General features: G+C 42.6%; 1 protein-coding gene across 1 annotated transcript; it reads left to right on the top strand.

Annotated features, from left to right (window-relative positions):
- Nucleotides 1-34,166: 34,166 nt before the first annotated feature.
- LOC311107255 (histone-lysine N-methyltransferase PRDM9-like) lies at nucleotides 34,167-54,281 on the top strand (the record flags this gene model as incomplete). Its single annotated transcript, XM_084149735.1, has 9 exons — nucleotides 34,167-34,202; nucleotides 38,421-38,573; nucleotides 38,708-38,840; nucleotides 38,971-39,102; nucleotides 39,466-39,737; nucleotides 39,833-39,900; nucleotides 40,765-40,955; nucleotides 42,390-42,657; nucleotides 54,212-54,281. 9 exons carry the CDS (start codon nucleotides 34,167-34,169, stop codon nucleotides 54,279-54,281), a joined length of 1,323 nt encoding a protein of 440 aa, XP_084005861.1.
- Between the last annotated feature and the right edge of the window lie 17,808 nt (nucleotides 54,282-72,089).

Genomic DNA, 72,089 nt, shown 5'->3' with positions numbered 1-72,089 from the left:
GAGGACAGATCGTATTAAAATTTTAGCAGACGCTCTTATCCAGAGCGACTTACATGAGCAATTAGGGTTAAGTGCCTTGCTCAAGGGCACATCAACATATTTTTCACCTAGTCGGCTCGGGGATTAGAACCAACAACCTTTCGGTTACTGACACAACACTCTTAACCACTAAGCTACCAGCCACCCCCAAAGTCATCCTGTTTAATTTAGAAAAAAGGGGCTTTGTTATTCCTAAATCTTGCGTTAAATTAAATATTCAGTGTATATTCACAGAGATATTACGAGGTCAAACATTGTTTCACAGTTCTCTTTTGATGCAATAAAGACCCTTTGCTAATGCACAGATGGAGTTTAGGAGAGTTATTAAACAAAGAGTGCGTCCTAAATGGCCCCTTATTCCCTATGTAGTGCACTACTTCTGACCAGAGTCCTATAGACCAAACCCTTATAGTTAACCCTTCCCCTGACATTAACCCTTTTAGCTAACCCCTCCCCTAACCTTAACCCTTTTAGTTAACCCTTCCCCTAACCTTAACCCTTTTAGCTAACCCCTCCCCTAACCTTAGCCCTTTTAGTTAACCCTTCCCCTAACCTTAACCCTTTTAGTTAACCCTTCCTCTAACCTTAACCCTTTTAGTTAACCCTTCCCCTAACCTTAACCCTTTTAGCTAACCCCTCCCCTAACCTTAACCCTTTTAGTTAACCCTTCCCCTAACCTTAACCCTTTTAGCTAACCCTTCCCCTAACATTAACCCTTTTAGCTAACCCCTCCCCTAACCTTAACCCTTTTAGTTAACCCTTCCCCTAACCTTAACCCTTTTAGTTAACCCCTCCCCTAACCTTAACCCTTTTAGTTAACCCCTCCCCTAACCTTAACCCTTTTAGTTAACCCTTCCCCTAACCTTAACCCTTTTAGTTAACCCTTCCCCTAACCTTAACCCTTTTAGTTAGCCCTTCCCCTAACCTTAACCCTTTTAGCTAACCCTTCACCTAACCCTAACCGTAATCCTTTAACCTAACTCCTAATCTTAACCCCTAACCCTAACCTTTAGGCTAGCTAACGTTAATGTTAGCCTCCTAGCCACCTAGGCAACGTTAACAACAACAAATTGGAATTCGTAACATATCACACCTTTTGCAAATCGTAACATTGCATATCGTAACATATTGTATGAATTGCAATTTGTAACATATCATACGAATTGTAGTTCATAACATATCAAACGAAATGGATGATGGATATCCACAAATTAATACATACCATATGAAACATAACATATCATACTAAATGGATTGTCTCGGATTTACAGAATAATAATGAATGCTCTGAGACCAGTCTTCTTGTCTTCACTGGACATCTGTTACACTGGGTCAAATAAAATCATATTCTCAATTTCCCTTTTATTACTGGGGCTGTAAAGATGAGCAGTAGATGAGGTCATCATTGTCCTTCAAGGGACTGTAACTTTTCTGAGGACTCTTATGAACTTGGCTCAATTACAGATATTTCTACAGTTTCAGTGATATGAATGGACACTGGGTTTAAATGAGGAGGACACCCCAACCCCCCCTTACCTTCTGTCATCTGAAACTAGAGATGGAGTCTCCATATCAAGACCTACTAGTGTCCGGTATCAAGGTGTCCGGTGGGGTCTGGTCTGGGTTTTAGGTCTTGTAGATACAGGAAGATGAGATACACAACAACCCTGTCCTTCCCTGACAATCTGTCTCTACCTTGGTTCCCACACTACCGCCCCTTCCTCACTGTAGTACCTCAATCTACCAGAGGGGGCGGCACAGCACAAGACAACACTGCCCCCATTCACATCACAGTACCAGATTACACTGCCCCCATTCACATCACAGTACCAGATTACACTGCCCCCATTCACATCACAGTACCAGATTACACTGCCCCCATTCACATCACAGTACCAGATTACACTGCCCCCATTCACATCACAGTACCAGATTACACTGCCCCCCTTCACATCACAGTACCAGATTACACGGCCCCCATTCACATCACAGTACCAGATTACACTGCCTCCCTTCACATCACAGTACCAGATTACACTGCCCCCATTCACATCACAGTACCAGATTACACTGCCCCCATTCACATCACAGTACCAGATTACGGCCCCCATTCACACCAAAGTAACATAATCCTCCTGACCCATGCAAGGAAAGCTTCCGTTTGAATCTTCCAAATCCTGAGGAAAAGTACAGGATATGACTTGGAAGATTGCACTTCCCTTTAACATCCTTCCATCCCCCTCTTCTCCCTCTATCTCGCCATCCCCCTTTCCTCCCTTGATTCCCCCATCCCAAAGAAAAGGGCTAATGAAGGCACTTCGTCCCTGTATTCCTCCCATCGCTCCCTGTCCGTCCCAGGCTGAGGCTCCGGCGTCATTAGCTCACCGCAGACCTAATTGGGGCCGGTCTAAAAACTCAGGCCCCCTGGGGGCCACTCTAATGAACACAGACTATAATTAATGCCATGGTGACAGATATTGCCCTAGACGGGAGAACATTTTACTGTTTTAAAGCTCATTTCCTGCAATTCTAGGTATTTTGACATGGTTTAAGCCTATAACTACGGTAGAAAATATACAAATAAAACACAGGTCAGGTGTATTCAGGATGCTTTGAATATTAAATGAACATTCAAAATTTGACAACTTTGTTACTTTGAGATTTTGGGGGGATGAAATGTAAAGTATGCTAATTTTTATGGTGGTTTGACACTTTATTTTATTCAGACAGTAATTAAATAAAATAGGGAGATAAGCAAAGGCTAAAAACAGTGGGAAGGTTGGTAGCAGGGAATGATTCCTGTTCTCAGGTGGAAAGTTGCATTCAACACGTGCCGTGGAGTGTTACCACTACGCCAAGGCTTTGCATAGGAAATATTAACGGTTGTTGCGTCAAAAGACAAGTCTTCATATTCAAGGTATTCATATTTTCAACTGATTTCAAAGATAAAACACCAGCAGGGGGCGAAAAGTGTATGCATTGTGGAACCCATCATTAGCTTGTGTTTCCCTGGGGAACAGGGGCGGTGTGTTCAATAGGGCGATATGGGCGACGCACTGCCAAACGGGAAAAGGAAGGGATTTTTTTTCTAATCAATTATATCACGGCAACAGTAGTTATCAGTGTTGTAATCTAGACGTCTGATCTGCCACAGTGCCACTAAATGTCCAATCAGGCTAAAGTCGTGCTTCAAATGCCCCCCCCCTCCCCTTTTGGGGCGATTTCAGTCAGGTTGAAAATCGCCCAGAAGTCTGTCATAGACTCCCATGTAAAATCCATTTTTTTCAAATATCAGAGCTTTCAATACAATCTCTATGGGTTTCTGAGGGCTTGCACTTACGCGCTTTCGTCATACGTAACGTAACCATGAACGTAACTAAGAAAAGAGCGGGTAGCAGCGTCAATCAATTCACTATTACTGTCAAAATGGCTAGGCTTCAGTGCAACTCGATTGTGTCTTTGAAAGAAGTTCCTTTTTGTCGGCGAACAAATGAAGATAAATTGGCAACGAAACAATTAGGACCTCCCAGACCAAATTTAATAATTCAACAGGTTTCTACTAAAGGGGGGAAGTCCTACACCCGAGTTTTTTCCAAAAATTGGTACGAACGAAAAACCTGGCTAGCAGGCTGCGATGTAGCTAATGCAGTCTTCTGCTACCCCCTGCTTACTCTTTCACCCTGAAGGCGGCACGGCAGACAGCACCGCTTGGACAGCGACTGGTGTGTAACGGACATGCACCATCTTTCAGGAAAGATTAAGAAACATGAGCTGTCAAAGACCCACATGGATAGCTGTTTGAGATTGTCTGCTTTGGGGAGAGTGAACATTCCCACTCAACTGGATGAGGGATACAGGCTAGCTGTCCGCCGCCACAACGATGAGGTTAGTGTTGATAATCACAAGTTTACTGGAGAACTGAAACTGACAAGGCTGACAAGATAGGACCCTTTTGTCCATTGTTATTGGATAGGAACAGAACTTATAACCAGCTCCTGACCTAAATAGATCTTAGCACAACATTTTACTCAACATATCATATTCCATATTCACTATAACAAATATATTTACTACGACATTAGCAAGAACCGCCACATCCTCAGCCGGCTAATCCAGTGTGTGAAGTTTTGCGGAGTGTTTGAGTTAGCTTTGCGAGGCAAAGATGAAACTGAGGGCTCCACCAACCCTGGTAAGCCAACACTTTTGAGATCAGTCAATAAATGCTTCTGGTATTGACTTATATGCTGCCCCTGTCTTCATGTTGTTGCTGGACATATATTTTTTAAAATGTGTGTAGGTCACCTAAATCATCAGAAAAATTGACCCCCCTGAGAATTTTTTCAGGAGCCGCCACTGCTGGGGAACATATATACTGGTGCACCTTTGTGATAGCAGGTGGTGAAATGTTTGGTGAAAAAGCATTTCACTGGAATTCCTTCATGGAAGAGGAGCCTCTCATTCATACACATTCAGCTCATTTAGGATTCTGGAGACTCAATCGGTAGGCACATGGACATTGTTGTGAGTTAGGTGTTTATTTGTGTTGAGAATTGAGACCAATTGTCTAATTTAGTGTAATTTAGATAATATGACTACATTGAGATTATATATTTTATTTGAAATGACCTTACTTGAAGTAATGTATATTTATTTTTGTGTTTTGCCTTTAAAGGTTATCAACCTAACTAACTAACTGACTACCTAACTAACGAACTGGAATGAAATAAAAGAAGTCAGAAGAAAATTGGAGTTGTCCCTTGCGTCCTTCAGTCCTTAAAGAGGCCTTTTTCAAGTTTGGGCAAAGAGCTGCAGTGTGAACCTTACACAACTTGACAATGGTTGATGGCAGGAACATTCACTGTCTTCTTGGTAAGCAACTCCAGTGTATATTTGGCCTAGTCATTTCGATTACTGTCCTGCTGAAAGGTGAATTTATCTCCCAGTGACTGGTGGAAAGCAGACTGAAACAGGTGTTTCTCTAGGATTTTGCCTGTGCTTAGCTCCATTCTGTTTATTTTTTTATCTTAAACTCCCCAGTCCTTACAAGATTACAAGCATACCCATAACATTATGCAGCCACCGCTATGCTTGAAAATATGGAGATTAGTACTAAGTAATGTGTTGTATGTTTGGGGCAAACCCAATAACACTTTGTATTCAGGACAAAAAGTGAATTGCTTTGCCACATTTTATGCAGTATTACTTTGGTGCCTTGTTGCAAACAGGATGCATGTTTTGGAATCTTTTTTTTCTCTACAGGCTTCTTTCTTTTCACTCTGTCAATTAGGTTAGTTTTGTGTAGTAACAATGTTGATCCATCCTCAGTTTTCTCCTATTACAGCCATTAAACTCTGTAACTGTTTTAAAGTCACCATTGGCCTCATGGTGAAATCCCTGAGCGGTTTCCTTCCTCTCCGACAACTGAGTTAGGAAGGATGCCTGTATCTCTATAGTGACTGGGTGTATAGATACACCATCCAACGTGTAATTAATAACTTCACCATGCTTAAATGGATATTCAATGTCTGCTTTTCTTATTTTTACCCATGAAATGTACTGCTCACTGAGGGACCTTACATACACTGCTCAAGAAAATAAAGGGAACACTAAAATAAAACATCCTAGATCTGAAGGAATGAAATAATCTTATTAAATACTTTTTTCTTTACATAGTTGAATGTGCTGACAACAATCACAAATTATCAATGTATATCAAATGTATCAACCCATGGAGGTCTGGATTTGGAGTCACCCTCAAAATTAAAGTGGAAAACCACACTACAGGCTGATCCAACTTTTATGTAATGTCCTTAAAACAAGTCAAAATGAGGCTCAGTAGTGTGTGTGTGTGTGTGTGTGTGGCCTCCACGTGCCTGTATGACCTCCCTACAACGCCTGGGCATGCTCCTGATGAGGTGGCGGATGGTCTCCTGAGGGATCTCCTCCCAGACCTGGACTAAAGCATCCGCCAACTCCTGGACAGTCTGTGGTGCAACGTGGCGTTGGTGGATGGAGCGAGACATGATGTCCCAGATGTGCTCAATTGGATTCAGGTCTGGGGAACGGGCGGGCCAGTCCATAGCATCAATGCCTTCCTCTTGTAGGAACTGCTGACACACTCGAGCCACATGAGGTCTAGCATTGTCTTGCATTAGGAGGAACCCAGGGCCAACCGCACCAGCATATGGTCTCACAAGGGGTCTGAGGATCTCATCTCGGTACCTAATGGCAGTCAGGCTACCTCTAGCGAGCACATGGAGGGCTGTGCGGCCCCCAAAAGAAATGCCACACCATGACTGACCCACCGCCAAACCGGTCATGCTGGAGGATGTTGCAGGCAGCAGAACGTTCTCCACGGCGTCTCCAGACTCTGTCACGTCTGTCACGTGCTCAGTGTGAACCTGCTTTCATCTGTGAAGAGCATAGGGCGCCAGTGGCGAATTTGCCAATCTTGGTGTTCTCTGGCAAATGCCAAACGTCCTGCACGGTGTTGGGCTGTAAGCACAACCCCCACCTGTGGACGTCGGGCCCTCAAACCACCCTCATGGAGTCTGTTTCTGACCGTTTGAGCAGACACATGCACATTTGTGGCCTGCTGGAGGTAATTTTGCAGGGCTCTGGCAGTGCTCCTCCTGCTCCTCCTTGCACAACGGCGGAGGTAGCAGTCCTGCTGCTGGGTTGTTGCCCTCCTACGGCCTCCTCCACATCTCCTGATGTACTGGCCTGTCTCCTGGTAGCGCCTCCATGCTCTGTACACTACGCTGACAGACACAGCAAACCTTCTTGCCACAGCTCGCATTGATGTGCCATCCTGGATGAGCTGCACTACCTGAGCCACTTGTGTGGGTTGTAGACTCCGTCTCATGCTACCACTAGAGTGAAAGCACCGCCAGCATTCAAAAGTGACCAAAACATCAGCCAGGAAGCATAGGAACTGAGAAGTGGTCTGTGGTCACCACCTGCAAAACCAGTCCTTTATTTGGGGTGTCTTGCTAATTGCCTATAATTTCCACCTGTTGTCTATTCCATTTGCACAACAGCATGTGACATTTATTGTCAGTGTTTCTTCCTAAGTGGACAGTTTGATTTCACAGAAGTGTGATTGACATGGAGTTACATTGTGTTGTTTAAGTGTTCCTTTATTTTTTTGAGCAGTGTATAATTGTATGTGTGTGCATAGAGCCAGTGCAAGAGTAAAGTTTATTTTTTACAATAAATAAAGAATTAGTAAAGGGGGTCAATGTCAATAGTCCGGGTAGCCATTTGACCATAACGCACTACCATCTGTAGCACCAAGCGGTGATGCAGCCAGTCAAGATGCTCTCAATGGTGCAGCTGTAGGACTCTTTGAAGATCTGGGGCCCATACCAAGTCTTTTCAGCCTCCTGAGGGGAAAGAGGCATTGTCGTATCCTGTTCACAAATTTGTTGGTGTGTTTGGACCATGATGCATCCTCAGTGATGTGGACACAGAGGAACTTGAAGCTCTCGACCCACTCCACTATAGCCCTGTCGATGTGAATGGGGGCGTTTTCACAGTGCAGTGGCAAGACAGGACAATGATAGAGGTTCCGCTCATGATGTTAAATTGCATGCCCAGATGCTCCGATTTCAAAATGATTAGTATGGGATTATAATGATGACAGAACTATGTGAGTTTGTATTTTGAATTTCTTGGTCGCACATTGAGATACGTGGTTGCAAGTATGATTCGCAAATGTGTAATTGAATTTTGCAAGCTTGTATCATGATGTGTGAAAGATTTAACAAAGGTTGCAAACTTGTAACTTGACATTTGAATACATTCAATAAGATTTACAAGTATAATTTATTTTCAGAAGTCCATTTACAAGTATGAATATTCTGCTGTGAATCAAAAATACACTTGCAGATTTTGAATCTGCGTGTGCACGGCGTTACAGTGGGGAGAACAAGTATTTGATACACCACCGATTTTGCAGGTTTTCCTACTTACAAAGCATGTAGTGGTCTGTAATTTTTATCATAGGTACACTTCAACTGTGAGAGACGGAATCTAAAAAATCCAGAAAATCACATTGTATGATTTTTAAGTAATTATTTGCATTTTATTGCATGACATAAGTATTTGATCACCTACCAACCAGTAAGAATTCCGGCTCTCACAGACCTGTTCGTTTTCTTTAAGAAGCCCTCCTGTTCTCCACTCATTACCTGTATTAACTGCACCTGTCCACACACTCAATCAAACAGACTCCAACCTCTCCACAATGGCCAAGACCAGAGAGCTGTGTAAGGACATCAGGGATAAAATGGTAGACCTGCACAAGGCTGGGATGGGCTACAGGACAATAGGCAAGCAGCTTGGTGAGAAGGCAACAACTGTTGGCGCAATTATTAGAAAATGGAAGAAGTTCAAGATGACGTCAATCACCCTCGGTCTGGGACTCCATGCAAGATCTCACCTCGTGGGGCATCAATGATCATGAGGAAGGTGAGGGATCAGCCCAGAACTACACGGCAGGACCTGGTCAATGACCTGAAGAGAGCTGGGACCACAGTCTCAAAGAACACCATTAGTAACACACTATGCCGTCATGGATTAAAATCCTGCAGCACACACAAGGTCCCCCTGCTCAAGCCAGCGCATGTCCAGGCCCGTCTGAAGTTTGCCAATGACCATCTGGATGATCCAGAGGAGGAATGGGAGAAGGTCATGTGGTCTGATGAGACAAAAATATAGCTTTTTGTTCTAAACTCCACTCGCCGTGTTTGAAGGAAGAAAAAGGATGAGTACAACCCCAAGAACACCATCCCAACCGTGAAGCATGGAGGTGGAAACATCATTCTTTGGGGATGCTTTTCTGCAAAGGAGACAGGACGAATGCACCGTATTGAGGTGAGGATGGATGGGGCCATGTATTGCGAGATCTTGGCCAACAACCTCCTTCCCTCAGTAAGAGCATTGAAGATGGGTCGTGGCTGTGTCTTCCAGCATGACAACGACCCAAAACACACAGCCAGGGCAACTAAGGAGTGGCTCCGTAAGAAGCATCTCAAGGTCCTGGAGTGGCCTAGCCAGTCTCCAGACCTGAACCCAATAGAAAATCTTTGGAGGGAGCTGAAAGTCCGTATTGACCAGCGACAGCCCCGAAACCTGAAGGATCTGGAGAATGTCTGTATGGAGGAGTGGGCCAAAATCCCTGCTGCAGTGTGTGCAAACCTGGTCAAGACCTACAGGAAACGCATGATCTCTGTAATTGCAAACGCAGGTTTCTGTACCAAATATTAAGTTCTGCTTTTCTGATGTACCAAATACTTATGTCATGCAATAAAATGCAAATTAATTACTTAAAAATCATACAATGTGATTTTCTGGATTTTTGTTTTAGATTCCGTCTCTCACAGTTGAAGTGTACCTATGATAAAAATTACAGACCTCTACATGCTTTGTAAGTAGGAAAACCTGCAAAATCGGCAGTGTATCAAATACTTGTTCTCCCCACTGTATGTCACTGTTGTCACATTACAAAGACATTCGTAAACTTGTAAAACGTTTTGTATGTTTGTAGAAAGAGATTTCCAAGTAAAAATGTAATTAGCCAACTCTGGGGGAAGGACCTTTTTAGTCCTGACCAATCAGTTCCCTCTGCCAAAACCACAACCGCCTAACCATTGGCTGGATTGTTCCATCAATCAAATCTCAGGAAGTTGTTCCCCACATGTGCAAGAGAGGATGAGGTAAATTAAACCAAAACGATGTGCTTGAAAGTAATCTTATATTTTATCTGTGTTCATCTATTTTTTGTTTGTTTGTGGAAAAGCATGACAGTAGTTTGCTTATCATGTGACATATAATGGTACATTTCAGACGAACTCCAGAACAGCCATTGCATTGACATCCACTATTGCGTTAGCTAGCTGGCCTCTGACATTCATCCTAATGTGGGGATCTATTTTCTTACAACTAGATGTGATGCCTAGCTTAGAAAGAATACATTTAATGATTAAACATAATAGGTTTGTGCTGTACTGATATAGATTGTTTAACATAACAAGCTGTGATTAATGTGAGGAACCGTTAGGGGGTAGGCTGAGACAGACTTGTGACTCACACACACACTGCCTCTTTAGTTAACCGCTCAAGGACATGTGTTCTGCTACAATGAAGAAGAACAAACTATGTCTGAGGTTGCTGACTCGAGACAAGTTGTAAAGATAACAACTAATGCCCGGCAACAGTGAAGCGCCAAGGGTCTGGGACCAGCCTGTGCGCCATCAATAGGTTGGGTAAGTTTAAACCACACCCAGCCTCTACTCTGACAGGCCCAGCAGGGAGCGGGAACTATCTCTGTCAGAGTATTTAAAGAAGAACTTATAACAAAAGCTCAGTTCTCTGTCTGCCCTGCGTGGTTTTTCAGTGGGTCCGTAAATACGAACATCATATTTACCATTCAAGTGTTTGCATTAATTAAAATACTAGTCTATTTTAGAAGACGTGTATTGACCTCTTTTTGTTCCTATACCAGATTTGAATTGACGCAACTTAACAATTGGTGACCGCCGACGTGATCTGGTAGAGGGGCTTCGCTGGGTATTGTCCGGCCGATTGGACATCGCTGTCGTTTCACAAAGAGTCTGGACAACTAAAAACAGTTAAGCAGACACCTATTGTTATATAACTAAAGTTCTGCAAATTGGCTTTATCCAAATTAATTTTGTGAAACACCTGTTTGATGTAAGTGAACTAAATTATGAATTATTATACGAATTATTATGAGTAGATAAGCACCATATTGTGACATGCAAACCTGTGTTGAATGTGAGTGTTAAACCATGGTACCATAGAGTATTGTTCCACCGGCAAGGTCCGTAACTACGACGGTACGGCTAGGACCAGGGAAATACTGAAATCCTCAGGCTAGGACCACCAGGGGTGGGAACTGGGGGTATAGGGAATTATTGGATTAAAAGTGTTGCGCTACTGCCAAGGATCGTAACTACGAGGGTACGGCTAGGATCAGAGGGACACTTAAAATTTTAGATAGTGTTGCGCTATCGGCAAGGTCCGTAACTAGTACGGCTAGGATCGTAGGAGCACTTTAAAGTACACTATAGTGTTGCGCTTCGGCAGGGAGTTGTACTTGGGGGTACAGCCCAGATCGGAGAAGCACTTTAAAGTATAGGGTGTTGTATGAATGAGAGTGCGAATGATCCCAGTGTAATAAAATAATGATTGCAAATGAAATAAGAGTGAATGCGGGTTATTAAAATTAATAAACCTGTATACCTTGATAGAAAACGAATTAGGAGTTAAAGAAGTCTGTAGCTGCTTAAACCATATAACCCGTTAATAACAACTGGGAATAGATATACTAGGGTAGAGAAATTAAAATAAAATATATATTAAAAGTGAGACATAGAATCATAGCGTAAAAAAAATAATTTATAAAATAAAGATTAAAAGAAAAAAGTGTTGTGTACATAAATATGGCGGGACACACAGAGGCGAAACGGGTGCTGAAAGTACTGAAGTCCACCCTTGAAACAAACGGAGGAAAATATGGAAAGGAGTTGAAACGGAGAGGAGAAAAATTATACAAAGAGTGGATAGAATACGGTTGTATAATTGCAACTGACGGAATCCCAGGAGACGGAGAACCTGGCAGAATAATAGAAACACTGAAAAGAAGAACTCAGAAAGCAGAAGGTGAATGGAAGAAAGAAGGAGAACCCAGAAGAGGTAAAATCAAGGAAACAATGGAGAAAGCAAGGCTGAAGGAAAGAATAGGACTGGAAATGTTGGGAAAACTTAAGAAAATATGGGAAGAAAAACAGAACAATAAGGAGAAGCAGGACAAGAAGTAAGGATCCAGGTTTCCTACGGAACCGCCACCAAGATTATACCCAGAACTGCCTACGTCTCCACCCCCCCCATACGAGGCACCAAAGCTAATGGCTCCAACACTGGATATTGTGGGGCACTGCTAGAAGCAGCAAGAGCTATACGAGACAGGGTTGAGAACATGTCCAGATTACAGGAAGAAGAAAGTCGTATGAGCCTGACGGGTGACGGCGACAGGGGAAGCCTGATGCTTGATGGGGGTTTTACCCAAACAGAACTGAAGAATCAGGAAAGGGAGGACAGAGAGAGAGAAGAAAGAAAAAGGAAAGTGAAAATATTGGAAGAGGAAGTAAGAAGAGGCGCAAAACAGCTGAAGGAAATGGAACAAACCATACGAGACCTGAGCGAGGAGAGGAAACAAGGAAGTAGAGCAACCTCTCCACCAATGATGCACAGACCGGTTTCACCTCCCGGAGGGCACTATATAGACATGGGAGAAGAACATGAAGAAGCAGTGAGAGAGAGCGAGAGAGAGTAGGAGGGGGCCAGTACCCACTGATAGCCTTACCTAATCTATTGGCGGGGAATGAAAGAGGCCCCAGCAACCTTAGAATGAGGTGAGAGCTAGTGCGGTTTTCAGTTGGTGACGTCACTTGCTCTATGAACTGGAAGTTTTTACTTTGAAAGGATCGCGGAATGTGTGGGGTGACTGGCAATGTATGTAGAGGGTCCCTGGTTCGAACACAGGTAGGGACAGTGGGTAAAGCTTTCGCATTGGGGCTATAGACCTAGATTACTACGTGGATTGAGAAATGTGAAAGGTTGAATTAGATAGTTTAAGTAGAAGTCTTCTAGAAAGGTCTATGAAAATGTGTTACAAGGTCCCCGCGGCTCCCCCGTTGTGTAGGAAGGAGCAAGGGGAGGGGTGAGTGATAGGAATATCATTAATTGTATGCTTATCAACGATAGCGAGTATTTGTTTTATTAATTAGGGCCTAATCAGAGAGAACAGTTCAAGAAATTGAATAGCGAACTGAAATGGCGATAGAGCTGTGAAAATTGAGTTGAGGACAAAGGAGAATAATTTATGGCTCTGGTTAGCCATATATTGTCGGCAGGTAGCTTAGTGGGTAAGAGCGTTGTGCCAGTAACCGAAAGGTCGCTGGTTCTAATCCCCGAGCCGACTAGGTGAAAAATCTGTTGATGTGCCCTTACGCAAGGCACTTAACCCTAATTGCTCATGTATTGCTCATGCTAAATGACAAAAATGTAAAATGTAAAAACATTTAGTGGGAGAAAAAAAAATAGAGACAGTCCAGCGAGTTAGATTGAGCTGTACTATTTCAAGTAGAGGTCTAAATACTTGACTGGAAGGCAGTGCTTTGATAAATTCTAATTGTCATTACTTTATTCGATAGGTTGCTTAACACCAGTGGTGTATGCAAATAGTTGGTGAATTCTAGAACGATCATTTATTTTCGTTACGGGGACCAGGGGATGCAAGTAGCTTTAGCTATTATGCTGAGGGAATAGCACCAACCTATAGTGGGTTCTAGATTAGTTAAATAAACAAACGTATATTTTTAACTAAAGTAATGCAATAGGCTACAATTATAACATTATCAGCAAAAGGCACAATTTAATGTGAAATAGTTATTACAATTATTATTAATAGTTATTACAGTTATTATCATTGATCCAGTAATGATAGAAGGATAGTAGAGGAAAGGCAAGGGATTAAATCTCATTTAGGGAAAGAAGAGTATGAAGATATATTAGGGAGAAAATACCATTAACTGAGGGATATAAAACATTTAGCTGAAAAAGACAACAGGAATAATTTACCTTACACCCTAATATAGACATTAGACCACACCAGAAGTAGAGATGGCAGGATCACCAGTAGCAATCATGAAGAAAAGGTTCCCAGAAAATAGTGAAGATATTGGAAATATCTCCAACAAATGAGAAAAAGGACCAGAAAGATAGTAACTAAATGGCCAAAGGAGGGAACATTTGATGTAACCGTGATTGTATTGGCAAAAAAATTAAATATGACATTTACAGGGGTGACAGGAACAATAGAAGGGGAGACAGATTTTCCTAGGGGGTTGATCAAATAATGGATCATTTGAGATGAGGTCACATGTAGCAGATTTAGGGTAATCAATTAAATAATAATTGTATACTCTAGGAATTTTGAGTGGTTTTATGGATTAGTTATGAGGAATTAGATTGATGCAAACAATTATTGATGGGTTAGGACTGGGGATATCTGTATCATGTTTTGTGTGTACTACCATCTTTAGATTACTGATGGTAATTGAAGGTTAACAAAATGTATAACCAGGAGAAAGAGATTATCTTATCTCATTGGAATGTTGCCCAGGGCTAGGGGGAGCAGTAGTGAAGTTAGGCAGTATTTAGGTCATAAAAGTGAGCTACCAAATTAAGTGGGGCCTGGCTATTTGTGGTTGTTGTTTTTCAAATTGGGTTTTTCAAATAAAAAACAACACACCTAGTATGGTGGTTATAAAGGGTTGTTATGTTAAATTTAGGGGGTTTGTGTTAGGTTTGAAAGATTTAAGTATGGACCTGTCATGTCCAACCATAAGTCTTCAGGTCAAGCCCGGGAGAGCCGGGGTAGAACAGAGTTTGAACTAAACATAAGTGTTTTTACAAGATAAGGGATTGATTGATTGGATTACTATTGATTCTGAACTGAATGAAAGTCGAATTTAGCTGCCATAAAAGACAAAGGAAGTGGGAGGAGCAATAAAGAAGCAAGGGACAGTCTAAAAAATAAAATAAAAATAAAAATAAGGGCTGGTAATTGGATGATAAATTACCAATATTACCTAAGTGATTGTTTAGGTAGGTGGTAATATTGACACATGAGCAAAACATGTGTCAAAAGGGGATGATAGTAGATGGTAGGATTAAATAATAAATATATACGAAGGAGAGGACAAAATACTTAACAAAAAAACAAACATTTTTAGATACAGTCTAGAAAGAGAATGCAGTCAGAAATAGAAATTGAGTGCTGAACACGTGTGAAGATAGTTTATTAACCACACCGTATGTCAGAGGTTTTGTGCCCCACAGGTGAACTAAAGAGAAGGTGACCCACTCTATCTAACCAGGTGACTGGTGAGCATCCAGTCCCTAAAGAAGAAAAACTGGAAGCAGGCCTGTTGGGAAGGGCCCTATCAGGTTATATTGGTCACTGCCTTTGCCATTAGAATAGCAGAAAGAGCAACCTGGGTCCACGTTACCCACTGCAAAGAGGTAAGAACACATGCAAGCACCACTGAACACATGCAGAGTTAGAGAGAAGAACTAGACCAATCGGGTCTGGGGATAACCTCTGTTAACGAAGATCTAGTGTGTTCTCAGGGTGTGAGTATGGGGTAGTACCAAGCAGAAAGACTGAGGACAGGAGAGGGTTGGCGGTTTTTGGGGAATATGGATAACTTGAGTTGCATCATAGTCTCGGCAATGGTCTTGATATGTCAAGATCCACCACCAATTGTGCTATGCCCTTACCATTGTTAAGAAGTAGAAGAGAAGCGACCCGACATACTGACCGTCATGGACGAGTGGCCTACAAAATGGGAGTCAGAGAAGGGCAGACTGTCAAATTCAAAATAAGGGTTAGGGACGTAGCCAACGGGTGGGGTACATGTCAATAAGCAAGTTGGGATTATAAAATCCCATTATATTCGTGTTCGGCCCCCACGGCGGATTGTTCCTAGACTCAAGTGTTTAAACACACTTGGGGACGGGGATTTGAGACCAAGGGGGGCTGAACATCCAGATGGGGGGTAAAGAGAAACAAAGACATCACCAATTATCAATTGGATATAGTAGTAATGTGACAGACTTAAGTTCAGAAGCACAGGAGAGAATTTTGAACCTTACAGCCCCTGTAACCGATGTGTGGTGGGCGTGTGCCAGTAAAGGCAGATAAAGGCAGAGAATTCCAAAAGGGTGGCTAGATACGTGCGCCCTGGTTCTACTGGTTCAGCTAGTTAGAATTAGTCACCAGGAACCAAGGATTAAACAGATGTAGGAGGAGTTTTAACAAGAAGGAGAATAGCCCTATTTAGATGGATGCGATTGGGATACCAAGGGGGGTATCGGATGGATACCGAGCTATGAAACAATTAAGGGAAGGGTTTACTACCACGTTCTTTTGATGGGTGACAAGCAAAATTGTGGATTGGATTAATTATATCTGTTACGACCAACAACGATTTATTGGCTAGACTATGGATGCAACAAAAGGGATCTTTGAAAAATTATCCGCCATCTCACTCTTATGACTTAGTAAAAAGAGGTTGGCTCTAGATCAGGCAGAAAGGGGTGGTGTCTATAGAATGGTAAGCCATTGTTGTACGTTTATCCCTAACAATACCAGTCCTGACGGGAGTATCTCTAAAGCCCTAGTTGGTTTAGATAAACTATCAGCTGAAATGAAGAGCATGGCTGGAATGGAGAGAAACTGACTGTTCTCCTGGTTGGGGGAGTGGTTTGGTAAGTATGCTGCACTGGTGGTTACTGGATTTCTGACCCTAGTAGTTGTGTTTCTAATATTAATGTGCTGTGCTGCCTGTGTAATTCCTTGTTTGAGAAAGTCTGTTACAGATGTCGTGCATACGGCTGGTATGATGCCCCTCCTAGGGGCTCAAGAAGGAGATGCAGACACTGAGATGAAGCTGACTGAGGATGACCCTTGGTTTGCTATTGGTGAGGTGGTGGAGTGACACCCTAGTGGGTGTCTAAAGGGGGAATCAAAATTCCCTGTTTGTCTTTTTATGTTTTATAAATCCATTTTAACTATTGTGGTGAATGTTTGTCTTTCCTTAGGTGAAGGTTTGAAGTTCCTGGGTGGCTGGTAGCCAACCTAGTACAAGTTAGGTGTAGATGGAAGACTTAAGGCCTTTTTATTATCATTATTGCCTATTAATAAAAGTGTGATTATTTTTGTTTGTATTGTATTTTAATGAGTGACACCCTAGTGGGGGAAGGGGGAATCCTAAATTTCCCTGAAATTTCTTATTTTGGGTTCACACCCAGCGGGTGTGAAAAGGGGGATTGTGGGGATCTATTTTCTTACTAGATGTGATGCCTAGCTTAGAAAGAATACATTAATGATTAAACATAATAGGTTTGTGCTGTACTGATATAGATTGTTTAACATAACAAGCTGTGATTAATGTGAGGAACCGTTAGGGGGTAGGCTGAGACAGACTTGTGACTCACACACACACTGCCTCTTTGTTAAACCGCTCAAGGACATGTGTTCTGCTACAATGAAGAAAAACAAACTATGTCTGAGGTTGCTGACTCGAGACAAGTTGTAAAGATAACAACTAATGCCCGGCAACAGTGAAGCGCCAAGGAGCTGGGACCAGCCTGTGCGCCATCGATAGGTTGGGTAAGTTTAAACCACACCCAGCCTCTACTCTGACAGGCCCAGCAGGGAGCGGGAACTATCTCTGTCAGAGTATTTAAAGAAGAACTTATAACAAAAGCTCAGTTCTCTGTCTGCCCTGCGTGGTTTTTCAGTGGGTCCGTATATACGAACATCGTATTTACCATTCAAGTGTTTGCATTAATTAAAATACTAACCTATTTTAGAAGACGTGTATTGACCTCTTTTTGTTCCTATACCAGATTTGAATTGACGCAACTTGACACTAGCTTCACTATTAACTAGCTAACTTTATCAGGCAGCTTTAGATGCGAAGGGAAAATGAATATATTTGCTAGTTAGTTAACCATCTGATTTGATGAAGTTGATTATAAATGCCATTAGCTAGCTAGATAGCTAAATTGAAACTACTGTGGGAAAGCTAGCTAACTCCCACCATCATCACTGCAGTGTAGCTAATGTTAGCTAGTTTTCTAGAAAATAAAAAACATATTTGAAGCTATATTTTAAAGACTAGTTACTGACAAAATGGTTGGATTGTTGAGCAATGTGCAGTAAATGCTAACACGGCTTTGGTGGCGTTGGTGTCCACCTGGACAAGAGGAACACCTACGTGAGAATGCTATTCATTGACTACAGCTCAGCATTCAACACCATAGTGCCCTCTAAGCTCATCACTAAGCTAAGGATCCTGGGACTAAACACCTCCCTCTGCAACTGGATCCTGGACTTCCTGACGGGCCGCCCCCAGGTGGTAAGGGTAGGTAACAACACATCTGCCACACTGATCCTCAACACGGGGGCCCCTCATGGGTGCGTGCTCAGTCCCCTCCTGTACTCTCTGTTCACCTATGACTGCATGGCCAGGCACGACTCCAACACCATCATTAAGTTTGCCGACGACACAACAGTGGTAGGCCTGATCACCGACAACGATGAGACAGCCTATAGGGAGGAGGTCAGAGATCTGGCCGTGTGGTGCCAGGACAACAACCTCTCCCTTAACGTGACCAAGACAAAGGAGATGATTGTGGACTACAGGGAAAAAAAGAGGACTGAGTACGCCCCCATTCTCATCGACGGGGCTGTAGTGGAACAGGTTGAGAGCTTCAAGTTCCTTGGTGTCCACATCACCAACGAACTATCATGGTCCAAACACACCAAGACAGTCGTGAAGAGGGCACGACAAAGCCTATTCCCCCTCAGGAGACTAAAAAGATTTGGCATGGGTCCTCAGATCCTCAGAAAATTCTACAGCTGCACCATCGAGAGCATCCTGACTGGTTGCATTACCGCCTGGTATGGCAACTGCTTGGCCTCTGACCGCAAGGCACTACAGAGGGTAGTGCGTACGGCCCAGTACATCACTGGGGCAAAGCTCCCTGCCATCCAGGACCTCTATACCAGGCGGTGTCAGAGGAAGGCCCTCAAAATTGTCAGACTCCAGCCACCCTAGTCATAGACTGTTCTCTCTGCTACCGCACGGCAAGCGGTACCGGAGTGCCAAGTCTAGGTCCAAAAGACTTCTCAATAGCTTCTACCCCCAAGCCATAAGACTCCTGAACAGCTAATCATGGCTACCCGGACTATTTGCACTGCCCCCCCACCCCATCCTTTTTACGCTGCTGCTACTCTGTTAAGTATTTATGCATAGTCACTTTAACTCTACCCACATGTACATATTACCTCAACTACCTCAACTAGCCGGTGCCCCCGCACATTGACTCTGCAACGGTACCCCCCTGTATATATAGCCTCCCTACTGTCACTTTATTTTACTGTATATATAGCCTCCCTACTGTCACTTTATTTTACTTCTGCTCTTTTTTTCTCAACACTTTTTTGTTGTTGTTTTATTCTTACTTTTTTTGTTTAAAATAAATGCACTGTTGGTTAAGGGCTGTAAGTAAGCATTTCACTGTAATGTCTGCACCTGTTGTATTCGGCGCATGTGACCAATACAATTTGATTTGATTTGGCCCATTCCTCCATGCAGATCTCCTCTAGAGCAGTGATGTTTTGGGGCTGTCGCTGGACAACACGGACTTTCAACTCCCTCCAAATATTTTCTATGGGGTTGAGATCTGGAGACTGACTAGGCCACTCCAGGACCTTGAAATGCTTCTTACGAAGCCACTCCTTCGTTGCCCGGGCGGTGTGTTTGGGATCATTGTCATGCTGAAAGACCCAGCCACGTTTTATCTTCAATGCTCTTGCTGATGGAAGGAGGTTTTCACTCAATCTCACGATACATGGCCCCATTCATTCTTTCCTTTACACGGATCAGTCGTCCTGGTCCCTTTGCAGAAAAACAGCCCCAAAGCATGATGTTTCCACCCCCATGCTTCACAGTAGGTATGGTGTTCTTTGGATGCAACTCAGCATTCTTTGTCCTCCAAACGCGACGAATTGAGGTTTTACCAAAAAGTTATATATTTTGGTTTCATCTGACCATATGACATTCTCCCAATCCTCTTCTAGATCATCCAAATGCACTCTAGCAAACTTCAGACGGGCCTGGACATGTACTGGCTTAAGCAGGGGGACAGGTTCTGCAGGATTTGAGTCCCTGGCGGCGTAGTGTGTTACTGATGGTAGGCTTTGTTACTTTGGTCCCAGCTCTCTGCAGGTCATTCACTAGGTCCCCCCGTGTGGTTCTGGGATTTTTGCTCACCGTTCTTGTGATCATTTTGACCCCACGGGGTGAGATCTTGCGTGGAGCCCAGGATCGAGGGAGATTATCAGTGGTCTTGTATGTCTTCCATTTCCTAATAATTGCTCCCACAGTTGATTTCTTCAAACCAAGCTGCTTACCTATTGCAGATTCAGTCTTCCCAGCCTGGTGCAGGTCTACAATTTTGTTTCTGGTGTCCTTTGACAGCTCTTTGGTCTTGGCCATAGTGGAGTTTGGAGTGTGACTGTTTGAGGTTGTGGACAGGTGTATTTTATACTGATAACAAGTTCAAACAGGTGCCATTAATACAGCTAACGAGTGGAGGACAGAGGAGCCTCTTAAAGAAGTTACAGGTCTGTGAGAGCCAGAAATCTTGCTTGTTTGTAGGTGACCAAATACTTATTTTACACCATAATTTGCAAATAAATTCATTAAAAATCCTACAATGTGATTTTCTGGAAAAAAAATCTCAATTTGTCTGTCATAGTTGACATGTACCTATGATGAAAATTACAGGCCTCTCATCTTTTTAAGTGGGAGAACTTGCACAATTGGTGGCTGACTAAATACTTTTTTCCCCACTGTATATCCAGAGAATGCCAGACTTTGATGACAAAGTTTGATGACAAAATTTGCCCACAAAGAACTGCCACGCCACCTTCCTGTTCAAGTGAGCACAGCACAACAAGGTGAGTCCAAAAATGTATTGTATGCTGCTGCATAAATGATGTAATATGCCAGGGAGATATGTATACTGTAGCTAAGAAAGTAATACTAAGTGTATGTTGTGTAGTAAAATGTTAGTAGCCCATGTGCCTCACCCTAATAATTTGGTCTATTTTGCCCTCTTAATTCCGCGTACTGTTCTGACTTGGTGGAGCACATGTAGCCTATAGCCTGTTTTAGAGAAATGTAATCATCGAATATTGTAAGAGCTTTCAATGTCTGCTTATATGCCCCCTTTATTTATCCTACGGTTCTGACTTGGTGTACAGGGAAAATGCTGTAAGAATGGGCCATGTTCTGAATTCTGTCGCTGTACATTTCAAAAGTGCTGAAAAAATAGTTATATTGACTACGTCCGTCCTAGCTCGCTCATTAATGTCTTAATCGAAATTACGGATTGCCTCTTATCCGCTCATCGTCCCCTTATGCCATATTTTGTACATCTCAATTGTCAGTAGAAACCACATTTGTTTAAGCAAGTCAGCCATATCAGCTATGTTTTTTTAAAGGCAGTAAATGAGGCTGATGAACTGTTTCGCAGACAGACAAGGCTCTGCTGATGTAGCAGTGGTAAGGTGTTGGGAGTGCGGTTGGGACAGCTTTATGTAGGTCCTAACAGTTTGTGGGCACCATTAGTCACCGTTATAGTGCAGTTAATGTATTGTTTAGTGTTGTGTAGTGGCTTTGCTGGCTTGCATAAAAAAAATAAAAAATATGTTTGCCCCACCAAGATTGACACGCTAAAATCGCCACTGCATTTACCTCACTCATCCTCTCTTGCTCATGTGGGGAGCTACTTCCTGAGATTTGATTGATGCAACAATCCAGCCAATGGTTAGGTGGTTGTGGTTTTGGCAGAGGGAACTGATTGGTCAGGAGTAAAAGATCCTGCCCCCAGAGCTGCATAAATCAATTTTTTACTTGCAAATCTCTTTCTACAAATTTACAAAACATTTTACAAGTTCATGAATCTTTTGGTAACATGACAACAGTTACAGAACTCTGTGTGCGGCAGATTCAAAATCTGCAAGTGTATTTTTTATTTACAGCAGAATATTCATACTCATAAATGGACCTGTAATAATTCTGAAAATAAATTATACTTGCAAATCTTATTGAATGTATGAACAAATGTCAAGTTACAAGTTTGCGACCATTGTTAAATCTTTCACATATGATACAAGCTTGCTAAATTAAATTACACATTTGCAATCATATTTGCAACCACGAATGTCAATGTACTACCACGAAATTCAAAATACATGCTCACATAGTTCTGTCACCATTATAATCCTATAGATTTGGAGCACAGTTGAAAGGTTAATGCGCTGTACTTTTTAAAGCATGAGATATAATGCCTTGAGAGCATGAGAATTTGGTCAAATGCATGTGACTCATGGCCAATGCTTGAGAGTTGGCAGCTCAGACTAAATGTATAATTCTACATAGAAAGAAACAGTCAACCATTGAGCTCTATCAGATAATGAAGAGACAGACTGGCTGGACTGTCAGCACCATGGGCAGACAACAACGGCAACACTGGCAAGTGGCAACTGGGCAGAGAGAGTTCAGTCAGTGATTTTCCACCCTCTTTCCCGCCGTTGTATGTTTGGCGCCAGAAGTTGTCTCGCGGACCAGTGGGCTTTGTTTGGCGCCAGAAGTTGTCTCGCGGACCAGTGGGCTTTGTTTGGCGCCAGAAGTTGTCTCGCGGACCAGTGGGCTTGTTCAATTGCTCGCGAAATTTACCTCAGTTTAGAGTGACTGAACTGTGGATGGTCGGATTATATTGGCTCGTTTTTCCAAACAACGGTTTCAAAAGGCAGGTAATTTAGCTAGCTAGAATACCAGGCTATAAATAGTAAAATATTGCTATGTTATTAGCTATATTGAGAATAATTTGTTAGCTGGGTAATGTACAGTAGCTAACGTTAGCTACGTTACCATAAACAAGTTTGCAGCGCTAAATTACAGAAGTGCTGTAACGTAGCTAGCTAGCGAACGTTACTGTGTTAACTACTATATATGTACCTAGCTAGTGCTAGCTAGCTAGCTAAAAGACTAACGCTAACGTTAGCTAGTTAACCAAAATAGTCAAATTAGCTACCTGCTGACAAATTAACACTTGATAATGATATTAACTATTTTCCTATATTTCGCACTTGTAGCTACAAGTTCAGGGGCAAAGAACTTCGAGGGAAGACAGCTAAAATGAGTTCTTCGGAAGAGGTGAGTTGAGAAATGCCTAGCAAGTTTATCAGCTAACAGTAGCTAACTAGCATAGACAAAGATACTGATGATGGGACTAGAGGACAGGGGAACAGGACTCCCATGGGTCTTGCGGGTCCCGCAGGATTCTGTCAGGAATGGGAGTCAAATTCTAGAGTCAAGTTCGGGACAGGATGGGACAGTATCAAACAGTCCACAGGAAAGGTCAGTACAGGAATAGTGGGTAACTATTTTGGGAGGAAATATGTAATGTATGTAGCATTTCATAAAAGAAAACCAACAATATAGGCTAGGCCTAATATAGTTTACTTAATAGAAATCGATAACAAAATAAATTGTAATTTCTCCTCTCCCAGTTCGCTCGCTGTTAGGTCCAGTTGTAGCTTCTGTAGTTACTAGGCTGCCTCAATTGCCAACCTACATCAGTTGCAGCCAAGGACCCATCACTAACATTAACATTAAACCCAAGGATAGATGTTTTAGCTCAATTTGATGGAGTTCAGTTGTCTTTGACAACAAAGGAACGAAGTACATGGCTTGTAAAAAATTCTGCGGTTTAATCAAATAGGCTACGAACCTGAGAGCGGGCATACTGTAGCTGCTCAACTCCCAACAACTTTACTGTCAATCCCAATTGTTCGAGTATTTAACTAAACCGTGCCATCTGAGGTGAAGAGTGAAAATACATTTGATTGACTTATGCAGTACTGCCGCTCAGGTTATACATATTTGATGATCATGTTGTAAATGTCAATGCCTTGTAAATGTTAATATGTGCGCAGTGCTCAGCTGTAGGCTACAGTTTTATGCCTGTGCTGAGCAGACCATCCTGCTGGGGTCTCTGTCCTCATCCTCCAGCCTTAATCGATCTATATTTAGGTCATTGATAGAATAAGACTTAGGCCTACAGTCAGTGCATTTAACTAAAATAAGTAAGACAACCACATGTCACAGTCGCATATTGCATTACTGAAATTATTGTAAATACTTCCTAAACAAACACAATAGCCTACATATTTCTGCGCGCAACGGGATGGGAGTGATTTTTATCTGGAAGGGACAGTAATATTCCAGGGATATAGAACTGTTGCGGGATCAGGACAGCACAGGAAAACAAATTGCAGGACAAGATGGGACAGGAATTCATTTTCACTCCCATGTCAACCTCTAGATGGGACCACTTAAGATGGAGAGGTAGAATTTAGCCATCTATCTAGCTAGGTAGCTACTGTATCTGATATGGTGGTCCTCTGTAGCTCAGCTGGTAGAGCACGGCGCTTGTAACGCCAGGGTAGTGGGTTCGATCCCCGGGACCACCCATACACAAAAATGTATGCACGCATGACTGTAAGTCGCTTTGGATAAAAGCGTCTGCTAAATGGCATATTATATTATATTATGTTATATGTTCAGGTGATTTCTGCTTGTGCCATTTGTACATGAGCCAACATTATAGCTACACCTGCACACTCCCATTAGGATGATTTCGATGATCTGAAGACCTATTTCTCAAAGATGGAATGGACCCATCTAGTGAAATGTGAGAAAGTTCGGTACAGAAACTTGAAGAGGAACCACCTGGCTATGCTTACTATAGGTAAGTGTCCCAGATGTAGCTGAACAGTGACAAAATGACAATTTTGCAAAGATATTTATAACTTAACCCACGATAGTTAATCTGTGTCGTTTATAGTGGGAGCAAATGACGCATAGTCAGGGTTGCCAGGTCTAGCTGAAATTTCTAGCCCAATGACCACTCAAACCCCGCCCACAAGGGCTGAATAGCAGGCCAAAAATGTTTTTCCATAATGTTATAGAGCGAATTATGAAGGAATATCGACGTAATATGTATCGACGTAGGCTAAGAAGAAAATTAGGTTTCCATTTAAATAATAGTTATTGTGAGCTTAAAAATAGATCGCAAGAGAAAATAGAATTTGCCCTTATTAAACTGGCCAGATCATTTTCCATCAATGGATGTTGATTTAACTTGTTTTGACTGCTATGATTAAGCAATAAGGCCCAAGGAGGTGTGTTATATGGCCAATATACCACGGCTAAGGGCTGTTCTTAGGACGTATCCCTTAGCCGTGGTATATCAAAAATCTAATAAGTTTACATACACTTAGGTTGGAGTCATTAAAACTTGTTTTTCAACCACTCCGCAAATTTCTTGTTAACAAACTATAGTTTTGGCAAGTCGGTTAGGACATCTACTTTGTGCATGACACAAGTAATTTTTCCAACAATTGTTTACAGACAGATTATTTCACTTATAATTCACTTTATCACAATTCCAGTGGGTCAGAAGTTTACATACACGAAGTTGACTGTGCCTTTAAACATCTTGGAAAATTCCAGAAAATGATGTCATGGCTTTAGAAGCTTCTGATGGGCTAATTGACATCATTTGAGTCAATTGGAGGTGTACCTGTGTATGTATTTCAAGGCCTACCTTCAAACTCAGTGCCTCTTTGCTTGACATCATGGGAAAATCAAAAGAAATCAGCCAAGACCTCGGGGAAAAAAATGGTAGACCTCCACAAGTCTGGTTCATCCTTGGGAGCAATTTCCAAATGCCTAAAGGTACCACGTTCATCTGTACAAACAATAGTACGCAAGTATAAACACCATGGGACCACGCAGCCGTCATACCGCTCAGGAAGGAGACGCGTTCTGTCTCCTAGAGATGAACGTACTTTGGTGCGGAAAGTGCAAATAAATTCCAGAACAACAGCAAAGGACCTGCCATAAAAACGCCAGACTACGGTTTGCAACTGCACATGGGGACAAAGATCGTACTTTTTGGAGAAATGTCCTCTGGTCTGACGAAACAAAAATGGAACTGTTTGACCAAATCAAATCAAATTGTATTGGCCACATGCGCCGAATACAACAGGTGCAGACATTACAGTGAAATGCTTACTTACAGCCCTTAACCAACAGTGCATTTATTTTTAATAAAAAAGTAAAATAAAACAACAACAAAAAAGTGTTGAGAAAAAAAGAGCAGAAGTAAAATAAAATAACAGTAGGGAGGCTATATATACAGGGGGGTACCAGTGCAGAGTCAATGTGCGGGGGCACCGGCTAGTTGAGGTAGTTGAAGTAATATGTACATGTGGGTAGAGTTAAAGTGACTATGCATAAATAATGAACAGAGTAGCAGCAGCATAAAAAGAGGGGGTGGGGGGCAGTGCAAATAGTCCGGGTAGCCATCGTTATGTTTGGAGGAAAAAGGGGGTACCTTGCAAGCTGAAAAACAACATCCCAACCGTGAAGCAAGGGGGTGGCAGCATCATGCTGTGGGGGTGCTTTGCTGCAGGAGGGACTGGTGCACTTCACAAAATAGATGGCATCATGAGGAAGGAAAATTATGTGGATATATTGAAGCAACATCTCAAGACATCAGTCAGGAAGTTAAAGCTTGGTCGCAAATGGCTCTTCCAAATGGACAATGACCCCAAGCATACTTCCAAAGTTGTGGCAAAATGGCTTAAGGACAACAAAGTCAAGGTATTGGAGTGGCCATCACAAAGCCTTGACCTCAATCCTATAGAACATTTGTGGGCAGAACTGGAAAAACGTGTGCGAGCAAGAAGGCCTACAAACCTGACTCAGTTACACCAGCTCTGTCAGGAGGAATGGGGCAAAATTCACCAACTTATTGTGGGAAGCTTGTAGAAGGCTACCTGAAACGTTTGACCCAAGTTAAACAATTTAAAGGCAATGCTACCAAACACTAATTGAGTGTATGTAAACTTCCGACCCACTGGGAATGTGATGAAATAAATAAAAGCTTAAATAAATCATTCTGTCTACTATTATTCTGACATTTCACATTCTTGCAATAAAGTGGTGATCCTAACTGACCTAAAACTGGGAATTTTTACTAGGATTAAATGTCAGGAATTGTGAAAAAAAGAGTTACATGTATTTGGCTAAGGTGTATGTAAACTTCCGACTTCAAGTGTACGTCTATTTATTCTCAGAGGCTACCCGGAACATATCCCAGTCCGCGTGATCAAAACAATCTTGAAGCGTGGATTCTGATTGGTCAGACCAGTGTTCAATAGTCCTTAGCACGGGTGCTTCCTGTTTGAGTTTCTGCGTATAGGAATGGGAGGAGAAAAATGGAGTCGTGGTCAGATTTGCCGGAAGGAGGTCCGGGGAGGGCGTTGTATGCATTGCGGAAATTAGTGTAGCAGTGAGCTAGTGTTCTTCCAGCCGAGTGCCACAGTCAATATGCTGATAGAATTTAAGTAGCCTTTTTCTCAAATTTGCTTTGTTAAAATCCCCACCTACAATAAATGCAGCCTCAGGATATATGGTTTCCTGTTTGCGTAAAGTCCATTGAAGTTCCTTGAGGGTCATCGTGGTATCTGCTTGAGGGGGGATATACACGGCTGTAACAATAACCAAAGAGAATTATCTTGGGAGATAATACGTCGGCATTTGATTGTGAGGAATTCTAGGTCAGGTGAACAAAATTAGAATTACACCATGAGTCGCTAATCATGAAACAACCCCCCCACCCTTCTTCTTCCCGGAGAGATGTTTATTCCTGTCGGCGCGATGTACTGAGAACCCAGATGACTGTATGGACGGGGACAGTATATCCCGAGAGAGCCATGTTTCCGTGAAACAGTATGTTACAATCCCTGATGTCTCTCTGGAAAGTAACCCTTGCCCTGATCTCGTCCACTTTGTTATCTAGGGACTGGACATTAGCAAATAATATACTCTGAAGTGATGGGCGGTGTGCGCGCCTCTCATCCCGCGGCGTTGTTTTGGGTCGGCATCTGGTATCAGTTCCAATGCCCTGGTTGGTGCGGACAAAGGATCCGCTTAGGGAAAGTTGTATTCCTGGTCGTAGTGTTGGTAAGTTGACGCTGCTCTGATATCCAATAGTTCTTCCCGGCTGTATGTAATAACACTTAAGGTTTTCTGAGCTAACGATGTAAGAAATAATACATAAAAAAACAAAATACTGCAAAGTTTTCTAAGGACAAGAAGCGAGGCAGCCCTCTCTGTCGGCGCCATTTCTACATGGCCATATACCACAAACCCCGGAGGTGCCTTATTCAGATTCAGAAATCGTGAATGTCCCCAGAGGCAATTCACATATAAAAAAGTATACTTTTTTAAATAGCAAAGGATGTTTACAATGAAGTAGGCTGGGTAAGTGCAATTTCATAGTTAAAGTGCAAGTGATAAAGGGTAATTAGTCCAACATTTTGTTAAGTTGCAGAATTGCATTCGGAATAAAAGAGTACCTGTGGCCAGGAGCTGGAATTCAGGGTGGAGTGGGTGGGAAGAGTCAACCGCTATTTTATTTGCCTTCTGGAGGGCTCTGCCCAGGCAGAGAGATGACAGTTCTTGCTGTTGCTGCCCCATGATTTTTCTGCGAGTCCTGACTATCCTATTCTATCCACGTAGTCTTCAGATATACTATATATTCTATCCACATACTGTCCATAATGTCTATACACCCATCACATATATACAGTACCAGTCAAAAGTTTGGACACACCTACTCATTCAAGGGTTATTTGTACTATTTTCTACATTGTAGAATAATAGTGAAGACATCAAAACTATGAAATAACACATATGGAATCATGTAGTAACCAAAAAAGTGTTAAACATATAAAAATATATTTTATATTTGAGATTCTTCAAAGTAGCCACCCTTTGCCTTGATGATGGCTTTGCACACTCTTGGCATTCTCTCAACCAGCTTCTCCTGGAATGCTTTTCAAAGGAGTTCCCACATATGCTGAGCACTTGTTGGCTGCTTTTCCTTCACTCTGCGGTCCGACTCATCCCAAACCATCTCAATTGGGTTGAGGTCGGGTGTTTGTGGAGGCCAGGTCATCTGATGCAGCACTCCATCACTCTCCTGCTTGGTCAAATAGCCCTTCCACAGCCTGGAGGCGTGTTGGGTCGTTGTCCTGTTGAAAAACAAATTATAGTCTCACTAAGCGCAAACCAGATGGGATGGCGTATCGCTGCAGAATGCTGTGGTAGCCATGCTGGTTAAGTGTGCCTTGAATTCTAAATAAATCACAGTGTCACCAGCATAACACCATCACACCTCCTCCTCCATGCTTCACGGTGGGAACCACACATGCGGAGATCATCTGTTCACCTACTCTGCGTCTCACGAAGACACGGAACTAAAAATCTCAAATTTGGACTCATCAGACCAAAGGACAGATTTCCACCGGTCTAATGTCCATTGCTCGTGTTTCTTGGCCCAAGCAAGTCTCTTCTTATTATTGGTATCCTTTAATAGTGGTTTCTTTGCAGCAATTCAACCATGAAGGCCTGATTCACGCAGCCTCCTCTGAACAGTTGATGTTGAGATGTGTCTATTACTTGAACTCTGTGAATCATTTATTTGGGCTGCAATTTCTGAGGCTGGTAACTCTAATTAACTTATCTGCAGCAGAGGTAACTCTGGGTCTTCCATTCCTGTGGCGGTCCTCGTGAGAGCCAGTTTCATCACAGCGCTTGATGGTTTTTGCGGCTGCACTTAATGAAACTTGACTGACCTTCATGTCTTAAAGTAATGATGGACTGTCGTTTCTCTTTGCTTATTTGAGCTGTTCTTGCCATAATATGGACATGGTCTTTTACCAAATAGGGCTATCTTCTGTATACCACCCCTACCTTGTCACACCACAACTGATTGGTTCAAACGCATTAAGAAGGAAATCAATTCCTGTTAATTGAAATGCATTCCAGGTGACTACCTCATGAAGCTGGTTGAGAGAATGCCAAGCATGTGCAAAGCTGTCATCAATAAATATATTTTGATTTGTTACTATATCATAAAAATAAAGAAAACCCTTGAATGAGTAGGTGTGTCCACAAACTTTTGACTGGTACTGTATATACTGTATATTGATACTCCGACATTGCTCGTCCTAATATTTATATATTTCTAATTCCATTATTTTACTTTTAAATTTGTGTGTATTGTTAGATATTACTGCACTGTTGGTGCTAGGAACGCAAGCGTTTTTTGCTACACCCGCAATAACATCTGCTAAACGTGTGTGCGACCAATAACATTTGATTTGATTTGACTATCTTGCCCAATCTATTTTTCTGTGCAATGTTGATATTCCCAAACTAGCAGGTCAAGCAGTAGAACAGAATGCTCTCAATTCATGGTTTATAAAAGATAACTATGATGGTTAGATCAACATAAACAAAAGTGCAGTTTCCATAGGAAATACAGTCTGTTGCCCTTTCTTAAAAGTAGTGTCAGGACACTGATCCCAGGACAGCTTGTTGTCAATGACTAGCCTAAGGTATTTTTACTCCTCCACTATTTCGATGGGCTCACCTTCTATAAGTGATGGTGTGTACATGGTAGTGTTCCTTCGAAAGTCAATCACCATATCCTTTGTTTTTGATGTGTTTAATTTTAGATGGGATGACTCGCACCAGACAGTAAAGTCATACAGAGCCTGTCCGTGCTTGGTCTCATCCCCTTCGAGGAGACTGACCAAAGCAGTGTCGGCAGCATATTTGACCAGGTGGTGCCCTGGGAACTGGCTCCGGCAGCTGTCTGTATACAATATTAATGCTATTATAAACTTGTTACCAAAGTAATTAGTAAAAAAACAGTAAAAAAAATATATGTTTTTATCATACCCTTGGTACACCGTCTGATGATATACCACGGCTTTCAACAAATCAGCATTCAAGGCTCAAACCACCAAGTTTATAATTAAGCAATAAGGCCTAAGGTTTTGTGGTATATGGCCAATATACCACGGCTAAGGGCTGTTCTAAAGCACGACACAACTTAGAGTGCCTGGATACAGCCCGTAGCCGTGGTATATTGGCCATATACCACAAACCCCTGAGGTGCCTTATTGCTATAATAAACTGGTTACCAACGTAATTAGAGCAGTAAAAATAAATGTTTTGTCATACCTGTGGTATGTGGTCTGATATACCACGGCTGTCAACCAATCAGCATTCAGGGCTTGAACCACCCAGTTTATGAATGGAAATAAATCCCATTTGCTCATGTGCACAACTATAGATAAATCCGACAGGAGAGTTTGAGTGATGAAGTTGGACATAGGATCTCGAAATCTGTGCAAGAAACACTTAGACGAATTTCAAAAAATGAATGTTAGGCTATTTCCTGGCAATTGTGCTGTTAATATGTGCCAGATGTTAAGACTACAAACCGTTATAAATGGCATATTTGCAAGATTTACTTGTTATTTCAATAGGCATAGGCTGCTGACAAAAATCTGGTTTATAATTGCAATTCAATGTTGCCATGGTTTGCTGAGCTAGATGCAGGTAGCCTATAGCCAACATCTAATTTCAGGGAAAAGTCCACAATGAAACTGACATTAAATGTGGAGATTGATACATTTGCGAAAGAGCTGTAACCATGGTCACAATTGATAACTTCAAATTTAATTAACTAAACATGGCCATTAATAATTGCATAATAACACAAGGCTACAACAAACTGAAGTTATAGAATATTTATTATCTATCCATTTGCCAGCTCCAGGTAGGCTACACAAGTGGCACAAATTGATTTGGTATTACTCCAGTGATATCGTCATTTCAACATAAACTCAGCAAAAAAAGAAACGCCCTCTCATTGTCAACTGCGTTTATTTTCAGCAAACTTTTTTAACATGTGTAAATATTTGTATGAACATAACAAGATTCAACAACTGAGACATGAACTGAACAAGTTCCACGGACATGTGACTAACATAAATGGAATTATGTGTCCCTGAACAAAGGGGGGGTCAAAATCAAAAGTAACAGTCAGTATCTGGTGTGGCCACCAGCTGCATTAAGTACTGCAGTGCATCTCCTCCTCATGGACTGCACCAGATTTGCCAGTTCTTGCTGTGATATGTTATCCCACTCTTCCGATGATGCTGTGACACACCGCCCCAGACCATGACGGACCCTGCACCTCCAAATCGATCCCGCTCTAGAGTACAGGCCTTGGTGTAACGCTCATTCCTTCGACGATAAACGCGAATCCGACCATCACCCCTGGTGAGACAAAACCGCGACTCGTCAGTGAAGAGCACTTTTTGCCAGTCCTGTCTGGTCCAGCGACGGTGGGTTTGTGCCCATAGGCGACGTTGTTGCCGGTGATGTCTGGTGAGGACCTGCCTTACAACAGGCCTACAAGCCCTCAGTCCAGCCTCTCTCAACCTATTGCGGACAGTCTGAGCACTGATGGAGGGATTGTGCGTTCCTGGTGTAACTCGGGCAGTTGTTGTTGCCATCCTGTACCTGTCCCGCAGGTGTGATGTTCGGATGTACCGATCCTGTGCAGGTGTTGTTACACGTGGTCTGCCACTGTGAGGACAATCAGCTGTCCGTCCTGTCTCCCTGTAGCGCTGTCTTAGGCATCTCACAGTACGGACATGGCAATTTATTGCCCTGGCCACATCTGCAGTCCTCATGCCTCTTTGTAGCATGCCTTAGGCACGTTCACGCAGATGAGCAGGGACCCTGGGCATCTTTCTTTTGGTGTTTTTCAGAGTCAGTAGAAAGGCCTAAGTTTTCATAACTGTGACCTCAATTTCCTACCGTCTGTAAGCTGTTAGTGTCTTAACGACCGTTCCACAGGTGTATGTTCAGTAATTGTTTATGGTTCATTGAACAAGCATGGGAAACAGTGTTTAAACCCTTTACAATGAAGATCTGTGAAGTTATTTGGATTTTTACTAATTATCTTTTAAAGACAGGGTCCTGAAAAGGGGATGTTTCTTTTTTTGCTGAGTTTATTTATTGTATCAAATGGTAGGCTACAGTAGCCTACAATGGCATCGAAATTAATAGCCTTCTTGATGGCCAACAGATGCAAATATATCATTCTCCACAGTTTCATTGTGGACTTTTTCCCATTACAGAAGGATGGGAGGGATTTCCATCATTTCCATTTCAAATTTCCACTCGTGCAGCGCTCAAGACCGAAGAACTGAGAAGGCGTAAAACACTTAACTTCTCTTGATACGGTTTTCCATAAGAAAAGTCGACATTAGAATGCATTTTACTTTAAACCACCTCTGAGCAAATGTATCTAAAGCGCTCTAGTGTGCCTAAAGTCGTTTTCCAGTGCTTTGTCGCCTTTATATCAGTTCTAGCGCGCTAATATGTTTTTTGGAAATAGGTGTCTCCATAATGACCAATCTAAATAGCCTGCCTGCAACTGGTAAAAAGCTGTCACGATGTCCGTCTCTGTGACTCAGCTGCCTGCTGCAGCACTCTGTCAACCAGTGCTCTCAACACACACCCCCCTCTGGCCCTCCCCCTCCTCACTCACTCACTCACTCACTCACTCACTCACTCACTCACCAGTAACAGCCTGCCTCACTGCCTGATAGTCAGCAGCAGCTGGTCACAATGAATATATTTAAACAAAAAAATTACCTTGAGAGAGAAATGCCATCGTGGCCGTGGTGCAATTTAGAAGTAGCCCAAAAACCCGCAACCCGCAGCCAATACATTTTCACCTGCGACATAGTTTTAAAAGTAGACCAATTTAGCGGGAAAACATGGCAACCCTGAGCATAGTGGGCAGAACAAGCAAGGAGGTGGGCAAAGCCAAGCATGAGCTAGCGAGATCCTATTGGCTTGTTGTAGCATGTATTTGCATATTTCCTTTAGGGAACGCCTCCTCTGTGAATTATGGGTGTGTACAAACTCAATTACAATTTGCACTCCTTCTAAACAATGCATTTTTTTTTTTTTTGCCAAAGCGTCAAGTCTATACAACTTAGTGCACTGTGTTTGTAACATATTCTAGATTTGGGAACAGAAACATTTATTGAGATCAGATGTTTCATCGATGAGACAATGAGCAGAATGTGGGCCCAGTTTCACCTAATTCAATCCTCTCCCTCTAGACTGGACTTCCTCTCACTACCATATTTGGTGGTGAGAACGTTCTAAACAGACGCTTCATCGTTATAGCCCCTGTGATGTGTCTGGTTTACCCCTTCTGTCTGTGATTTTAGATTCATCACTATTATTATTATATATTTTTTACTCCTGTATTGCGCCATGTCTCTACTGTGTGTGTTGTATAGAGCAGAGTGTCTCTACTGTGTGTGCTAATGTGTCCCTCAGGGCTGAACTTCCCGGTACCTGCGTTTATGAGGAGAGGCAGACCTAAAATGGTAAACACTGCTCCGCTTCTCGCACCCAGCGACTCCGAGGAGGATGAGTGGACCCCTCGACTGGAGAGATGCCCACCAGGTAGAGCAGTAGTAGTAAATTAGGATGTTATAAGAAGTATCGTGTTAGTAGAACGATAGGACCTACCCAGATACCACCAGGCTAGTAGACTGGTAGGACCTACCCAGATACCACCAGGCTAGTAGACTGGTAGGACCTACCCAGATACCACCAGGCTAGTAGACTGGTAGGACCTACCCAGATACCACTAGGCTAGTAGACTGGTAGGACCTACCCAGATACCACCAGGCTAGTAGACTGGTAGGGCTAAAGGAGTGGAAGGTATGCTAAAATAAGTGAAATGGTCTGTGTTACGTTTAGGGCAAACCCGTTTTGTTGATATCTGGTATATCATGAAAATAAATTAAATAGAGCATGTTTTTGGACTCATTCAGCATTTATATTACTAAAACTTAAATTTAAAATGATGCTGTTGCTGCTTCCTGTTGACAAGACATATTGAGAAATAGCCCAATGTCAAAATACAGTTTGTGATATATTGACAACATAAACTTTACTATCTACACATACATTTACAACAATAGTAATCATGTTACTTGTATTGTTTTAAACAAACAGCTAATAAAAAACAGCTAATAAACTGCACACGCACCAAAACCCCTGTTGTTTTGACAAGTGGCAATAAATTACTCATCGATATGGGGGGTGGGGGGAGGGAGATATGCTCTGTGGAAACTACCACAACTCAAAAACCACATGGAGCTGGAGATATTTTTACATCATTGGTTAGAAGACAACCTGCAGAACATATTCAGCTATATTTTAGAATGTTTCATTTTGATATGGGGGTCACCAAAACAGAAAGAGAAACGCAACACTGTTCTGTCAATCACTCATCGATTATCACAGGGAGATGAGGTTGCACGTCCTGTTAAAAATAACAGCTAAAAAACCACACAGAATCTAGGAATAACGTGGTAATCACTGGTTAGATAATTTGTAGAAGACAGCTAGCTACATTTTGAAGTGTTGCATTTTGATTGAAGTGGTTTGCCAACACGGTAAGTGTAACGCAATGCTTTTTTTTGTTAATCACTTCCATCGATATCACGCTGTAATCAATAGAAAAAGGGGCAAACGCTTGGGTTGTAGCACTGTTAAAACGAACACTATTCAAAGGCCACACGGAAACTTGGCAGGTAGCCTATCTGTTAAGAGCATTGGGCCAGTAACTGAAAGGTTGCTAGTTCAAATCCCCAAGCAGACTAGGTGAAAAATCTGTTGAAGTCGCTCTGGATAAGAGTGTCTGCAAAATGTCTCCAAAAATATATACATGGTTGGTTAGATGAGAACTTTTATAAAGCTTCTATCTAGATTTTGAATTGGTGTGGCCGCTCCGAATTGTTGGTGCCATTTGAGAAAGAAAATGATAGCGAACCCCAGTGCGTATAACAAAACCAAAGATATTCATCTGTTTTAAGTAATTGATCTTTTGTCATCGTGTTGACTATAAATATTTATACTAACATCACCAATCTGAGGTAAAAAAAACGGCATGTAATTCCCCCCAATTCGATGTGGTTGTATAAAGTAGTAACACATACTGTCCTCTTCATGGAAAGTAGTGTAATATACATTAATTAGATATGGCAAAATCATTCAATATCTTATGTTAGGATGATAGTAAATGAAACAAACTCACAGATTTCTTAAAATAATCACAGATATCTCACTAGTTTAACCATTTAGAGATAAAAAATAAATAATTCCTAAGCACAATTTAACCAGGCGCTTTAGACTAGAGCGTCCATAGGGTCTGTGCAGCAGACTGAACGTTAGACGTCCCTAATAGAAGAAGTCTTAGTAGCCAGGTAGGGCTTATATGAATCTGTCCTCACAGCACCACGGAGCTTCCGACCCCCAACCAGGAGGCCAGCAGCGTCTCAGGGAGTCTCTCAGCTTGACAAATCTGCCACATCTGCCACACCTACAGTACAGGTAAATCTTTTTTTAAATACCTGCACAGGTAAGTGTTTTTTAAAATACCTTCACAGGTGCATATTATACATCTGGGGGGTTTTTGTTTCTCTTCAGCACTACACTAGCAGATACTTGTGCTCTCAAGGACTGGAGCTATGAAGTGTGAACCAATTAATTAAATGATGATGCCTTCAGAAAGTATTCATACCCCTTGACGTATTCCACATTTTATTGGGTTAGAGCCTTAATTCAAAATTGATTCAATATATTTTTTTCTCTCACCCATTTACACACAATATCCCTTAATGACAAAGTGAAAACATGTTTTTAGAAATGTTAGCAAATTTATTGAAAAGGAAATACAGAAATATTCTATTTACATAAGTATTCACACACCTGATTAATCACATGTTAGAATCACCTTGGCAACGATTACAGCTGTGAGTCTCTTAAGAGCTTTGCACACCTGGATTGGACAATATTTGCACATTATTCTTTAAAAAATTCTTCAAGCTCTATCAAGTTGATTGTTGATCATTGCTAGACCGCCCTTTTCAAGTCGATTTAAGTCAAAACTGTAACTAGGCCACTCAGGAACATTCAATGTCGTCTTGGTAAGCAACTCCAGTTTAGATTTAGCCTTGTGTTTTAGTCTATTGACCTGCTGAAAGGTGAATTTGTCTCTGTTGGAAAGCAGACTGCACATGGTTTTCCTCTAGGATTTTGCCTGTGCTTAGCTCTATTCTGTTTCTTTTTATCATAAAGAACTCCCTAGTCCTTGCCGATGACAAGTATACCCATAACCTGATGCAGCCACCACCATGCTTGAAAATATGGATAGTGGTACTCAGTGATGTGTTGTGTTGGGTTTGCCCCAAACATAATGCTTTGTATTCAGGACATAAAGTTAATTTCTTTGCCACATTTTTGGGAGTATTACTTTAGTGCCTTGTTGCATGTTTTGTAATATTATTCAATCTGTCATTTAGGTTAGTATTGTGGAGTAATATAAAATATGAACGCAACATACAACAATTTCAAAGATTTTGCTGAGCTACAGTTCATATAAAGAAATCAGTCAATTTAAATACATTGATTAGGCCCTAATCTATGGATTTCACATGACTGGGCAGGGGCGCAGCCAAGGGTAGGCCAGAGAGGGCATTAGCATCTGGCAACGGTTTTGGTGGATATTCCTGCAGTCAGCATGCCAATTGCACGCTCCCTCAAAACTTGAGACATCTGTGTCATTGTGTTGTGTGACAAAACTGCACATTTTAGAGTGCCCTTTTATTGTCCCCAGCACAAGGTGCACCTGTGTAATGATCATGTTGTTTAATCAGCTTCTTGATATGCCACACTTGTCAGGTGGATGGATTATCTTGTCAAATTAGAAATGTTCACTAAGAGGGATGTAAACAAATTTGTGCCAAACATTTTAGAGAAATTAGCTTTTTGTGTGTATAGAACATTTCTGGGATCTTTTATTTCAGCTCATGAAACATGGAACCAACACTTGTTGCGTTTATATTTTTGTTCAGTGTTGTTGGTCCATCCTCAGTTTTCTCCTATTACAGCTATTAAACTGTAACTGTTTTAAAGTCACCATTGACCTCATGGTGAAATCCCTGAGGGGTTTCCCTCCTCTCCAGCAACTGAGTTAGGAAGGATGCCTGTATCTTTGTAGTGACTTGGTGTATTGATAGACCATCCAAAGTGTAATTAATAACTTCACCATGCGCAAAGGGATGTTCAATGTCTGTTTTTTGTTTAGTTTTTTTACCCATCTACCAATAGGTGCCCTTCTTTGCGAGGCATTGGAAAACATCCCTGGTCTTTGTAGTTGAACACTGCTCGACTGAGGGACCTTACAGATAATTGTATGTGTGGGGTACAGAGATGAGGTAGTCGTTCAAAAATCATGTTAAACACAGAGTGAGTCCATGCAACTTAATATGTAAGTTGTTAAGCACATTTCTACTCCTGAACTTATTTAGGCTTGCCATAGGAAAACTGTTGAATACTTATTGACTCAAGACATTTCAGCTTCTCATTTTTCGTTAATTTGTAAACATTTTCAAAAACGTTGACATTATGAGGTATCGTGTATAGGCCAGTGACCAAAAAACACCACAAAATGGTGAAATAGTCAAGGGGTGTGAATACTTTCTGAAAGCACAGTATATCATGTGCTGTATGTAATTGCCACGCTGTAGATGAAGAGGGCTGACAGCTCTGTCTAGTCATCATTGTGATATTTGTCATAACACTCTGGAACCCCCCTCCTTTGGTCCTCAGCAGCCCCCCAGCAGTGAGGAGGCAGGACCCAGTAATATGAGGACAGAACCACCCCAGCCATTCCTGGAGGTGCTGACTGAAGAAGTGGCCGTCCTCAGAGACAGCAGCACAGCAGACACACACAGTGGAGGACAGGAGGCGCTAGGAGACAAGGTGTGTGTGTTACTGTCATACACATAACACAACACACAATATATTTTAATGAATGATGCTACTAAACAAAGGTAAAGTGATGATGACACACAGACCCAGTGGTCAGTTTGAACTCTCCTCTGGTCTCTTTCCAGGAGGGTCAGAGTGAAGTGACCCCCAGCACCAGTGGAGAGGAGGCAGGGAGATCCACTCAGGGAAGGGGGGCAGACACCCCAGCTGTCACTCAGAGAGGGGCTCCCTTGTTGTACTCCAAACCATCAACCTCAGGTAACAGAGACAGACAGGAATAGACTGTTAGTTTGATATTGTGATTTTATTTGGTCTGAGAGAAAAGATGAGGCACATTGACTGTTTCTGGAGTAATACATTCTATTACGTGTGTGTGTGTGTGTACCAGGCCTGTCTAAGAGAGAGTGTCTGGAAATGCAGAAAGCAGAGCTGAACACATACAAGCGTGGCAGAAACCTGAGAGACAGACCAAGAATCACTTACACAGAAGAGGAGGTCCCCAAAGATGACCACTACCTCTGTGAGTCTTTCGCTCTCTCAACCAGTGAAATAATCACAACTCGCACATGTGCTCATACTTTACTTTTGACTCTATTTTTATTTGCGAATGTAATGCTCACACTGTAGAGTCAATGTGGTTGGTGAAATAGACATTCTTACCTGCCAATACCCAAATCTACCCGCATTTTTCGGGTGGCGTGTCTTAATTTTATGGCCTGGTCATTTAGCGGACGCTCTTATCCAGAAATGTATCATTCCTGTTTGTTCCTCTTGTTCTTTTCCTCTCTCTGGCTCTCTCTCTCTCTACCTCTCTGCATGTCTTCATCATCATCATCATGATAACTGACGTTTAACATATTCTATTTATCTTTCTCTCTCCCAGACTGTGAGGACTGCAAGTCTTTCTTCATGGAGGAGTGTGAGCTCCATGGTCCTGCTCTCTTTGTCCCTGACATCCCTGCCCCTCTAGGAGCCCCTGACAGGGCCAGACTCACCCTGCCGTCCGGCCTGGAGGTCAGGACATCAGGCATCCCTGAAGCAGGACTGGGGGTATTCAACCAAGGAAACACTGTGCCTGCAGGAGCCCACTATGGACCTTATGAAGGAGAGATCACAGACAAGGACCAGGCCATGGAGAGTGGATACTCCTGGGTGGTGAGAGGAGTGTGTGTGTGTGTGTGTCATCGCGCTGTGCTTACATTTTGTCCAACCTGATCAAAACTGTAAATATGAATTGTTGTTTTCCTCAGATCTACAAGAGCAAACACTGGGACGACTACATTGATGCTGGGAGAGACACTCACTCCAACTGGATGAGGTGAGCAACACTGAAGTACAGAGGAAGTCTCACAGTCCTCTTCCTCCTTCTGTTTCTCTTTGTAAGTACAGAAGAATTCTCACAGTCCTCTTCCTCCTCCTGTTTCTCTCTGTAAGTACAGAGGAATTCTCACAGTCCTCTTCCTCCTTCTGTTTCTCTTTGTAAGTACAGAGGAAGTCTCACAGTCCTCAGTCTCCTCCTGTTTCTCTATGTAAGTAGATAGGAAGTCTCTCAGTCCTCTTCCTCACGTTTCTGTCTCTGTCTCTCTCCTCCTGTTTCTCTCTCTAAGTACAGAGGAAGTCTCACAGTCCTCTTCCTTCTCCTGTTTCTCTTTGTAAGTACAGAGGAAGTCTGTCGTCTTTCTCCTCCTGTTTCTCTCTATAAGTACAGAGGAAGTCTCTCAGTCCTCTTCCTCCTGTTTCTGTCTCTCTCCTCCTGTTTCTCTCTGTAAGTACAGAGAAAGTCTCACAGTCCTCTTCCTCCTTCTGTTTCTCTCTGTACCTACCTGTCTCATACTCTATTTGATAGTTGATAACCTCAAGAAATATATCTCTTGTACATAATTAACTCTCTCTCTCTCTCTCTCTCTCTCTCTCTCTCTCTCTCTCTCTCTCTCTCTCTCTCTCTCTCTCTCTCTCTCTCTCTCTCTCTCTCTCTCTCTCTCTCTCTCTCTCTCTGTCTCTCTCTGTCTCTCTCTGTATCTCTCTGTCTCTCTCTGTCTGTCTCTGTCTCTCTCTCTCTCTCTCTCTCTCTCTCTCTCTCTCTGTATCTCTCTGTCTCTCTCTGTCTGTCTCTGTCTCTCTGTCTCTCTCTCTCTCTCGCCCTCTCTCTCTCTCTCTCTCTCTCTCTCTCTCTCTCTCTCAGGTATGTGAACTGTGCTCGTAGAGAAGAAGAACAGAATCTGGTGGCCTTCCAGTACAGAGGAGAGATTCTATACCGCTGCTGTAAGCCTATAGCTGTTGGAGAGGAGCTATTGGTTTGGTACGGAGAGGAGTACGCCAGAGACCTGGGCATTGTCTTCGACTACCTCTGGGACAAAAAGAGCTCTGCTAAAGGTACTTTACTCTCTCTCCCCTCTTCCTCCTCTCTTCATCCATCTCTCTCTCCCTCTGGAACATTAAGAGCACTGCCCTTACTAAACTCAGCAAAAAAAGAAATGCCCTCTCACTGTCAACTGCGTTTATTTTCAGCAAACTTAACGTGTAAATAATTGTATGAACATAACAAGGTTCAACAACAGACATAAACTGAACAAGTTCCAGACATGTGACTAACAGAAATGGAATAGTAACAGTCAGTATCTGGTGTGGCCACCAGCTTCATTAAGTACTGCAGTGCGTATCTTCCTCATGGACTGCACCAGATTTGCCAGTTCAGCTGTGATATGTTACCCCACTCTTCCGATGATGCTGTGACACACTGCCCCAGACCATGACGGACCCTGCACCTCCAAATCGAACCCGCTCTAGAGTACAGGCCTTGGTGTAACGCTCATTCCTTCGACGATAAACGCGAATCCGACCATCACCCCTGGTGAGACAAAACCGCGACTCGTCAGTGAAGAGCACTTTTTGCCAGTCCGGTGGGTTTGTGCCCATAGGCGACGTTGTTGCCGGTGATGTCTGGTGAGGACCTGCCTTACAACAGGCCTACAAGCCCTCAGTCCAGCCTCTCTCAACCTATTGCGGACAGTCTGAGCACTGATGGAGGGATTGTGCGTTCCTGGTGTAACTCGGGCAGTTGTTGTTGCCATCCTGTACCTATCCCGCAGGTGTGATGTTCGGATGTACCGATCCTGTGCAGGTGTTGTTACACGTGGTCTGCCACTGTGAGGACAATCAGCTGTCCGTCCTGTCTCCCTGTAGCGCTGTCTTAGGCGTCTCACAGTATGGACATTGCAATTTATTTCCCTGGCCACATCTGCAGTCCTCATGCCTCTTTGCAGCATGCCTTAGGCACGTTCACACAGATGAGCAGGGACCCTGGGCATCTTTCTTTTGGTGTTTTTCAGAGTCAGTAGAAAGGCCTAAGTTTTCATAACTGTGACCTCAATTTCCTACCATCTGTAAGCTGTTAGTGTCTTAACGACCGTTCCACAGGTGCATGTTCAGTAATTGTTTATGGTTAATTGAACAAGCATGGGAAACAGTGTTTAAACCCTTTACAATGAAGATCTGTGAAGTTATTTGGATTTTTAGGGTCCTGAAAAAGGGACGCTTCTTTTTTTGCTGAGTTTATATCCTCCTCTGTTCACTCCTCTTACATTGATTTTTTTTTAACCTCCTATTACATAATTATTACTCATTTCTCAATTGAAAGTCATCATTGATGTTAAATATATTTTGTGTTGTGTATTATCATACTGGTCCTGCATTTTCTCTGTTCATGTCAAGTGGGCTGGAAAAATAATGATCATGCATGCACCTTGTGAACTTCATTTCTCTTATTTTAATTACTCTCTCTTTCTCTCTCCCCTCCATCTCTCTCAGATGTGAACGCTGAGTCGTCCCAGTTCCAGATCTTCTCGTGTTCTGGCTGTCCGTTCTCCTTCACTTCTCAGATCTTCCTCCTCAAGCACATAAAGAGATGTCACCATGATGAGTATGTCAGACTGTTGAGGAGTGGAGAGATCAGATCAGAGAATCTCATGTCCTCCAGCAGCTCACAACACCATGGAACCACATCAGGTTCCTCCAATCCAGCTCCCACCAGGAAACAGATAGAGACGGACAAGCCACGACCACACCGCTGTTCTCAGTGTGGGAAGAGCTTCATTAAAGGAGATCATCTCAGAACACACCAGCGCATTCACACAGGAGAGAAGCCGTTCCACTGCTCCCAGTGTGGGAAGAGTTTCAGGGGGTCAGGAGATTTAAAGAGACACCAGCGCATTCACACAGGAGAGAAGCCGTTCCACTGCTCCCAGTGTGGGAAAAGTTTCAGTCTGTCAGAAAATTTAAAGACACACCAGCGCATTCACACAGGAGAGAAGCCGTTCCACTGCTCCCAGTGTGGGAAGAGTTTCAGTCTGTCAGAAAATTTAAAGACACACCAGCGCATTCACACAGGAGAGAAGCCGTTCCACTGCTCCCAGTGTGGGAAGAGTTTCAGTCAGTCAGGAGAGTTAAAGATACACCAGCGCATTCACACAGGAGAGAAGCCGTTCCACTGCTCCCAGTGTGGGAAGAGTTTCAGTCGGTCAGAACATTTAAAGACACACCAGCGCATTCACACAGGAGAGAAGCCATTCCACTGCTCCCAGTGTGGGAAGAGTTTCAGGGGGTCAGGAGAGTTAAAGAGACACCAGCACATTCACACAGGAGAGAAGCCATTCCACTGCTCCCAGTGTGGGAAGAGTTTCAGTCAGTCAGGAGATTTAAAGATACACCAGCGCATTCACACAGGAGAGAAGCCGTTCCACTGCTCTCAGTGTGGGAAGAGTTTCAGTCGGTCAGGAGATTTAAAGATACACCAGCGCATTCACACAGGAGAGAAGCCGTTCCACTGCTCCCAGTGTGGGAAGAGTTTCAGTTGGTCATACAAGCTAAAGAAACACCAATGTTCTAAAAAGAGTAAAGAACTTTAGAATTCTCTTGAAATTGGACGGTGATGTATGTAATGTTCTATCAAGAAATATAAATGAAAAGCATTCCAGGTGAGCTGGTTGAGAGATTGCCAAGAGTGTGCAAAGCATCAAGGCACAGGGTGGCTACTTGAAGAATCTCAAATATGAAATATTTTTTTATTTGTTTAACACTTTTGGTTACTACATGATTCCATATGTGTTATTTCATAGTTTGTCTTCACTATTATTCTACAATGTACAAAATAGTAAAAATCAAGAAAAACCCTTGAAAGAGTAGGAGTGTCCAAACTTTTGACTGGTTCTGTACATAGACACTGTTGAATTATTTGTATATAAATTATATTCATAGAACTATCAACACTAACAATGTTTTCTCTCAATGTAATGTGTAATTGTAATAGAATTTGATAGGCAGAATTGTATTTTATAGTATGAACATTAAAACAATGAACTCTTACATAAATGATGTATAAAAGTGTTTATTAAACTGAAACGTATACCTCCCAAGTTATAAACATGACAAGGTTTTAATCCAATTTTATGTTTAATAATAAAATACGTCTTTACTCTGGGTGAGTTGTTAATATCTGACACTAATTACACAAGATGAACACCAGAGGAGGATCCACTCATCTTCTCCATCCTTATCATTCCATGAATTCACTGTTGATTTCCTGATGATGATGATGTGCACTCCATAAGTACATTTAAACTTTGATGATCCATGTTTACTAGAAGTCTCTCTTCAGCCTTGCAACATTTATCAACTGAGCAGGACTGGTCAATGAACTTACCTGTGTGTGACCCTGGATGGAGATAAAGTCATTTCATTTGACCATGAATTCAATTAATATAAACCATTTAATAACACCTTTCAGTTGTTTATATAATAATATTTCAAATAAAAACCACTTGAATAGACACTACAGGAGGACTGCTGCTTTATGGCAGATTAGCAGTTGATTAGCTCCAAATAAAAACACACATTTTTGTTGTAGCTGAAGACAGAAACACCTGATTCAACTCATCGAGGGATTGATGATTAGTTGACAAGTTGAATTAGGTGTGCTTTTCCAGGGAGGGCTACAATTAAAATTAGTACTGTTTAAATCAAATTTGATTTGTCGCATATGATGAATACAACAGGTGTAGGCTTTACCTTGAAAAGATTGTTTACGAGCCCTTCCCAACGAAATCAGGCCACACCCGGCCATGATTATAGACACCTGTGTGTGTCCTTTGACACTATATAAACTTGTGACCCACAGTGTTTGTCACCTGATGAAGACAGCTTGTCTGTCAAAACGTTGGTTATAAAAAAAAAAAAAATTCAATTGCTTACACACTAAAATTACAACTTTCCCACAATTAAAACCTTACACTCAAGGAGCAAAACACCGGCCTAGATTTGCACAACTAAGCACATTGTCAGCTTCACACTTTTTGCAAAACATTACACACAGTAATTTGCAAAACACTAAACACACTTGTATGCATTTGACACAGAAATGTATCATGATGTCATTTCCTTGCAATTTCAAAGCAAAGGCTTTCAAATGAACACACCCATGAACCAATTGGTTAAACACAGCCACCAGGTGTGCACACACACTGGTGCTTAATTGTAGACACACCAATCAGGTTTAAGCACTATAAAAAGGCAACAGGTAAGTTCACCTGTCTTCAAAAAAAAATGGACGGTGTCAGAGGAAGAGGAAGAGGGAGAGGAAGACCTGGAGGAGGGGTAGGACATGCACAAAGAAGAAGACAACCAAATCTGTGTAACGAAATTCGTGCTACAATTGTGGACCATGTAATAAACCACGGACTAACACTGAGAGTACAGCCTAACCTAAGCAGGTACACAGTGGCATCAATAGTTCAGACATTTTGCCAAGAACACAGGTGAGAAACGTATCTTCTGTCAACAGAAAATCCATAGCTTACTGCATGTACTATATCAACAGTTTTGGTATTGTTGATCTATTTTCTTATAATTAGATGTGATGCCTAGCTTAAAAAGAATACATTAATGATCAAACATAATAGGGTTGTGCTGTACTGATATAGATTGTTTAACATAACAAGCTGTGACTAATGTGAGGAACCGTTAGGGGGGAGGCTGAGATAGACTTGTGACACACACACACACTGCCTCTTTGTTAAACCGCTCAAGGACATGTGTACTGCAAGAATGAAGAAGAGGAAACTATGTCTGTGGTTGCTGACTCTCAAGACAAGTTGCAAAAACAACTGATGCCCGGCAACCGTGAAGCGCCAAGAGGCTGTGACCAGCCTGTGCGCCAACGATAGGCTGAGTAAGTTTAAACCACGCTCAGCCTCTACTCTGACAGGACCGCTTTGAGCGGGAACTATCTCTGTCAGAGTATTAAAGAATAACTTTGTGTTTGAGCAGTTAGTTCTCCGTTAGCCCTGTGAGGTGTTACAGTGAGCCCGTATATACGAAGATTGCATTTACCATTTATTCGCTTGACTAATTATATTAATAAAAAAGCTGAGAATATATTCAGTGACTTAGTGTTAAATTCTGTTCTGATACCAGATTCGAATGACACAACTTAACAATTGGTGACCCCGACGTGATCTGGTAGAAGGACTTCGCTGGAACTTGTCCGGCCGATTGGCCATTGCTGTCGTCGGACGGTGTGCCTCACAAATCCTGACCGGTCAGACAAAAAGGTAATCAGACACCTATTGTGAATAACTAAAGTTCTGCATATTGGCATTATCCAATTTTATTTTGTGAGACACCTGTTTGATGTAAGCTACCAAATTGTATAATTCATAAAGTTGAAAACGTAATTAACAATTATTAGTTGACTGTATGAAGCGTGTATTGTGGTGAATGCAATTTTAAAACCGATCGATCGTTGATGATATAACGAGTGAATGAAATGTGCTAGGTAGTAACTACCAGTTGTGTATGTGGTTAGTCGGCGTACTTAACCGGAATGTGTGTGGGTAAACGTAGGTACAGTGGGGAGAACAAGTATTTGATACACTGCCGATTTTGCAGGTTTTCCTACTTACAAAGCATGTAGAGGTCTGTCATTTTTATCATAGGTACACTTCAACTGTGAGAGACGGAATCTAAGACAAAAATCCAGAAAATAACATTGTATGTTTTTTAAGTAATTCATTTGCATTTTATTGCATGACATAAGTATTTGATCACCTACCAACCAGTAAGAATTCTGGCTCTCACAGCCCTGTTAGTTTTTCTTTAAGAAGCCCTCCTGTTCTCCACTCATTACCTGTATTAACTGCACCTGTTTGAACTCGTTACCTGTATAAAAGACACCTGTCCACACACTCAATCAAACAGACTCCAACCTCTCCACAATGGCCAAGACCAGAGAGCTGTGTAAGGACATCAGGGATAAAATTGTAGACCTGCACAAGGCTGGGATGGGCTACAGGACAATAGGCAAGCAGCTTGGTGAGAAGGCAACAACTGTTGGCGCAAATATTAGAAAATGGAAGAAGTTCAAGATGACGGTCAATCACCCTCGGTGGGGCATCAATGATCATGAGGAAGGTGAGGGATCAGCCCAGAACTACACGGCAGGACCTGGTCAATGACCTGAAGAGAGCTGGGACCACAGTCTCAAAGAAAACCATTAGTAACACACTACGCCGTCATGGATTAAAATCCTGCAGCGCACGCAAGGTCCCCCTGCTCAAGCCAGCGCGTGTCCAGGCCCGTCTGAAGTTTACCAAAGACCATCTGGATGATCCAGAGGAGGAATGGGAGAAGGTCATGTGGTCTGATGAGACAAAAATAGAGCTTTTTGGTCTAAACTCCACTCGCCGTGTTTGGAGGAAGAAGAAGGATGAGTACAACCCCAAGAACACCATCCCAACCGTGAAGCATGGAGGTGGAAACATCAATCTTTGGGGATGCTTTTCTGCAAAGGGTACAGGACGACTGCACCGTATTGAGGGGAGGATGGATGGGGCCATGTATCGCGAGCCAACAATCTTGGCCAACAACCTCCTTCCCTCAGTAAGAGCATTGAAGATGGGTCGTAGCTGGGTCTTCCAGCATGACAACGACCTGAAACACACAGCCAGGGCTACATGCTTTGTAAGTAGGAAAACCTGCAAAGTCGGCAGTGTATCAAATACTTGTTCTCCCCACTGTATAACAACAAATGTAATGTACTAGATACCGGGTATCAAGTTTGATTGTGGTTAATAAGTCTGGGACTATTATTAACGAGACTGAGTGAAGTTTGGGAGGCCAACCCAATCGTGTGAATGAAGTACATTAGATATTAGTCGGCGCACTAATATCGGTTTGAATGATCCACGGATAATAAATACAGGCAAGGTCCCGTAGCTGTATGGGCTAGGTTCTCTCCAAGGCAAGGTCCCGTAGCTGTACGGGCTAGGTTCTCTCCAAGGCAAGGTCCCGTAGCTGTACGGGCTAGGTTCCCTCCAAGGCATATTACAGGCCAGGTTCTAGGTTATACTGAGGAGGTTTACTGAGTGTACATTTGATATTAGTCAGAGATCTAATATCGGTTTGGTTGACCTACGGGTAAATAAAAGGTCGGGGACCTGAGTTATATCATTCAATTCAGCGCTAAGGAAATAGATCACTAGGAGTAATAAATAAACTTGGATAGTTAGATCACGGTAGATTAACATTAAATATGACCAACCAGGAGACCGAGAGGGTGCTGAAAGCATTGAAGTCAGCACTAGAAATGAATGGGGGTAAAGACGGTAAGGATTGGAAAGAACGGGGGGAGATTCGATGGGGATGTTCACCATAAAAGTGCTGCCAAAACCACCACCAGCCCTGACCGGACAGGGACAGATCCAGTCGAACCACTCCAGGCCCAGCTCGGACTCCACCCACAAAGGTACCAAACCCCGTTCAGCAATACCAGTCCTGACGGGAGTATCTCTAAAGCCCTAGTTGGTTTAAATAAACTATCAGCTGAAATGAAGAGCATGGCTGGAGTGGAGGAAAACAGACTGTTTTCTTGGTTGGGTGAGTGGTTTGGTAAGTATGCTGCACTGGTGGTTACTGGATTTCTGACCCTAAAAGTCTGTTACAGATGTCGTGCACGCTGCTGGTATGATGTCTTTGCTGGAGGCACAAGAAGGAGATGCAGACACTGAGTCTAGCTTTCGGAGGAAAATGGGGTTGACAAAGGATGACCCTTGGTTTGCTATTGGTGAGGTGGTGGAGTGACACCCTAGTGGGTGTCTAAAGGGGGAATCAAAATTCCCTGTTTGTGTTTTTATGTTTTATAAATCCATTTTAACTATTGTGAATGTTTGTCTTCCCAAATGTGAAGGTTTGAAGTTCCTGGGTGGCTGGTAGCCAACCTAGTACAAGTTAGGTGTAGATGGAAGACTGAAGGCCTTTTTATTATCATTATTGCCTATTAATAAAAGTGTGATTATTTTTGTTTGTATTGTATTTTAATGAGTGACACCCTAGTGGGTGTCAAAAGGGGGAATCCTACATTTCCCTGAAATTTCTTATTTTGGGTTCACACCCAGTGGGTGTGAAAAGGGGGATTGTGGGGATCTATTTTCTTACTAGATGTGATGCCTAGCTTAGAAATAATACATTAATGATTAAACATAATAGGTTTGTGCTATACTGATATATAGATTGTTTAACATAACAAGCTGTGATTAATGTGAGGAACCATTAGGGGATAGGCTGAGACAGACTTGTGACTCACACACACACTGCCTCTTTGTTTAACCGCTCAAGGACATGTGTTCTGCTACAATGAAGAAGAACAAACTATGTCTGAGGTTGCTGACTCGAGACAAGTTGTAAAGATAACAACTAATGCCCGGCAACAGTGAAGCGCCAAGGGGCTGGGACCAGCCTGTGCGCAATCGATAGGTTGGGTAAGTTTAAACCACACCCAGCCTCTACTCTGACAGGCCCAGCAGGGAGCAGGAACTATCTCTGTCAGAGTATTTAAAGAAGAACTTATAACAAAAGCTCAGTTCGCTGTCTGCCCTGCGTGGTTTTTAAGTGGGCCCGTATATACGAACATCATATTCACCATTCAAGTGTTTGCATTAATTAAAATACTAGTCTATTTTAGAAGACGTGTATTGACCTCTTTTTGTTCCTATACGAGATTTGAATTGACGCAACTTGACACTAGCTTCACTATTAACTAGCTAACTTTATCAGGCAGCTTTAGATGCGAAGGGAAAATGAATATATTTGCTAGTTAGTTAACCATCTGATTTGATGAAGTTGATTATAAATGCCATTTGCTAGCTAGATAGCTAAATTGAAACTACTGTGGGAAAGCTAGCTAACTCCCACTATCATCACTGCAGTGTAGCTAATGTTAGCTAGTTTTCTAGAAAATAAAAAATATATATTTGAAGCTATATTTTAAAGACTAGTTACTGACAAATGGTTGGATTGTTGAGCAATGTGCAGTAAATGCTAACACTGCTTTGGTGGTGAAACGTACATCATGTATTTATTGTCATCTCCCTATCAGGCCACTGCATGCTGTGACAAGGACCTGGACGGTGACACACATCTGCTTCAAGCTGCCTGCCTGAATACTGGGGCATTCAGTGCCCTTTGATTACAGCACGTTTCCATATCTCTGTCTTGTAGCCATTTAACATGTACTGAATATACCCACTCAAATTCATAGGAACTGCTACGTACACAAGAACTGACTTATTCACTTGTCCCTAGCTGCGTTTTAGACAGGCAGCCCAATAGTGTTTTCCACTAATAGGTCTTTTGACCAATCACATCAGATCTGTTCACATCAGCTCTTTTTCAGAGCTGATCTGATTGGTCAAAATACACTTTTGTGAAAAGAAAGATCAGACTTGAGCTACCTATATAAATGCAGCCTATTTGTCCTATTCTTCAGTCTTGTCTGGGATATATAGTGAGGGAAAAAAAGTATTTAGTCAGCCACCAATTGTGCAAGTTCTCCCACTTAAAAAGATGAGAGGCCTGTAATTTTCATCATAGGTACACGTCAACTATGGCAGACAAAATGAGAAAAAAATATCCAGAAAATCACATTGTAGGATTTTTAATGAATTTATTTGCAAATGATGGTGGAAAATAAGTATTTGGTCAATAACAAAAGTTTCTCAATACTTTGTTATATACCCTTTGTTGGCAATGACACAGGTCAAACATTTTCTGTAAGTCTTCACAAGGTTTTCACACACTGTTGCTGGTATTTTGGCCCATTCCTCCATGCAGATCTCCTCTAGAGCAGTGATGTTTCGGGGCTGTCACTGGACAACACGGACTTTCAACTCCCTCCAAAGATTTTCTATGGGGTTGAGATCTGGAGACTGGCTAGGCCACTCCAGGACCTTGAAATGCTTCTTATGAAGCCACTCCTTCGTTGCCCGGGCGGTGTGTTTGGGATCATTGTCATGCTGAAAGACCTAGCCACGTTTCATCTTCAATGCCCTTGCTGATGGAAGGAGGTTTTCACTCAATCTCACGGTACATGGCCCCATTCATTCTTTCCTTTACACGCATCAGTCGTCCTGGTCCCTTTGCAGAAAAACAGCCCCAAAGCATGATGTTTCCACCCCCATGCTTCACAGTAGGTATGGTGTTCTTTGGATGCAACTCAGCATTCTTTGTCCTCCAAACGCGACGAGTTGAGTTTTTACCAAAAAGTTATATTTTGGTTTCATCTGACCATATGACATTCTCCCAATCCTCTTCTGGATCATCCAAATGCACTCTAGCAAACTTCAGACGGGCCTGGACATGTACTGGCTTAAGCAGGGGGACACGTCTGGCACTGCAGGATTTGAGTCCCTGGCGGCGTAGTGTGTTACTGATGGTAGGCTTTGTTACTTTGGTCCCAGCTCTCTGCAGGTCATTCACTAGGTCCCCACGGGGTGAGATCTTGCGTGGAGCCCCAGATCGAGGGAGATTATCAGTGGTCTTGTATGTCTTCCATTTCCTAATAATTGCTCCCACAGTTGATTTATTCAAACCAAGCTGCTTACCTATTGCAGATTCAGTCTTCCCAGCTTGGTGCAGGTCTACAATTTTGTTTCTGGTGTCCTTTGACAGCTCTTTGGTCTTGGCCATAGTGGAGTTTGGAGTGTGACTGTTTGAGGTTGTGGACAGGTGTCTTTTATACTGATAACAAGTTCAAACATGTGCCATTAATACAGGTAACGAGTGGAGGACAGAGGAGCCTCTTAAAGAAGAAGTTACAGGTCTAATTTGCAAATAAATTCATTAAAAATCCTACAATGTGATTTTCTGGAAAAAAAATCTCAATTTGTCTGTCATAGTTGACATGTACCTATGATGAAAATTACAGGCCTCTCATCTTTTTAAGTGGGAGAACTTGCACAATTGGTGGCTGACTAAATACTTTTTTCCCCCACTGTATATCCAGAGAATGCCAGACTTTGATGCCAAAGTTTGATGACAAAATTTGCCCACAAAGAACTGCCACGCCACCTTCCTGTTCAAGTGAGCACAGCACAACAAGGTGAGTCCAAAAATGTATTGTATGCTGCTGCATAAATGATGTAATATGCCAGGGAGATTTGTGTACTGTAGCTAAGAAAATAATACTAAGTGTATGTTGTGTACTAAAATGTTAGTAGCCCATGTGCCTCACCCTAATAATTTGGTCTATTTTGCCCTCTTAATTCCGCGTACTGTTCTGACTTGGTGGAGCACATGTAGCCTATAGCCTGTTTTAGAGAAATGTAATCATCGAATATTGTAAGAGCTTTCAATGTCTGCTTATATGCCCCCTTTATTTATCCTACGGTTCTGACTTGGTGTACAGGGAAAATGCTGTAAGAATGGGCCATGTTCTGAATTCTGTCGCTGTACATTTCAAAAGTGCTGAAAAAATAGTTATATTGACTACGTCCGTCCTAGCTCGCTCATTAATGTCTTAATCGAAATTACGGATTGCCTCTTATCCGCTCATCGTCCCCTTAAGCCAAATTTTGTACATCTCAATTGTCAGTAGAAACCACATTTGTTTAAGCAAGTCAGCCATATCAGCTATGTTTTTTTTAAAGGCAGTAAATGAGGCTGATGAACTGTTTCGCAGACAGACAAGGCTCTGCTGATGTAGCAGTGGTAAGGTGTTGGGAGTGCGGTTGGGACAGCTTTATGTAGGTCCTAACAGTTTGTGGGCACCATTAGTCACCGTTATAGTGCAGTTAATGTATTGTTTAGTGTTGTGTAGTGGCTTTGCTGGCTTGCATAAAAAAATAAAAATGTGTTTGCCCCACCAAGATTGACATGCTAAAATCGCCACTGCATTTACCTCACTCATCCTCTCTTGCTCATGTGGGGAGCTACTTCCTGAGATTTGATTGATGCAACAATCCAGTCAATGGTTAGGTGGTTGTGGTTTTGGCAGAGGGAACTGATTGGTCAGGAGTAAAAGATCCTGCCCCCAGAGCTGCATAAATCAAATTTTTACTTGCAAATCTCTTTCTACAAATTTACTAAACATTTTACAAGTTCATGAATCTTTTGGTAACATGACAACAGTTACAGAACTCTGTGTGCGGCAGATTCAAAATCTGCAAGTGTATTTTTTATTTACAGCAGAATATTCATACTCATAAATGGACCTGTAATAATTCTGAAAATAAATTATACTTGCAAATCTTATTGAATGTATGAACAAATGTCAAGTTACAAGTTTGCGACCATTGTTAAATCTTTCACATATGATACAAGCTTGCTAAATTAAATTACACATTTGCAATCATATTTGCAACCACGAATGTCAATGTACTACCACGAAATTCAAAATACATGCTCACATAGTTCTGTCATCATTATAATCCTATAGATTTGGAGCACAGTTGAAAGGTTAATGCGCTGTACTTTTTAAAGCATGAGATATAATGCCTTGAGAGCATGAGAATTTGGTCAAATGCATGTGACTCATGGCCAATGCTTGAGAGTTGGCAGCTCAGACTAAATGTATAATTCTACATAGAAAGAAACAGTCAACCTTTGAGCTCTATCAGATAATGAAGAGACAGACTGGCTGGACTGTCGGCACCATGGGCAGACAACAACAGCAACACTGGCAAGTGGCAACTGGGCAGAGAGAGTTCAGTCAGTGATTTTCCACCCTCTTTCCTGCTGTTGTATGTTTGGCGCCAGAAGTTGTCTCGCGGACCAGTGGGCTTTGTTTGGCGCCAGAAGTTGTCTCGCGGACCAGTGGGCTTTGTTTGGCGCCAGAAGTTGTCTCGCGGACCAGTGGGCTTGTTCAATTGCTCATGAAATTTACCTCAGTTTAGAGTGACTGAACTGTGGATGGTCGGATTATATTGGCTCGTTTTTCCAAACGGTTTCAAAAGGCAGGTAATGTAGCTAGCTAGAATACCAGGCTATAAATAGTAAAATATTGCTATGTTATTAGCTATATTGAGAATAATTTGTTAGCTCGGTAATGTACAGTAGCTAACGTTAGCTACGTTACCATAAACAAATTTGCAGCGCTAAATTACAGAAGTACAGTGCTGTAACGTAGCTAGCTAGCGAACGTTACTGTGTTAACTACTATATATGTACCTAGCTAGTGGTAGCTAGCTAGCTAAAAGACTAACGCTAACGTTAGCTAGTTAACCAAAATAGTCAAATTAGCTACCTGCTGACAAATTAACACTTGATAATGATATTAACTATTTTCCTATATTTCGCACTTGTAGATACAAGTTCAGGGGCAAAGAACTTCGAGGGAAGACAGCTAAAATGAGTTCTTCGGAAGAGGTGAGTTGAGAAATGCCTAGCAAGTTTATCAGCTAACTAGCATAGACAAAGATACTGATGATGGGACTAGAGGACAGGGGAAAAGGACTCCCACGGGTCTTGCGGGTCCCGCAGGATTCTGTCAGGAATGGGAGTCAAATTCTAGAGTCAAGTTCGGGACAGGATGGGACAGTATCAAACAGTCCACAGGAAAGGTCAGTACATGAATAGTGTTAAACTATTTTGGGAGGAAATATGTAATGTGTGTAGTGTCAATGTTGCGTCAATTCAAATCTGGTATCAGGAACAAAAGAGGTCAACACGACTTCTAAGGTATACTAGTTATTTTAATTAATGCAAAAACCTTCAATGGTAAATATGATGTTTCGTATATACGGGTTCTCTGATATGCCTCGCAGGACACTCCAGACAACTAACACATTGCTCCAGAAACAATACCCAAATACTAGACAGAGGAAGTTTCCCACTTCTCTGCTGGCCAATTAGAGTAAAGACTTGAGTGTGGTTTAAACTATCTCAGCCAATCCGTTGATGCAGGGGGTTGGTCTCATCTCTTCGGCGCCATTTGTTACACACTTCAGGCAGGCACAAGATTATCATAACAACCTGTCATAGTGAGAAGAGCCAGCTCCCTTAGACATCATTCCCATGTCAAAGGAAGACTCATAAATCACAATGAACTATTATAGTCTAGCATTTGAAGACACAATCCTTATCTTCTCTTCACATCAATCACAGCCTTCCAGGTGTCACAGCCTACATTAGCCCAGTCAAGAATGCATTCTTTCTAAGTTAGTCATCCCATTAGTTTAGGAGAATAATAAATCCCTAATAGTCCCCCTTTTCACACCAAATAAGGTGTGATTCAAAAAATAAGAAAACACAGATCGTCATTCATTATAATACAATACAAACAAAAAATCACACTTTTATTAATAGGCCATAATGTTACTAAAAATAAAACCCTCAGTCCATCTGTACCCAACTTGCCAATTATTACCAGTCAAAGAATATCAAACCATTTAACACAGGATTAATAGAACACAAAACACAGAACCATTAAAACATAAAATACAAACAGAGAATTACATTCTGACTCCCTCCTGTCACCCTCTAGGGTGTGATTCCAAAAATGTGAAAGGGAAAATTTAAGATTCCCTCTGTTGACACCATTTATGGTGTCACTCCAAATAACCGTTTGAACAGAATATAATCGACCCTGAGTATAACAGGATATAGAAATTAAATCACATCAAAAAATTAGTAAACAAAAAAAAAATAATTCTAACCCTCTATTTCTCCCCTACACCTAACATGTACTGAGTTGGCTACCAGCCACCCAGGAATCCTTTACTCTCACCTCAGGAGGAATAAACATTCACAGTGGTTAGTAAAAACACAAGGTAATAAATGAGCAAAAACTGAAATTAAATGCGTGTATATATTTTACTAGGCAAACCATGGATCATCCAACTTGGTCTCAGAGTCAGTGGCAGAGTCACCCGCAACTTCCTGGGCTGGCACCAACGGCATCACTCCTGACACCCGCACCACTCCTACCACTGACTTCCTGAGACAGGGAATGATACAAGCAGCACAACACATCAACAATAAAAACACAATTACTAGGGTCAGAAATCCAGTAACCACCATAGTAGAATACTTACCGAACCAGTCACTTAACCAGGAGAACAGCCCACCACTCCCCACTCCAGCCATGCTCTTCATTTCTGCTGACAACTTATCCAGGCCAACTAGGGCCTTTGTGATACTCCCGTCCGGGCTAGTATTGTTAGGAATAAACGTACAGCATTGTTCCCCAAACATCTTACACACACCCCCTTGGTTAGCAAGCAACATGTCAAGTGCTAGTCTATTTTGCCTAGCCACCCTAGAGGTGGCCTCTAGTTGTTCCGACATTCCAGTCAGGGCAGTGCGTGTATAGTTAACAAATCGCTGTTGGTTATAATAGATGTAATTTATCCAAGATCGCTGTTTAGCAGCATCTATGGCAGGTCCTATGATTGGCAACAAATGCCACAACCCATCATTCCTGTTGAGTGCCTGGAACTGTAATGGTACTCCCACAGGCACCCCCAACAGGTTAGAGTGGATCTCCTCTTCTGTTGACCATGGGGCACTACGTCTCCCCCGCCTCATTCTCTCTCTGTCTGGGGCTAGCTGGGCGATGCCCAAAAGTTGGTCTGAGGAAACATCAATAATGGTCAGAGGTATAATCAAACTGGCTAATGCACACGTGCCCTGCCAGTCCCCCTTTAGAATCGGGGTAAGTATTCTATTTGGTCCACAGATCCACCACACATCAGCCACCCCTTTTGTCTGGGTTTTACCCTCTACTGGCCAAGTGCTGTTCATGGTTACATTCATAGCACAGTCCCCTGGTGGTAGCCTACCATAGTTAACACCCTTACCTGTTCCAGTAATACAACTGTAATTACCTCCATAAGCCTGAACTCCTGCAGGTGCCTTTTGTGGGAGAACCTCATGGAAAATCATACTTAGAGTTTTGCACAGGGTGGTGGTTGGCAGTGAATGGTAAAACTCTTCCAATATGCACTGCCATCCTGCCCCGTCTCCTAAAGCGAATGGGTGGGTTGCCAAACCAGGTCTTGCATGCCCACAGATAACACAATTCTGCCTAACCAGTGTCCTAGCCGTATACCTCATGTATGCCAACCACATATTTTCTTTCCCTTCATAACCAGTTTCTGTCCCCAATTGGTCGCTGTCCGTTATATCCCTAACATTAATCACCCGAACGGGGTTTGGTACCTTAGTGGATTGAAGCTGAGCTGGTCCTGGAGTGGTGATATGGTTCAACTGGGTCTGTCTCTCCCCAGCTGCAGGTTTGGGTGTGACCACGATGGTGAACACACCCATGGTGTCTGGTCCGGATCGTACTGCTGCTAAGGTGTACACACCTGCGTCTGTAAGTTTAATGTCTTGGATGGTTAGTAGGATTTCATCACCTTTACATGCACCCCCTTTTGACCCCTGCACACCCCTTATCATTGAAAACCTAGCTGCCTTAGAAGCATCTCCTAATACATATGGATAGCCTCTACGCCATTCCCAGAAGGTGCCAACATTTGTAATCATAAAATCCCAATATGGACACCACTTTCCCCCACACAGATAAGTACCTCTCTTTAACACATGGGGATTCATTTTGTTACAGTTTTCCTTCTGGTTCCAATTGCAACCAGTGTCCCCAATTCCACTAGCCCTATTCCTCCATGACCAGATCTTACATGGTTCTAGGGACATCACTTGAGATTCCCCTTCCTGTAAGGTAATGACTATATTATGATACTGACTGGATGTCACTGTTCCCCATAGGGCCAGCCCCGCTAATAACCATAACATCCTCCCCGTCTGCAGCCAAGTCCTGTTGTACTTGATCTAGAGTTCTTCCTGGAACTATATCTTTGGCACAATGTGTTCTGTGGTACCATACGTCCTTCTTACTCGTGTTTACCCTCAGCGAGTGACTTGATACCTCTTTCACCTGAAAAGGCCCTTCCCACCTTGGCTCCGTCCACTTCCTGGAATGCACCTTCACTCTCACCCAATCTCCCACCAGGATGTCTCTGTTGTCGTCTGTGGTTTCAACAGCAGGAGTGCGCACTTCCACCACCTGTTTAGACAATCTTTCAACAAGAGAAATTAGTGCCTGCATGTAGTCTGTATATCTGATTTTTGCAATATCTAGCCTAGGCATACTAAGATTATCTGCTGGTGGCCCTGGCATTCTGCGTCCTGTCATTAGCTCATGTGGAGTCAAGTGGGTATCAGACCCAGGTGAATTTCTCATTGACATTAGAGCGAGGGGTAGGGCATCTACCCATTTCAGTTTAGTTCCGGCCATGATTTTGGCCATTTTTCGTTTCAGCGTTTGGTTAGCTCTTTCTACGAGTCCCTGCGATTGGGGGTGGTATACTGACCCAAACTTGTGGGTGATTCCTAGGGCCTGCTCTACCTCCCTTAGGTGTTTATTCTTGAAATGGGTACCGTTGTCAGAACGGACCATTCGCGGGACCCCGAACCTTGGAATGAGGTCTCGCCTCAGCCACTTTATTACGGCCTTTGCGTCTTCTCTTGCTGTGGGGATGGCTTCCACCCATCTGGTGAATCTGTCCACCATTACTAACAGGTACCTTTTTCCTTCCACTTTGTTGTCCTGTCCCATGTCCGTGAAATCTATGCATATGTCTTGAAATGGTGCATCAGGTATTGGGAAGCTGCCTATCACTGCTCCAAGTGACACTTTGTTGTTGTATTGTTTGCACACTTCACAGCTCTCTGATGTCTCTCTTGCCATGTCCAACATATGTGGATGCCACCATGCTTTCTCAACTGATTTTGCAACCCTTTTCCATCCTCCATGAGCCTTCTCATGCTCTTCCCTTAAGATTGATCTGAGGAGTTTTGCAGGTCCCACTGTCTTTCCTGTGTGAGATCTCCAAATCCCATGATGGTCTTGCCTTGCTCCCTGTCTGCTCCATACGTTCTGTTCGTAGGCGCCTGCTGCTTCTTGCAACTGTCTTACTGTGTCTGTCGTCAGCTCCTCCTGTCCTTGAGTGGCTCGTTGCACCATCTGCTGGGCATTGTATCCTCCTGCATCTTTTGCTGCTTGATCAGCCCGATCATTTCCTTCCCGCACTCTGGTGCTTTCTCTGCTGTGACCTTTGCACTTCATTATTGCCAGTCGTTTGGGAAGCTGGATTGCATCAATTAACTTCTGTACTTCAATCTTGTGTTTGATGGGCTCATTTGAGCTGGTCACAAATCCTCTCCTCATCCACTGTGGTCCATCAATGTGTGCAATCCCATGTGCATAGGCAGAGTCCGTGTAGATGTCCACATTCTTTCCTTCACTTAGTTGTAGAGCTCTCCTCAACGCCCTAAGTTCAGCTAGCTGTGCTGAGGCTTCATTGGGACCAAGTTTCTCTGCTTCCATTACTTCATGTCCTCCTTCTGTGTCTTGTTTCACCACAGCATAGGCAGCAGTGTTTCCTTCCTTTGGGTCCTTTGACCTGTAGCAGCATCCATCAGTGAACAGGGTGATTTTGTTCCCCTCCAAGGGTGAGTTTTGCAAGTCCATTCGGACTTTGATCTGTTTGGCTGCTCTATCCTCACAGACATGTGGTTCTCCAAGACCCATACCATCGGTCATATTGGTTGCTGTTGTCACATATGTAATGTGTTTTGCAGTGATGGCCTTTGTTATGCTGGATTTTCTTTTACTGGACAGTGTGAAAAGTTTGGAGCCTATAAAAGCGGTCACCCCATGATCTGTATTGATTTCAAGTGGATGTCTCATCACAATGTGGGCTGTTTTACCTATAGCTTTTGCAATGGCAGCCATGTGTCTGGCACAGTCAGTCTGTCCTGTTTCAATGTTGTCCAGTTTCGCGCTATAGTAGTGTAACACTCTTCTTTCCCCCTTTTGTTTCTGATACAGGATGGAATGTACATAACCATCCTGCTCAGAAACATCCAAACAGAATGGCGTGGTGTAATCGGGTAAGGACAGTGCTTCAGCCTGTGCCAGCGTCTGTTTGAGTTGGATTAAAGCTGCCTCTGCTTCTGGTGTCCACTTAAGGACTGCTGTGAGGTTTCTGTTTCCTGCTTCCCTCAAGATTGCCCGCAGTGGTTCCACTTTAAGACAGTATTCTGGCACGTGCGTTCTGCTATATCCAGTAAGGCCAAGAAATGACAAAAGGTGTTGTACAGTAGTAGGTTTGGGATGTTCCAAGATGGAGGTTCTCTGAGCCACCGACACAGCTTGTCCCTTCCCTGACAGCACTCTTCCCAGGAACTGGACACTTCTCCGACAGCACTGCACTTTCTCTTTCTTTACCTTGTATCCCTTTTTGGCCACCAATAGGAGAAGGGACTTGGTGGCCTGCAAACAAGACTCAGCAGTGGGTGCTGCCAACAGAAGATCATCAACGTATTGGAGTAGTGTCACCCCCTCAGGTAATGTTAGTTCTTCCAAGTGGCTCTTCAGGATAGCGTTGAAGATTCCCGGGGAATCACGGTAGCCTTGTGGAAGTCGGGAATACGTAAATTGCTGCCCTCTATAGGTAAATGTAAAAAGTGGTTGGGACTCTGGATGTAATGGGATGCAGAAAAATGCATTGGCGAGATCCACTACTGTAAACCAATCTTGGGTGGGTGAAATATTCTGTAAGGCCAGATATGGGTCTGGTACAGGTCGAACATCTGGTACAGTCACCTCGTTGATTGGTCTGAAGTCCTGCACCATCCTCCATTTCCCAGTGTCACCTTTCTTTACTGGAAGGATGGGTGTATTCCACACAGAACATGTTGGATATATAACCTGTCCTTTTTGGAGTCCTGATATCGTAGGCTCAATACCCCTCGTCTTCTCTTCACTGAGAGGGTATTGAGATTTGTGAACTGGGATAGTGTGTTCACTTTCTTTTCGAATGGAGACAACCACTGGTTCTACATCAACCAGCCCCACATCTTCAGCACTTGTTGTCCACAGTTCCTCTGGTAGTTGATTGAAAATGTTAGGAGTATCCGGATGATCAGTCATCTCCCTGCCATGGTAACGTGATCTCCTCACAACCTCTGGTTTCGACACATCATCCACATTGAGTTTAATTCTCCATACTTGATTTCCCTCAAGGAATGCGCTTTCCACTTTGTAACAAGAGGTTTTGTTCCACCGTAGGCAACTTGCTGCCTTTACCGCTGGTCCCAGAGATCTTGCCTGATATCCAAATCCCACGAGAAGGGTAACATGCGGCACAGAATCATTAGGAAGAGCAAACCATTTGTCTGTGAGCACCACGTCTCCATCCATGACCATGCAGCTGGTAGCCACCCCTTCTTTGAGTATGTACATATGATTGCTGGTCACAATCGGGCGCCTATCGTCCATTTCCTCCTCCCAGGCTTCATCATATGCTTCATCCAAGTCCCTGGTATAGTTCATTGTCATGTGCGGAGGGTCCTCAGGTGGATAGTATGCATTTAAGGTCTGTATCCAGGCCTTCCATAGTTGGAACTCTCTGCATACTCGGGGAGCATCAGGGTCAGTATCCATGAGCTTCAGCCAGTAAACATATGCTTCCTCCTCATCCTCAGTTAGGTGTGTTCCCACATATAGCATGTGAGGGGGGTCGGAGAGTTTTTTCATGATTACTGGCATGAGATCATCTATGGGCGTGATGGATGCATGTAAACCCTCCTGGTTACAATAGATACTACATCCCAGTTTGGAAAGCAGGTCCCTCCCCATGAGCCCCATTGAGCATTCCGGGTTGTATAGAAACTGATGGGTAACCTGTTGGTCATCCCATACAACCTCCAATGGAACTGTGTATGGCTTTCTCATAATAGCCCCAGAAACCCCAGAGAAAGCTTGTGTTTTTGTAGTGAGTTGATATGTTGCTTGTACAGAAGACCATGTACATCCTGTATCAATCAGCATATTATGTTGTCTTCCTCCAATCAAACATGTCACTATCGGCTCTGAACCTGGTGGGAAAGTGTAAATGTTGGTGGCGGGATCCTTATGGGTTTCTGGGCAGCTTCATTGGTAATTGTGTTCATTACCCAGCCATGACATGCTGGGCAGGAAGGCAGCGTTAGGCACTGCTGGGTCTTGTTTTTGGTTCTGCTGTTGTGGTGGTTGGTGCTGCTGGACTGGCATTCCTCCTCCTTGCCAGTTTCCCCATCCTTGTTGGTATCTCGGTACTTGTCTTCTGGACTGTCCCATGTAACCCCTCCCTCTTTGTTGTCCCTGTCTTGGGAGATGACAGTGTCTTGCCAGGTGTCCATGCATCCCACAGTTAAAACACCCTTGTTCAGCGTATCTAGGGGTGTATCCCTGTTGTCGTGGTGGTATATAGGATTGCTGGTATGCGGGTGCACCATATCCAGGAGGACCAGAAGGTGCCATCATTCCCGTCATTGCCTGTATTACAGCAGTAACTGCAGCAGTAGTATCATTTCCGGGTGCAGGAGTGGTAGGATTAGATGTTGGGGTACTGGTTACCACCATTTGTTTTCCCGGCTTGTCCTCTGTCAATTGCTTCTTCAGAACCTTTTTCTGAAGTTGTTTGAGTTCATCCTCTTCCTTTCGCTTACCCTCTCTCCATCGTTCCACATGGTGTTGTGCTATCTCGGTAAATTCCGGAATTGATTTTGCGGTGATTGCCACAACTTTTTCACATTCAGCTCGAGCCTGATCCGGGAGTCCCCCCAAGCAGTTTGTCAGGAAGAGGTGTTTCATGGTGTCTTTTCCTGGTTCTTCATTCCATGCTTGCCTCCAGAGGCACTTAGCCCTCTTCATATATGCAGGTATGGTTTCATCGTCATTCAATATCAGTGTTCTCATCAGTTCGGGTCTGGCCTGGGTAGGATACTTCCTCCTTATGACATCCCATATGTCACTGCGGTGGGTGTCAAATCTTGTAGCCGAACCCACTTGCCCTCTCAGTCCCCCAGAGGTCATTATCTCTCTGCATTCCTGGTCTCCCATACACCTGTTCATTACAGTAACCATATCACCTATGGTGAGTTCATCCGCTGCTGTGAGACTCTCAAAAGACTTCACCCATCTGTGTCCAGATTCTTCAGGTTGGGGGAGACTGTCCACCAGTGTCTGTATGTCTCTGTGGGACCATGGCTTATAAACTGAGACCCCCCCTGGGGTCTCCCTCAACGGGTACTGCCCCCCTTTGTGTCCTTCTCTGGAATGGGCCCTGGCTCGGGTATGGTATGCGGGTCCACCATTATTGTCCCATATGTCTCCATCAAAAGCTCCACATATGAGTTTTTGTTGTTTCCCTCTTTCCTCCTCACTCTCTTCCCCGTCTCTGAGATCAATACAATGTCCCCTTACTGGTGAGCGTTCACTTTCACTTCCGTTCTTGTTCGCTTCGAGCTCCATTTTTAACTTTTTCAATTGTGCTTCCTGGTGTCGTACTTCCTCTTTTATCATCTTCAACTCTTCCAGTCGTTCTTCATCTCTCTGTCTCTCAAGTCTCTCTCTCCTTTCCCCTTCTACAGCATCCCCGTTTCGTTGCCACTCCCCCTGGGCTAGACCACCCCTTATGTTTCCTCCAGTTAGGCTCATTCTCTCTTCCTTCTCACTCTCACTGTCTCCGTCAATACTCCCTCCTCCTTCTGTTCCGCATCTGTTCCCCGTCTCTCCATCAATTCTACTCAGTTCAAACACTCCTTTTTCTAGCGCTCTTGCAGCTTTTAAAAGTACGTTCACTTCTCCCCTTCTGTCAGTCATATCGCTCTTTCTGACCCACATTCCTTCTTCCCCCTCATCTGTCCTTTGTTGATAGTGGACTTTTCCCGCTATATCCAGAACCGGAGCCATTGTTTTTGGGTGGTCGTCATATGGTGGTGGCGCTGTTGGTAAGGGTGGGTATAAACGGGTCCTTTCCTTTTGTCCTGTTTTCTCCGCATACAGTTTCTTCAATTTTCCAAGCATTGTTAGGCCAATCCTCTCCTTTAGTTTTGCTTTCTCCATTGCGTCTTTAATTTTGCCACTGCGGGGCTCTCCTTCACTTTTCCATTCGCCTTCTGCTTTCTGGGTTTTCCGTTTTAACGTCTCCAGTATTCTCCCTGGCTCGCCTTCTACGGGCACTCCATCGGGGGACAGTATACAGCCATCGTTTATCCATTCTCTATAAAGTTTTTCTGCCCTCCTGCTCCACTCTTTTCCATCTTTTCCTCCGTTTGTTTCAAGTGTGGATTTTAGAGCCTTCAATATTCTTTCCGCTTCTCCGCTGGTAGTCATGTTTTTTCCGTTTTAATTTGTAATATTCGTCCGTTATTTAGTTATTTAAGGTACATCTATTTATTATTCCCACCTAATTAGTCAAACTCGGCGCCAGGTTATTTCAGCCTTAAATGTTTGAAAGCAGTATTCTTTCAGTGCCACACATCAAATGGTAAATTGAAGGAATAAACCCAAGTGTTTCAATTATTTAACCAATGTGGCGTTACATCAAATTAAACGCCACACATCAATTGGTAACTTGAACGAATAAACCCACGTTTTACAATTATTTAACCAATGTGGCGATACATCAAATTAAACGCCACACATCAATTGGTAACTTGAACGAATAAACCCACGTTTTACAATTATTTAACCAATGTGGCGATACATCAAATTAAACGCCACACATCAATTGGTAAATTGAACGAATAAACCCACGTTTTACAATTATTTAACCAATGTGGCGATACATCAAATTAAACGCCACACATCAATTGGTAACTTGAACGAATAAACCCACGTTTTACAATTATTTAACCAATGTGGCGATACATCAAATTAAACGCCACACATCAATTGGTAAATTGAACGAATAAACCCAAGTTTTTCAATTATTTAACCAATGTGGCGATACATCAAATTAAACGCCACACATCAATTGGTAACTTGAACGAATAAACCCACGTTTTTCAATTATTTAACCAATGTGGCGATACATCAAATTAAACGCCACACATCACTTCAATTTACTTATTTAAAACCAGTATTAGCTATGTCAAACATCAAATGATATATTTCAAATATATCAGTTCAAACGCTTTAGTTCAGTCACACTCATTCTTAACTTTTCATTTCATGTTTTCGATTGTTACTGACGGGTTATATGGTTTGAGTAACCACAAATCCAACATTTATTCCCAAATTATACCGTTTGGTCAGCCACAATCGTCTTTTGATTCCCAATTTGTTTTCTATCAAGGTATACAGGTTTATCATTCACACTTTCATGCATCCGACAACACTCGCACTGTCTAACTTTTATAGTACCTCTTATGGGTGTTTTTTGTTAACGCACACTTTAAACTTTAGTTCCTAATTGCATTTCTCATTATTTACTGTTTTAAAATATTCTTTGTATTCACAGTCAAAAATGGTACACAGTTAAACGTAGTATACAGTTATCACCCAGCAAAAATAGTGCACAGTTATCGCCCTCACTCACAATACACAGTCATAATCCTATCATACAGTCAAATATGTCACACAGTCATCAATTACACCCATGTTCCACACACAATCTATTTGGGCACACAGCCTCTTCTATTTTATTCAAAACACTGTGCTGAACCTAGCCGCAACCCTTAGTTACGGACCTTGCCAGTCACCAGTATTATCTAAAATTTCCCGAACCTTAGCCGTATCCTTGTATTTACGGACCTTGCCGGTGTAATTCTTCGAACCTAGTCGTACTGTCGTAGTTACGAACCTTGTCGATAGCAATTACTTAAGCCAATTATTCCCTGTATCTTCGAACCTAGCCGTACCCTCCGCAGTTACGGACCTTGCCGATAGATGTCAGTATTTTCTCCGAACCTAGCCGTACCCTTGTAGTTACGGACCTTGCCGATAGAACAAATACTCTCTGGTACCATGGTTTTTTAAACATCACATTTAGCAAAGGTTTGCATGTCACAATATTGTGCTTGTCTACTCATAATAGTTTCATAATTTAGTTCACTTACATCAGACAGTTGTTTCACAAAATTAATTTGAATAAAGCCAATTTGCAGATTTTCAGTTATTTAACAATAGGCATCTGCTTACCTTTAATTTTGTCCGGACTTTTTGTGAAACACAGTCCAATGAAAGAGATGACCAATGGGCCGGAAAGTATCCAGCGAAGTCCCTTCTACCAGACCGCGTCGGGGTCACCAATTGTCAATGTTGCGTCAATTCAAATCTGGTATCAGGAACAAAAGAGGTCAACACGACTTCTAAGGTATACTAGTTATTTTAATTAATGCAAAAACCTTCAATGGTAAATATGATGTTTCGTATATACGGGTTCTCTGATATGCCTCGCAGGACACTCCAGACAACTAACACATTGCTCCAGAAACAATACCCAAATACTAGACAGAGGAAGTTTCCCACTTCTCTGCTGGCCAATTAGAGTAAAGACTTGAGTGTGGTTTAAACTATCTCAGCCAATCCGTTGATGCAGGGGGTTGGTCTCATCTCTTCGGCGCCATTTGTTACACACTTCAGGCAGGCACAAGATTATCATAACAACCTGTCATAGTGAGAAGAGCCAGCTCCCTTAGACATCATTCCCATGTCAAAGGAAGACTCATAAATCACAATGAACTATTATAGTCTAGCATTTGAAGACACAATCCTTATCTTCTCTTCACATCAATCACAGCCTTCCAGGTGTCACAGCCTACATTAGCCCAGTCAAGAATGCATTCTTTCTAAGTTAGTCATCCCATTAGTTTAGGAGAATAATAAATCCCTAATAGTAGCACTGTCAATCCCAATTGTTCGAGTATTTAACTAAACCGTGCCATCTGAGGTGAAGAGTGAAAAAAAAATTGATTGACTTATGCAGTACTGCCGCTCAGGTTATACATATTTGATGATCATGTTGTAAATGTCAATGCCTTGTAAATGTTAATATGTGCGCAGTGCTCAGCTGTAGGCTACAGTTTTATGCCTGTGCTGAGCAGACCATCCTGCTGGGGTCTCTGTCCTCATCCTCCAGCCTTAATCGATCTATATTTAGGTCATTGATAGAATAAGACTTAGGCCTACAGTCAGTGCATTTAACTAAAATATGTAAGACAACCACATGTCACAGTCGCATATTGCATTACTGAAATTATTGTAAATACTTCCTAAACAAACACAATAGCCTACAACAAAGGAACGAAGTACATGGCTTGTAAAAACACAATAGCCTACATATTTCTGCACGCAACGGGATGGGAGTGATTTCTATCGGGAAGGGACAGTAATATTCCAGGGATATAGAACTGTTGCGGGATCAGGACATCACAGGAAAACAAATTACAGGACAAGATGGGACAGGAATTCATTTTCACTCCCATGTCAACCTCTAGATGGGACCACTTAAGATGGAGAGGTAGAATTTAGCCATCTATCTATCTAGGTAGCTACTGTATCTGATATGGTGGTCCTCTGTAGCTCAGCTGGTAGAGCACGGCGCTTGTAACGCCAGGGTAGTGGGTTCGATCCCCGGGACCACCCATACACAAAAATGTATGCACGCATGACTGGTCGCTTTGGATAAAAGCGTCTGCTAAATGGCATATTATATTATATTATATTATTATATGTTCAGGTGATTTCTGCTTGTGCCATTTGTACCTGAGCCAACATTATAGCTACACCTGCACACTCCCACTAGGATGATTTCGATGATCTGAAGACCTATTTCTCAAAGATGGAATGGACCCATCTAGTGAAATGTGAGAAAGTTCGGTACAGAAACTTGAAGAGGAACCACCTGGCTATGCTTACTATAGGTAAGTGTCTCAGATGTAGCTGAACAGTGACAAAATGACAATTTTGTAAAGATATTTATAACTTAACCCACGATAGTTAATCTGTGTTGTTTATAGTGGGAGCAAATGACGCATAGTCAGGGTTGCCAGGTCTAGCTGAAATTTCTAGCCCAATGACCACTCAAACCCCGCCCACAAGGGCTGAATAGCAGGCCAAAAATGTTTTTCCATAATGTTATCGAGCGAATTATGAAGGAATATCGACGTAATATGTATCGACATAGGCTAAGAAGAAATTTAGGTTTCCATTTAAATAATAGTTATTGTGAGCTTAAAAATAGATCGCAAGAGAAAATAGAATTTGCCCTTATTAAACTGGCGAGATCATTTTTCATCAATGGATGTTGATTTAACTTGTTTTGACTGCTATGATTAAGCAATAAGGCCCAAGGAGGTGTGTTATATGGCCAATATACCACGGCTGTTCTTAGGGCGTATCCCTTAGCCGTGGTATATCAAAAATCAAATAAGTCGGAAGTTTACATACACTTAGGTTGGAGTCATTAAAACTTGTTTTTCAACCACTCCGCAAATTTCTTGTTAACAAACTATAGTTTTGGCAAGTTGGTTAGGACATCTACTTTGTGCATGACACGAGTAATTTTTCCAACAATTGTTTACAGACAGATTATTTCACTTATAATTCACTGTATCACAATTCCAGTGGGTCAGAAGTTTACATACACGAAGTTGACTGTGCCTTTAAACATCTTGGAAAATTCCAGAAAATGATGTCATGGCTTTAGAAGCTTCTGATGGGCTAATTGACATCATTTGAGTCAATTGGAGGTGTACCTGTGGATGTATTTCAAGGCCTACCTTCAAACTCAGTGCCTCTTTGCTTGACATCATGGGTAAATCAAAAGAAATCAGCCAAGACCTCGGGAAAAAAAATGGTAGACCTCCACAAGTCTGGTTCATCCTTGGGAGCAATTTCCAAATGCCTAAAGGTACCACGTTCATCTGTACAAACAATAGTACGCAAGTATAAACACCATGGGACCACGCAGCCGTCATACCGCTCAGGAAGGAGACGCATTCTGTCTCCTAGAGATACGTTTGACCGTACTTTGGTGCGGAAAGTGCAAATAAATTCCAGAACAACAGCAAAGGACCTGCCATAAAAACGCCAGACTACGGTTTGCAACTGCACATGGGGACAAAGATCGTACTTTTTGGAGAAATGTCCTCTGGTCTGACGAAACAAAAATGGAACTGTTTGACCAAATCAAATTTTATTGGCCACATGCGCCGAATACAACAGGTGCAGACATTACAGTGAAATGCTTACTTACAGCCCTTAACCAACAGTGCATTTTTTTTTTTTATAAAAAAGTAAAATAAAACAATAACAAAAAAGTGTTGAGGAAAAAAAGAGCAGAAGTAAAATAAAATAACAGTAGGGAGGCTATATATACAGGGGGGTACCAGTGCAGAGTCAATGTGCGGGGGCACCGGCTAGTTGAGGTAGTTGAAGTAATATGTACATGTGGGTAGAGTTAAAGTGACTATGCATAAATAATGAACAGAGTAGCAGCAGCATAAAAAGAGGGGGTGGGGGGCAGTGCAAATAGTCCGGGTAGCCATCGTTATGTTTGGAGGAAAAAGGGGGTACCTTGCAAGCTGAAAAACAACATCCCAACCGTGAAGCAAGGGGGTGGCAGCATCATGCTGTGGGGGTGCTTTGCTGCAGGAGGGACTGGTGCACTTCACAAAATAGATGTCATCATGAGGAAGGAAAATTATGTGGATATATTGAAGCAACATCTCAAGACATCAGTCAGGAAGTTAAAGCTTGGTCGCAAATGGCTCTTCCAAATGGACAATGACCCCAAGCATACTTCCAAAGTTGTGGCAAAATGGCTTAAGGACAACAAAGTCAAGGTATTGGAGTTGCCATCACAAAGCCTTGACCTCAATCCTATAGAACATTTGTGGGCAGAACTGAAAAAACGTGTGCGAGCAAGGAGGCCTACAAACCTGACTCAGTTACACCAGCTCTGTCAGGAGGAATGGGGCAAAATTCACCCAACTTATTGTGGGAAGCTTGTAGAAGGCTACCTGAAACGTTTGACCCAAGTTCAACAATTTAAAGGCAATGCTACCAAATACTAATTGAGTGTATGTAAACTTCTGACCCACTGCGAATGTGATGAAATAAATAAAAGCTGAAATAAATCATTCTGTCTACTATTATTCTGACATTTCACATTCTTGCAATAAAGTGGTGATCCTAACTGACCTAAAACAGGGAATTTTTACTAGGATTAAATGTCAGGAATTGTGAAAAAAAAGAGTTACATGTATTTGGCTAAGGTGTATGTAAACTTCCGACTTCAAGTGTACGTCTATATTATTCTCAGAGGCTACCCGGAACATATCCCAGTCCGCGTGATCAAAACAATCTTGAAGCGTGGATTCCGATTGGTCAGACCAGTGTTCAATAGTCCTTAGCACGGGTGCTTCATGTTTGAGTTTCTGCGTATAGGAATGGGAGGAGAAAAATGGAGTCGTGGTCAGATTTGCCGGAAGGAGGTCCGGGGAGGGCGTTGTATGCATTGCGGAAATTAGTGTAGCAGTGAGCTAGTGTTCTTCCAGCCGAGTGCTACAGTCAATATGCTGATAGAATTTAAGTAGCCTTTTTCTCAAATTTGCTTTGTTAAAATCCCCAGCTACAATAAATGCAGCCTCAGGATATATGGTTTCCTGTTTGCGTAAAGTCCATTGAAGTTCCTTGAGGGTCATCGTGGTATCTGCTTGAGGGGAGATATACACGGCTGTAACAATAACCAAAGAGAATTATCTTGGGAGATAATACGTCGGCATTTGATTGTGAGGAATTCTAGGTCAGGTGAACAAAATGAGAATTACACCATGAGTCGCTAATCATGAAACAAACCCCCCCACCCTTCTTCTTCCCGGAGAGATGTTTATTCCTGTCGGCGCGATGTACTGACAACCCAGATGACTGTATGGACGGGGACAGTATATCCCGAGAGAGCCATGTTTCCGTGAAACAGTATGTTACAATCCCTGATGTCTCTCTGGAAAGTAACCCTTGCCCTGATCTCGTCCACTTTGTTATCTAGGGACTGGACATTAGCAAATAATATACTCTGAAGTGATGGGCGGTGTGCGCGCCTCTCATCCCGCGGCGTTGTTTTGGGTCGGCATCTGGAATCAGTTCCAATGCCCTGGTTGGTGCGGACAAAGGATCCGCTTAGGGAAAGTTTTATTCCTGGTCGTAGTGTTGGTAAGTTGACGCTGCTCTGATATCCAATAGTTCTTCCCGGCTGTATGTAATAACACTTAAGGTTTTCTGAGCTAACGATGTAAGAAATAATACATAAAAAAACAAAATACTGCAAAGTTTCCTAAGGACAAGAAGCGAGGCAGCCCTCTCTGTCGGCGCCATTTCTACATGGCCATATACCACAAACCCCGGAGGTGCCTTATTCAGATTCAGAAATCGTGAATGTCCTCAGAGGCAATTCACATATAAAAAAGTATACTTTTTTAAATAGCAAAGGATGTTTACAATGAAGTAGGCTGGGTAAGTGCAATTTCATAGTTAAAGTGCAAGTGATAAAGGGTAATTAGTCCAACATTTTGTTAAGTTGCAGAATTGCATTCGGAATAAAAGAGTACCTGTGGCCAGGAGCTGGAATTCAGGGTGGAGTGGGTGGGAAGAGTCAACCGCTATTTTATTTGCCTTCTGGAGGGCTCTGCCCAGGCAGAGAGATGACAGTTCTTGCTGTTGCTGCCCCATGATTTTTATGCGAGTCCTGACTATCCTATTCTATCCACGTAGTCTTCAGATATACTATATATTCTATCCACATACTGTCCATAATGTCTATACACCCATCACATATATACAGTACCAGTCAAAAGTTTGGACACACCTACTCATTCAAGGGTTATTTGTACTATTTTCTACATTGTAGAATAATAGTGAAGACATCAAAACTATGAAATAACACATATGGAATCATGTAGTAACCAAAAAAGTGTTAAACATATAAAAATATATTTTATATTTGAGATTCTTCAAAGTAGCCACCCTTTGCCTTGATGATGGCTTTGCACACTCTTGGCATTCTCTCAACCAGCTTCTCCTGGAATGCTTTTCAAAGGAGTTCCCACATATGCTGAGCACTTGTTGGCTGCTTTTCCTTCACTCTGCGGTCCAACTCATCCCAAACCATCTCAATTGGGTTGAGGTCGGGTGTTTGTGGAGGCCAGGTCATCTGATGCAGCACTCCATCACTCTCCTGCTTGGTCAAATAGCCCTTCCACAGCCTGGAGGCGTGTTGGGTCGTTGTCCTGTTGAAAAACAAATTATAGTCTCACTAAGCGCAAACCAGATGGGATGGCGTATCGCTGCAGAATGCTGTGGTAGCCATGCTGGTTAAGTGTGCCTTGAAT

Source organism: Coregonus lavaretus, assembly GCF_964263955.1.
Source record: "Coregonus lavaretus genome assembly, chromosome: 32".
In the NCBI taxonomy this organism is placed as follows: domain Eukaryota; kingdom Metazoa; phylum Chordata; class Actinopteri; order Salmoniformes; family Salmonidae; genus Coregonus; species Coregonus lavaretus.
The sequence above is the reverse complement of the archived record's forward strand: the minus strand, read 5'-3'. Positions and strand labels throughout refer to the sequence as shown.